The 72089-nt window shown below is 35.1% G+C and overlaps 1 protein-coding gene across 3 annotated transcripts; it reads right to left on the reverse strand.

Moving 5' to 3' along the window:
- Positions 1-1310: 1310 nt before the first annotated feature.
- On the reverse strand, positions 1311-23026 carry LOC123536780 (rac guanine nucleotide exchange factor B-like). Of its 3 annotated transcripts, none has more exons than XM_053518678.1 (6): positions 22865-23026; positions 12337-12354; positions 11393-11479; positions 10757-10815; positions 9175-9397; positions 1311-5884 (listed from the first exon to the last, which is right to left on the reverse strand). In XM_053518678.1, the coding sequence occupies exons 2-6, from the start codon at positions 12343-12345 to the stop codon at positions 5810-5812; spliced, it is 453 nt and encodes a 150-aa protein (XP_053374653.1). In that variant the 5' UTR covers positions 12346-12354; positions 22865-23026; the 3' UTR covers positions 1311-5809. The 3 variants fall into 3 exon arrangements, with proteins under 3 accessions (XP_053374653.1, XP_053374651.1, XP_053374652.1); XM_053518676.1 differs by having other exon boundaries at positions 12277-12354; positions 22865-23022; XM_053518677.1 differs by lacking the exon at positions 22865-23026 and adding an exon at positions 13606-13628 and having other exon boundaries at positions 12277-12354.
- Positions 23027-72089: the final 49063 nt, after the last annotated feature.

Here is a 72089-nt window from a genome sequence, read left to right on the forward strand (position 1 = left end):
ATTTGTTTCAAGTCATTGTTAGGGGATGGAACTGGCTTTCCACATATGGTCATACATCTTTAAGTTATGCTGCAAGTACGGTGTGTAATTGAATAGTTTAAGTCCAGGGCTTGTATTTATAAACGTTTTAAGGTTTAAGTTTCCACTTTTTCTATTTCAACATATACTGAAGACTGTATAGGGTGTGCTACATTATCACATTTATACTGAAGACTGTATAGGGTGTGCTACATTATCACACTTATACTGAAGACTGTATAGGGTGTGCTACATTATCACATTTATACTGAAGACTGTATAGGGTGTGCTACATTATCACACTTATACTGAAGACTGTATAGGGTGTGCTACATTATCACACTTATACTGAAGACTGTATAGGGTGTGCTACATTGTCACACTTATACTGAAGACTGTATAGGGTGTGCTACATTATCACACTTATACTGATAACTGTATAGGGTGTGCTACATTATCACATTTATACTGAAGACTGTATAGGGTGTGCTACATTATCACACTTATACTGAAGACTGTATAGGGTGTGCTACATTATCACACTTATACTGAAGACTGTATAGGGTGTGCTACATTATCACACTTATACTGAAGACTGTATAGGGTGTGCTACATTATCACACTTATACTGAAGACTGTATAGGGTGTGCTACATTATCACATTTATACTGAAGACTGTATAGGGTGTGCTACATTATCACATTTATACTGAAGACTGTATAGGGTGTGCTACATTATCACACTTATACTGAAGACTGTAAAGGGTGTGCTATATTATCACACTTATACCGAAGACTGTGTAGGGTGTGCTACATAATCACACTTATACTGAAGACTGTAAAAGGTGTGCTATATATTCACACTTATACCGAAGACTGTGTAGGGTGTGCTACATTATCACACTTATACTGAAAACTGTGTAGGGTGTGCTACATTATCACACTTATACTGAAAACTGTGTAGGGTGTGCTACATTATCACACTTATACTGAAGACTGTAAAGGGTGTGCTATATTATCACACTTATACCGAAGACTGTGTAGGGTGTGCTACATTATCACACTTGTCTGTTATTGTTATTTAAACTAATTTTGTATGCGATGTTAGTAAATTTTATCAAAAATTCCTTACTCAAATTAGTTTCAGACTGTATACGTGGATATACAGGAACTCAATTTGATTTGAGTATTTTGTCAGACGTGTAACGTAAAGGCTTTACACGTCATTGTCGTCATTGTATCGGCGAATCAATCGTAAAGTTTACAGGAGCAGTAGATATACAAACAAACTGCTGATGAAATGAATATTTTTTTTTTGTAAGCAATTTAATTAACATGAAAGGTCGGTTAACAAAAACAGATAGTATAAAGGGTTAATTAGAAACAGCAGCTTCTACGGAAACGAAACAAATTAAAATACTAGACAGAACATCACAAAATTGTTTACATCTTGATGTAGTTGCAAAAAAGTGCAGCTGATAAAAATATGTAACTGAAGGTATAATCAAAGCACTGAAAGTACTGTAGGATCGATTGTCTCTGAACAACACAGATTGTACACATTATGTGTAAATATCAGGGGAACCTTTAGTGTATAAATGCACACGAAGTTTGACATTAAACCATATTTGTGAACTTCACTTTTGATATAGGAATGGACGACTTGCCTTTTGCATTCAGTAATCATATTTCACCATCCTATGACCTATCACAGCAGTATCTTGAATGGTAACTGAGAAGTAGATTTTAACAAAACTGAACTGAAAATTCAAAGCTTGCACAACAGGTAATATTATGTTAAACGTACTTTTTGTCTTAGCAGCTATAATACTCACGTGATTCAAATTTGGAAAAAATAAACATACTGATAAAAATGTGTGAGTGTTACACTATAGTTTTTACATTTCCTTTTTAGTCACTTTTTATGCAAAGCGTTTGCAGACTTGATCAATCATGATCAAATCAACAGACGCTTACAGAAGTATAAAACTGGTGGTACGCCCGGCACGTAATAAACCAATTTGAGTCCTTTTTCAAATAAAAACTGTTGATTTCTCAGGCTTTCAATCATAAATTCATTCCTTCCCCGTGTAGAAAATACTAATAACATTAAAAATGCACTATTATCATGATAAACAAATGATCCGAAAGTAACCTTATTTCAAAGTGTTTGCTGACTTGATCAATCATGATCAACAGACGCTTACAACGAGATCTCATTCAGTTGTCACGGGATGTTGGCGAGATTTGCTCTATATGCCTTTCAAGTTGCCGATATGTTTATTTTATAATTCTTTGATTAAATTCAAATCATAAATGAAGCTGCTATTGTGCAGACAAGGTCAAAATAGCTAATTCTGGCCCTTTCAGGGGCCATCACTCTGGAACCCATAACGGAATCTCGCCAGTTCAAGAAAGGAACCGAGATCTTATGGTGATACAAGTTGTGTGCAAGTTTGGTTAAAATAAAATCATAAATGACGCTGCTATTGTGCAGACAAGGTCAAAATAGCTAATTCTGGCCTTTTCAGGGGCCATAACTCTGGAACCCATAACGGAACCTGGCCAGTTCAAGAAAGGAACCAAGATCTTATGGTGATACAAGTTATGTGCCAGTTTGGTAAAAATCAAATCATAAATTAAGTTGCTATTGTGCAGACAAGGTCAAATTAGCTAATTTTGGCTCTTTCAGGGTCCATAACTCTAGAACCCATAATGGGATCTGGCCAGTTCAAGAAAGGAACCGTGATCTTATGGTGATACAAGTTGTGTGCAAGTTTGGTTAAAATAAAATTATAAATGAAACCACTATCATGCAGACAAGAAATTGTTGACGGACGGACGCACGCACGCACGGACTGATGACGGACGAAGGGTGATCACAAAAGCTCACCTTGTCACTATATGACAGGTGAGCTAAAAAGATGCAAAACTGCACTTTTTAAGCTTCAAATATGGCCAGTGATGTTGGTAATCAACTTACTGATGCTCTTAAGGCATTACCCTCTTATTTGTTTTCATTTTTTTAACAAAAAAGTCTCTATGACAAATAAAAAACAAAAACAAAAAATCCGAATTACCTACCCTATTTTTTTTAGCATGTTACCGGAAACAAAGAATTTTTTAGGCCTAATTCACTTGTGAAGTAACAGTAGATGTTAATCGTGTACAGCACATACATAGGTTTAAATCACCAGAACATTTGTAATTTTGAATATTATTTGATAACTTTTACATAAATCAAGCAGGAATTCAATCCCCTTTTGATAAATGTAAGTTGCATTTGAATTTATTGCCAATTCCGTGAAACTAATTGGCATTTAAACCTATACTGGTCCAGTGCCTTAAATCGGACGGTGCTTAATAATTCGGACACCGTCACAAAACGCTTAGGATCGTGATTTTTTACTGGAATGAACATGATCGAAGCAGACAAACACTTTGATGCCCAGTTGTCAATAACAATGTGTAAATTTAAGTATTTCCAGAGAAAATTACCTTCAAATATCCACGCCGCCAAAAGTAAACATTGTGTGTCTTAGGAGATGACGCCATACAGCGCACGCCAGTTATTTGAGGTGCGATGAGGTACTATGCCTGTTGCAGACGACGCTTTTTCTTAGTTGATCAAAACTAAATGTAACAACATGCTTTACAATTCTGTACAACCCTCAGTATTTATTTAAGAAATTTAACCGATTTCTGTTATATTAGATGCCCACGGGCAACATGTCGAGCTCGTCAGCTCTGTCAAAAGGACTGGGAACTGCACATGACACTCTGTTGCATTGAGGCAAACATTATGCCAAATAAAAAAAAGATTGCAAAAAGTTACAATATAAGTTATTTGTAGTAACAACAAAGGGAAGTAAATCTTAAAAAAAAAATTATAAGTCCACACAAAAATCCTTACCATAGGTCAAAATACACCTCAAAATTGGATATAACATGCATGTTGTACTACATAAAGAACCTAAAATTATACATTTGAAATGTGATGCACTAGCGGTTTCGGAATGCAAAGATATCGTCATAAAACCTCCAAAAGTGTCCGGATTTAGGCACTGGACCAGTGGAGTGTGAAGTGTCAGCAGCGATGAAAGTTTCATTGGAAATCGCTTCAACTATTTTGGTCTTTCGAGTGTTTGACGCGATTGGGGATATATTGCCCATATGAAAAAATATCTCAATATTTCTGAGGACAACGTCAAATTAGTTTGACTACTGAATGCCTAGAACTCGGGCTCAGTGAGTAGTAGACATCCAGTTACCAGATGACAAGACACTTCCAATGATAAAATATATAATTAGCAATTTGTACACCATGATCAGATGCTAAAATTTCTTAAATTCATATTTGTCTCGGAACTGATTGATGAAAAAATTAACGTTTCCTTCAGTCAAAGGACTATAAAATACAAAGAATGGCACTGGAGATACTTCCGCATCATCGCATGTTAGCGCGTTATCTTATTTCAAAGCGTTTGCCAACTTGATCAATTGTGATCAAATCAACAGACGCTTACCTTCATGAAGTATAAAACAAACAGTGCGCCTGGCCCTAATAAACCGAATCGAGTCTATTTTTCAAACAATCAACTGTTGATTTGCCAGACAGTTCCAGTCATAAGTTCATTCCTTCCCCATGTAGAAAATACTAATAACAATAAAATAACATCATTAACATTGTAAACAAACATCCGAAATTAATCTAATTTCAAAGCGTTTGTCCACTCAGTTAATAGTGATCAACAGATGCTTACAACGAGATCTCATTCAGTAGTCACAGGATGTTGGCAAGATTTGTTCTATATGGCTTTCAAGTTGCCGATCTATTTATTTTTATAGCTCTTTGCTTTAGTAAATAAGGCATGGAGTGTGCTCATGACTTGTAATTATCAGAATTATAAATAACACATTCACACAAAATCGTGATAACAACAAATCATCAATTTTACCAGCAATTACTTTATACACTTGCTTTACAGTACATAATACGTACATGGTACTAATTGTATATTAAGTAGTATCTCTAACCAAATTACAACACATTAAAATTGGGGACGAACTGACTGGGGCGAAATTACGCCTTCATCCTGCATAAACAGATATTAACGAACTACAGCAGAGTCTAGAGCATTTACATATTAAATCAGCATGTCTGTTGTACAATAAAATTATGACTGAAAAGTTGGAATGAGATATTAACCTGTTTTTGTTCGTGGAAAAATGTATTTCTGACATGAATGCAAAGGACGTAAATGAAACAAAGGGAGGTAACTTTTTAAAGACGAATCGAACTACAGCTGTTTTCCTTGCTATCTCGGACTTTTTTTCAGTTCACTAAAATTGTATCGATCAAAATCGCTACAGAAAAGACTCTTCTAGGTTAGCTGTAACCTTTAAACAACATCTAAGGATCCGTTTGTGCTGTAAACAAAACTGGCATCGTAGGTTTGTCAGTGACCTAGTTTTCGCGCATTAATTTGTCACTGCAGTCAGAAATTCACATCAGAAATGTATGTAATAAAACTTGGAAAATACGTTAAGAATTTCTTGTTTTGGATGTTCGACAGCTGAAAATACAGTCGTCCCAGAATAATTAAATTCTGATGGTTGACCTATTCTATGGCATGGAACTACTTTCCGCACTATTTTGTTCGGTTTGCAGTAAGGAAATTTCTGCATTGTTAACTTTGGATCGATTGCGAGACAATCGATCCAAAAAGGGCAGAAATACAGAGCGATATATTGATCATGTCACTGGAAATATGAAGATCACTTGATCAAAATCACGCGAAGTAATCCATTTCTGTTGTATTCGACATTTCCCCACTGTACCGTAGCTGATTTCGCTTCGAGTTTGCCTGAAGAACAATGAATTAGTAGAGGTAATTGTACATTTAGAAAGTGACTAAACATTCAGTAGGTTTTATCTACAATTTATATATGCAATTTGTTTTAAATACAGTTAATAATTTTGTTTTAGGAGTACGTGTCTGATAATATATGTATTCTAGAAAGTGTTATTCAACGTAAACTGGATGAGATTAACCAATGGGGTAACCTCAAACTGGCACAGGAACCATGTGAGTCATTTTTAACCATCCGCTCTGGTCGTTAACCCAGACACTCCCATAATATTATGTATCAGGGACCCAGATTAACCCCAACCGTTGGGCATCCCTTAATCTGCTACGCAGGGGTTCGCGGTTCTCACAATGCTTTCTTTTTCAAATCATTCCAAAAGTGACTGATAAGAAAATATGCATGGCCAGCTTATGATGAGAAATATCGAGTTTTCTCTCCCTTGAAGCAGCACTCTCCCCACGCCTGATTGGATTGTCTCCCTTACATTAGCTAAAGTCGTATATTAATAATTCACTTTCGATCGTGGTATTGCTTTAAGCAATACATTAAAATAAAGCTCTAACTTCTGTTACTTAACATATTCATATAGAAAGATTATCTCTCTAAAACATATTTAACATTTCAGTAAAAACATATAAAACATACGATGTTACGGATTTTGTGTTTTCACGTAACAGAAAATAGATACGTATAGATAAATTTATACCATTTTGTTTTGAAACTATAAAGTCTGCTATAAGGAGATGGCCAAATATTTCGAAGAAACACCATGTAAAGTAAGTTTCCTGCTTGACTCAAAGCGGGACTAATATAATGACACAATGTATTCCTATTTGTTCATATAACGGTATTTCTATGTAACTTCACATGCCTAGAGGTTTTCTCTTTTAAAACACGAGAAAAGGTTATAAGCTAAGCAACACGGTACCTGACACTTTTATAAATTTCGAGCAGTATAAAAATAACTTGATTAAACAGGCATGTTAGTAAAACAGGCACACACATTTGACTGATTACCAGTTTTAACTGGATTTGATCCTTTCTGTTGTCAGATAGCTGTAAACTGCAAGATTTAAAGACGCGCGACAAAATAACTGTATTCTTTTGTATTTCCATGATGGTAATTATACATGATTTGCGTAAAAATGAGATATACAAATATTTAGTTAGAAATTGACAGTGATATATATTAGGCCAAGACAATGTTTTTAATGTTTTAACATTTTATTGAATTAAAGTAGCTATATATACAGAAATACGTCCCCACTTTGCTTGTACAGAGCATAACTTAAAAAACTATTTAAGGGATTGACCTCAAACTTAGAATATAGGAAGATATCGACAACTTCCAACTTGGAATATAGGTAGATGGCGACAAGGAAGAGTGAAGTACCCAGTACCAAGAATATCTCACCATGTCTAATTATTATGATATTATGACCTGATGTTAATTGATGTGGGTCTCCAAGAGCCTGAAGAAATAAATTTCAGTTTTATATATATTCATTTAGACTGTGCACTAACTGGATTGACTGGTTATTTATTTCTTATAAAACAATACTTGTTATGTATCTTTTATGACACAATACACAAGCCTGTTTACCTGTTACTTTTGTATGCAAAATTTACGGGAACCTACCTCGTGTGGGCGGTATGCGTAAATATAGAAAAAGCAATCCTAAAACACACATAAGGGACTTGGACGAGATTAATCCATGGGGTAACCTCAAACTTGCCACGGGCCCTTGTGAAGCATTCTGAACTATCCGCATCCCCGCCCCCAACGTTCACTTCCGATGATTGCATTAAATGTTACTATATAGATATATTGCGTAAAGTTTAATTCAATGACCTTCACATTTACTTGTGTGAAGACTGTCTAAATTCATATTAATCATCAGATTTATTTCCCTATCATTTCATTAAATTTGGGGTTATATGAAATTTGGGTCAATTAACTTTCTTTTTATACAGGCATTTTGTTAAATGTAGTAAATGACATTCAAAATTTACTTGCATGAAGTTCTATTAAATTCATATACATCGTCGAATTTATTGTCCTAAAATTTCATTAAATTTGGTATTTTATGAAATTTTGGTAAATTATATTACTGCTTCTAAAGTTATTGTGTGATATTCGATCAGTAGCATTCAAAATTTACTTGCATGAAGATCCACTAAATTTAAATAAATCATCAGATTTAGTTTCTAAAATTACAATTAAATCAGAAATGTCATATAATTTAAGACTAACTTAAATGCATAGGAAATTAAGGAATTTCAATTTCCTGAAAAATTAAACAAGGGTAAATTGAAAGTAAATTTTGAAATTTAGTTTACATTAAAATTGCATTCAACATTTTCATGTAGTTTAAATTACATTCAATTTTGTATTAAATCCCAAATTCATGCAGTGATAATTGTACCTTTATACGATGAAACCGGAACTCATACAAAACCAACTAAATTGTACCTAAAATTACGCTAAATACACCCACGGGATTAAAGGTCAGTCACCATATCGATTACCTTTCTCTCCACCCGATTACATATCATGACTTGAAATCTATAGTTTTCGATATTTGTTTTGCATTATCATTATATGACTCTAAGGAGGGTTTTTACTTAATGCATCAAAGCGGAAAACGGGCTTTAATTAAATGAATTTGGTGGGTGGCTGTGCAAGACGTTCTGTCTGCTTGAATTGTGCAGAAGCTATGAGGCCATGGTATTCACAGTGTATTTATGTGTTTTAGCTCTTCTTTGTTTGCAAAGGTTGAATAAATTATTTAGCTCTTAACTGGAATTAACTGGAATCCACCTTAAATATCCTCTTACGAACTGTTTTGTACAACAATTTAAACGGAAATTTGTTGAACATCCTATGTCGACATGCAGAAACAAAAAGTGTGACACAGATGTTTAAATGAAGAGGTTCCTATCGGTACAATCGTCCTGCACTAGACGGTACTTAATTTACGTTTTCTGTCTTGACAAAATATCATAAGCAAGCAAACGGCTTATTATAGGAAGCTTGTTTAAATTCTAAAGAAAACACAGTATATATGTGTACATTTCATGCGTTATATATTAGAACAAGAAAAGCAGAGCTTTATGGCATGCTAAATATTGAAGGAAAATTAAAGAAGTAATTTATATAATGAAAACTTGATACTAAAAAGATTAAAACCCTAAATAAAAGTGAAGAAGACATAATCCCTTGCAACAATACTATCACAATAAAATAATGTGCAAACGAAATGTTCAAATGACATCGTATACTTACAATCAACCCTAGATTGTGGAGGCAATGTAATACATTGATGAACTTGTCTTTTTTAAGATCCAATAAATCACCTGTTTGAAACGTAAGCTCTTCTGCCATACCATAGTCAATACATCCTTTGTTAAAGTTCTTGATATTATCCACTGCAAAAAATGGTGACTTTGCACCCTTCTGAATCGGTACAAGGCTTTTACCATCAGCTTCTAGCAACTTGTTTATTAATCTGCAATTCAAAATGTTTACTTGTTTGAAATTAGTATTTCTTTCTAACACTAGACTGTAAAATTTGTTCTAGATAAAATACCAAACACTTATAGCAACATACAAAAGAAACTGATCTGACATTGGGTGAATCAGTACGACAAGTGTTTAATGCGATTACTTTCCTTCAAGTGAGTTATTGCCAATGATGGGACTATAAGTAGGAAATACTTGCGTTTCAATCCGGCGATCTAATAAATCTGAGACTCCAAACATGCGGGAAAAAAGAAAACAAAGAAAAATTTCTAAGGACATTTTGTCAACACTGTTTATTCTTATTTCAGTGGTTTTGAAATAACCTACGAAGTGCCTCGTGTACACCCTTTGAGTTCAGGTCTTAGTTTGAATTTCAAAACTAGAAAAGAACTATTTGATATTGTTCCTCATGCAAACTCAGACAATTTGATTTGAAACTGTGTTAATTTGTTCACAGATCAGTCTTTTTTTCAGCTTCATGACAATGATACCATAGAATTTGTCAGATCATGTTCAGAGGTGTCGGGCAAATAAATACATTGCAATAAACATTGTTTCTGAGGAAGTGTCAAAGTGCCTAAAATTATCATGACATTCATTGATGCTACAGGTGTCCAAAGGAAATCAGGCTCATTTCAGTTTTTATACTTTTTTAAAAACCTTGCTACATAATATGCATAAAAAAATAAATAAAAACAGTCTACAGGCTTAGTAAAAAACATTACCTCTATACAACCTTTCATGTTGTCAAAATTCTGTGTTTCTTTAACGCAACACTCGAGGTTTTGAAATTTTCTTTTTATCAATTAGCATAAGTCATACTGAACTTTAAACCCTAATATAATTCTGAATTTAAACATACTATTTGTTTCCTTCCAAAGTTTGCATACATACTACTTAAAACAATAACACCACAATAATACTATGCAGTACTCATATTTATAGACTTTTATCTAATAAAAAATGTGTAGCTTTCAGTATATATATGTAGGTGAGTTATCAGCTTTTTGTCAAAAAAAAAAGTGTTCAGTGTATGCAAACTAAATTAACGTTTTTTATCATTCGTTTACATGGAACATTGATGCTTTTGATACACATTCAAACAGCTGATAAAACACCACCGAAAAGTGCAAAAGGCAAAATATATGGAAGAGGGAACTTCTGTAACACATTTAATAATAAAATATATCTTAAAGTTTTATTCTAAAAATATACCATTTTTTTCCTACAAGAATGGTCGGGTAAAATTCATGATATCAAATATATATTTGCATTAACAAAATTTCGCGACTAAAATACGTATTATAATGCAATATTTCAAAGTACTTTAAAATCTTATACTTACACGCATAACATAACACCGTCCTTTAAGTGTGTATTGAAAGTTTTCCAGTCCGTGCCGGTCTAATATAATATATAGAAAATAACAATGTACTAAAACATGTTTTATAGGTGATATAAGATATATTGGAATAAATATTTGAATAATATATAGAAAACAATATTCTAAAACATGATACATGGATGATATAACATACATTGGAATAGATAATTTGAAGTTAATGAATTAAAATACTGATAGCAATTAGTGACAGAACAAAACAAATTATGCCCTAGACAATGGCTTCGTATCAATTCATACACTGCTGCATTGACCTTGAAACGCGATTAAGTAATCTTGGAGTTTTTTCTATGAATAAAGTTAAAAGATTCATTTTGATGTTGTAAGCATTATTAAGAAATTATCAAGGGCATCTTGAATAATTCAGATACAGGATCAAAGATTGAATTTAGAATTGGTGAAAGTAAGGACGGAGTTAATCATACTAAGTAAAATGAAGATGCTATTTGGAAAAGTGGAAAATGTTTTTATTTCGCATGAACTTTGTTTTTCGAACTTGCTGTGATTTGTCCCATTGTATCTATCAGTAAAAATTGTATTCGCGACGCTATGCAAATAGAAACTGAAAAAATAATTTACAATTTGATCATGCTCTGCTCCGCATATATCATTCAACCAGTGGATGATTTGTGTCACTGTTCCAGCTTTCTCCTCAATGTCATAACTCTACAAACAGATTGACCAATCACACAATAGCAATAGTTTTACAACATACATGTATGCTGGATTATTCTGATTGGTGCATTGAACGGTTATGATATATTACAGATGTTGGTTTTTAAAGTACCAATATAAAAACAATAATACTTCATAAAGTTTTTGTGTAAATATTTATTTTACATGTTTAATCAATGTGTAAGCTTAATAAATGTTTCTTTACATTTTGTGAGTACTGTTAAGTGTTTCTACATTAAACCGTTATTAAACTGTTATTGACTATATCAAATTTAAAAGTCAGTATTGTTAATATGTGGTTTAAATATACATTAGACTAGCCACTAGACTGATAATAACTATATTCTTATATTTTTCCCTTTTTTGATAAATTCAATTTCATAGAGACAAAAGCCAGTCTATTTTAGGGATTTTCATACAGGACTGATGTTGAAATTATTATGATATTGGACATAGGATATAGACTGGCTCAGTTCACTACATTCAATCATAAAAATGTAAAAAGATATATCATAGTCTAGGAGCTAGTCTAATACAACATCAATATGAAAAATGAAACAAAAACAAAACAAAAACAAAAAACAATATGAATATGAAATGACACTAATAAAACTGGAAGTTTTTTATCAAATGACATCCACTTTAAGACATGCAACTGTGATTGCATTTGTACATATACATTTAGTTTATATAATTATCCAATAATATCCTTAAGTTACATATAAAGATAAACCTAATTTTTAAAGTGAAATCGTAAAAAGATTAGAAAGCAAGGTTTGTGAAAGTACCTCAAATCGACATGTTGCCATAACAACCAGACTCATTGTAACTATGGTAACGATGCGTACCTTTTCCATTGCGATTTTCTGAAGAAAACAAATTACGTTTTATTTTTATTTTTGGTATACAAATAATTCAACGAAAACCAATAACTTATCTTTTTTGTATTAAACTGCAGCAAAACAAATCAAATTAAATCAGATGAAATGAATTTAACTTTCCTTGTCAATAAGAAGTATGAATTTTTGGTACGGAAATGAGAATTACGAAAAGAGATACATGTTTGATACATTCTTTTCTCGTGGCAAATTATTTTCGACAGTATTTCTGAACAGCTGTTTGTGCATCTCGCGACATACTGTAAGCTATACGTAGGCGTGTATTTTACGGTATAAGGTACGGGATGGCAAAGACTTAAATCAGACATTATTACAGAAATGGCCGGAACTATGCACTGGCACCAGACCAGAAAGAAAATGCCTCTGTACATGTTATACCCAACCCTTAGATATTCTATAAGAACCATGGTCGTGAACGGGAAAGTGCACTTATCCATTTCAATCGTATAGACGGGGTCCCTGTTAGGTGTCTGCGCAAAATATTTTTTAATTTTGTTTATATTTTGTGGTAATATACCTACATGTATTAAGTTTCATTAACAAGTGTTACTGTTACCAGTTTTGATTTACTTTTATAGATATTCACATTTAAAGTGGGTGGGGTAATCTGACATGTGACCAGCCAGGAACACAATTTCTGTTATTTTTTTGAAAATGGTTTTAACTTTTTACCTGAAACTTTCACGATAAAATAACTATGCAATGGGCATTCACACAACATGTTGCATTTTAAATTGTACTGAATACTTTTTTCAGCACAGAGCCACAAAGTGGTCTAATCAAATTTACTGATTTTCAATGGACGAACTTCACCCAAAAGCTAAAACATTTTTCATTAGTTGAGATATTAAGGTGTTATTTTCAGCAGATATTGTAAACTAAATAAACATAAAAATGACAGTATATCAGTATACTCTGATTAATATTGGAAGAGTGGTACACTCTCAAACTGGGTAAAAGTGGGTGGGGTAAATAAATATTCGAAGCAACACTACAAAAATTGTGCAGTTGTTACGAAATGGCCTCAGATTGTCTATTACTATCGTAATTGTGCCCCCATGAGTGGTGGGGGCATACAGATTTGCTCTTGTTCGTGCGTCCGTCCGTCCATCTGTCCGTGCGTCCGTCCGAAGTTCGTGACGCGCCTAGCTCAAAAAGTATTTGATATAAATTGATGAAACCTTGCAAGAATCTTTATCAGGATATGAATTTGCGCACCTTCTATTTTTCGTCTGGCTCCGCCCCCTAATTTTCGAGTTACTGCCCCTGAAATAGTAAAAAATGCACATTTTCACCTTGTGACACGCCTAGCTCAAAAAGTATTTGATATAAATTGATGGAATCTTGCATGAGTCTTTATAATGATATGAACTTGCACACCTCCTATTTTTTGTCTGGCTCCGCCCTCTATTTCTAGAGTTACGGCCCCTGAAATGGTAAAAAATGCATATTTTCAACTTGTGACACGCCTAGCTCAAAAAGTACTTGATATAGATTCATGAAACCTTGCCTTAGTCTTAATCATGATATGAATTTGCGCATCTCCTATTTTTGATCTGGGTCCGCATCCTATTTCTAGAGTTATGGCCCCTGAAATAGTCAAAATGCACATTTTCACCTTGTGACATGCCTAGCCCAAAAAGTATTTGATATAAATTGACGAGTGTTTATCATGATATGAACTTGCGCACCTACTGTTTTTTATCTGGGTCTGCCCCCTATTTCCAGAGTTATGGTCCCTGAAATAGTAAAAAAAAATGCACACCCTGTGTCCTACAGACACATTCTAGTTTTATTAAATACAGACTTGGTTGATAAATTTTAACAAAAAATGTTTCTCTTTAATAAGACTTTATACATGTGTGCCATGGAAAAATCAATGCAGAAAATTTAATGTTAATTTGAACAATAGCTTTCCTCAAAATATACTGCCTCAGGCAAAACCTTTTGTTAAATACTTTGAGCTTTCAGGGTTAATTTGGTTTGTCTACATGTCATGTTCAAGGTCCATGCTTTTTCCATGACACACATGTATAAAGTGGGAATTTTTTTGTTAAAATTTATCAATCAATGTGGTATTTAATAAAATTAAGATAGTAATAGACAATCTGAGGCCATTGCTTAACAACTGCACAATTTTTGTAGTGTTGTTTCGAATATTTATTTACCCCACCCACTTTTTCCCAGTTTGAGAGTGTACCATTCTTCCAATATTAATCAGAGTGTACTGATATACTGTCATTTTAATGTTTGTTTAGTTTCCAATATCTGCTGAAAATAACACCTTAATATCTCAACTAATGAAAAATGTTTTAGCTTTTTGGTAAAGTTCGTCCATTGAAAATCAGTAAATTTGATTAGACCACTTTGTGGCTCTGTGATGAAAAAAGCATTCAGTACAATTTAAAATGCAACATGTTGTGTGAATGTCCATTGCTTAATTATTTTATCATGAAAGTTTCAGGTAAAAAGTTTGAACCATTTTAAAAAAAATAACAGAAATTGTGTTCCTGGCTGGTCACATGTCAGATTACCCCACCCACTTTAAATGTGAATATCTATAAAAGTAAGTCAAAACTGGTAACAGTAACACTTGTTAATGAAACTTAATACATGTAGGTATATTACCACAAAATATAAATAAAATCAAAAAACATTTTGCGCAGACACCTAACTGGGACCCCCCCCCCCCCCCCCCCACCTTTCTCACCTAAAACGTGCAGTTTGGCGAATGGGTACCCAGCATATTGAACAAGGGATAATTTTTATCCTCCATCGTGCAACCAGTCACATTGTCTCAATATTTTATATTGCAGAAATACTCCACATATTTTATGCTTTTGTTAACGATACAGAAAAACATGCGTGAACTCCCCTAATGAACATCCGGTCTAGAGGTCACAGCAGTGTGCACATGTTAGGCGAAATGTAAACAAACAAAAACAGAATGCAAAATATTCACAGTTTAACAATAAAACTCGAAATGATGAATGAAATTCATCTTATATATGATTTTGAATTTGAAGTCATACATTGGTCTACATCTGTACTGTTGAATAAATTCATATTGCACATTTATGCTGCACATACACATATTAGCGAACGCGTGTAGTTAAACCACGACTGACATTTTCACATCAGCCAATCAGGGTGTGTCTGTAATCTAGACCGGAACTTCACTAGAGAAGTTCAACGAAGTTTTTTGTGTGTATTGAAAAAAAAAACTATAAACAACGCGTTGTTTCTATCATATAAGAAATATTGAAAAAATATGACCGGTTCACAATCGAAGACAAATTACTGCTTGTTCAATATCTACAGTACACATTTACCGAACTGCGCGTTTTAGATACGTAATGCGCGATTGAAATAGGTAAATATATTTTCCCGTTCATGACCATGGTTCTTATAGAATACCTAGGGGTAGGGTATAACATGTACAGAGGCATTTTCTTTCTGGTCTGGTGCCAGTGGAACTATAAAATGCCACAAGTATAAAATATGAAATAGCAGTGAAAGCTCATAAACGTTATATAAACTTTTAATTGATACTAAAGTGGTAGCTTAAAGCTTCTAAAATGATGATGACACAAAACAACTAGATCAACACGACCAGCAAATAACCTATATACACAGAGAAGAACATCAGTCAACTGTTATTTTGCGACCTATGCGCTTGCAGTGACGTCATCCAAGCCAGGTGCGTAGCACCGTCGTAACAAGTAGTTACCATTTTTGGTTGCGGGATTTATCCCGCTACCAAAGTTATGTGTATTTCTGACAATCATGTAGTATCTTTATTTGATTCCAAATCACATCCAAAGGAAGGCTGTTCATGTGTTACACAAAGTAGTCCCATTCATGGACAATGCGGATGAATTATCAATGATCAAGTAGTTCTTATTCATCCTCTATCCATTCACACTGGCCATTTAGATTATGTAAGATCTGTATTAGGTATTCCAGCCCATAGTTACATCTCCGACTTCCAGCTGTTCATGTAAGGTCAGGCAGAGTTTATCTTAGATATGAGGCACATTAGTATTTGTTTCTTATACATGTATATTTATAGATTTGCATTTTAAATGAAAATAATTATAGCAAAACCCGCAACCACCAAACATCTCAAGGCTTTGATTTCTAACACTGCTGGTACTAGTATGTCATATTAGAATCGAAATATTCTTACACATAAGAACTCAAAACACGGGGTTTTCTACGATAAACAACGATATGGAACTTATTATTTCTTAAATAACTTGTGCATGTGTTAATGTTTTATATCAGTCTTTAGAGGGGTGAAGATTGTTAACGTTCTTTGGTGGTACGCTGCTCCGGTACTGGCTGATAGTTATAAATAAATTTTAACTACTATCTGACGATGATATCGTTTTATGAAATGTCAAAAACTTCTGGATACTATTTACAGTTAAATGTATTTCTAAAAATAATAGAGTTTGAGATTTCAACCTTCGCCTTCCTCTTCAACGTCTCTCATATATATTTGGGGCACCACGTCACCGATATGCGTGTATTTTATTTATATCAGACGTTGCTACTAACGTTTTCCATGTAATATCAAACTTTCAACCTAAGACTTCTCTTTATTACTATGTGAAATAAAAAAGCTTTGTTTCAGGATTTCTGCTTATTAAGTTATTCGATTACCCATATGTATAATTAGACCAAATTTGATGCGAAACACTATCAATAAGTATTAGAATAATGAAGTTTTGTATGGCTAATAATTTTAACTAAACACATTGAATTGAACCTGGAAGTATGAAGTTATCAACTGATTTTGAGAAGCATTGCGTTTTTGTTCTCTTCTCTTCTACGGCATAATTGTATCCCTAAGCGGTATCGAAATACTAGATGGGCCTTTTTGTCGTATGGAGTGAAGTTTTGAACGTCCGAAGTTGTGATATCACGAAAGTCAAAACTTCAGTCTTTTTTTTATCTACTCTGTCCACATAGTCGGCATCAAAGACTGAAATCTGGATGGAGGCACATGACAGGACAGTCATTTTACTTGAAAAATAAAATAATTACTCGCGATTATCATTTGGTGGAACATTTTATTTTCACTTCCAGATAAAAGCAATCCGTTTCTGTCTGACACTTTATACGATAGTTGCGTTTTAATTATAAACATAAAATGGTACTGGTAAGATGGAAAATTCTGAAGTATCAGACAATTTCAGATCTATGATATCATGATGCGAGAAGTTTGCTGTTAGCGCTATTGGATAACTCCATTCTTTACATGCACGGACCCAGAGCCTGGCAGAGGGGCATTACGGTTCACCCCCCCCCCCCCCCCCCCACCCACTTTGATTCTTACATTTTACAAAACAAATCGGCCTTGAAACTCGGTGTGACCCCCGCTCCCCATCCCCTCTTGAAATGGGTGACACCCTCTTTAAAGCTGGTGTCCCCCTAACCGAAATTCCTGGATCTGCACATGCTTTACTTATAAAATAGTATATTCAAACAAATACATGTATATGCCCACACGTTATTTTGTGACTGTTTCGCTAGACACATGGTGACTTGGCACGATTATATTGCGCTGTCTGAGAGTTTGACATTATACAGAGTCATGCAGAGTGTCATGATGCCAAAACGTATGATATCACGAGAGTATCTTACATTTGTTTCAATTCACTTGTTAAATGTATTCATAACTTGTGTATATTGGCTCATGTTATCAAAATAATTATTTTTTAAAAGGTTAAACTTTCATCAGGTACATTGTTTATGAGTGTCTACAAGTAAAACGCGTCTTTTAAGGAATTCGATGTACGAAGTACCAGTTCAAAGTGGGAAAAAAAAACTCAAGAAAAACTATGAAATACTAGTCTACAGCATGACGGATGAATCTGTCCTTTATATTTTATGGTCATGCCTTTTGTGTTTGCTTTATCGCATATATTTAACATAATTTCAAAGTATTTCGACAAATGCATTCGTAATAGTTGGTGTTTCATGTTTTTGTTTGAAAAATATTAAATGCATCATCTTTCAAGAACACCATCAACAATAAAATAAATTGATATGATTATCATTTTTATAATGCACGAAAAAAAAAACGATTATAATTACGGATAAATTGAAAGGGCGAATGAAATGAAGTAAGGTTCATTCTAAAGTTTGAAATCTCAAGGAATTTTAATCAAACTTCAACTTCATACGTTAACTTCGCAAGAGATGTTGAAGGGGAAGGCGAATGTTGAAATCTCAAACTCTCTAATAATGATTTATCTACTTATGGATTCTGTGACTTCCGGAAAATGTAAATATTCTGTACTAATATATTTGATTTAAACATATTTTATTCCTTCCTTTTTATGACAACGTATACAATGTACATATACAGAAAATATACAAAACATTCTAAGAAAGGTAAAAGGGTTGGACCACAAGTTCATATAACATTAGTAATTCGGTCCGTCCCCGAAGGTATATTTAAAGGAAAATTTTATATTATAGATTGCATTGTATTCTTATAAAAATGACAAAATGTAATTGGAAGAGAACAAAGTTAAGCGAAATGAATAACAACAATGTTGGAGAATAAGTAGAATGATTTAACTGTAAAAATTAAAAGTACTAATATATAGTACTGCTATTTGTTATGATTTATAAATACTGTTTCTGACTGACAGATTTTGTCCACTTACGGATTCTGTGATTTGCGGAAAACGTATATATTCTGTACTAGTATATAGTACTGTTATTTATTTTATGCAAACTAATGAAATACTGTATTCTATCAGTTAAATATTTTTATATTTCATCACTCACACTGTGAAAATATAAAATCTATATTTTCACACTGTGAGAGATATAGCTCCGCCCCCTCATTACATTGTGTATGAATTTTAAATTATTTGCTTAAAACAGGATGAAAATTGTAGCCGCACTTTGTTCTTTATAGTATATTTCTCGATTCAAATTATCTCACTTAAAGAGAATTTCATACCGTTATGCAGCAAGAAATAAAACAAAATGGAACTTTATGTTGCATGCGTCTTTATAACGTCACAGCACGTCTGACGTCATGTCTGTTTACGCGCGTCTGTTTCCCGCGCTGAGATTAAAACAATTGCAAAATGCACATCTCAACGTAATTGAGCATAAAATAAAAAGAAAATTTGATTGTTTTTCGTGAATATAGAATATATCTCACCTCGAAGTGAGAAAATTTTCACATTTTCACTCGCGCTACGCGCTCGTGAAAATATTTGAAATCTTCTCACTTCTCAGTGAGATATATTCCATATTCACTCAAAACAAACAAATATCCTCTATTTGTATAGATTTGTAAAGACGGATTTTATCTACTTACCGATTCGGTGACTTATGTAAAACGTATATATTCTGAACTAGTATATAGATCTAGTACTGTTCTTTGTATAGATTTATAAATACTGTTATTACATACCTAAAAATATTTTACATTGGGTTTCAATGGACCGCGATCGTGCAATATTTTCCATATCACGACGTGGAACGCTTTCTTATCGGACGTGGAATGTTTTATTAACGTTGTAATGAAAAGAATCGCGTGACGTCATTGGCGTTCACGCTCAAGTTGCGACAACAAGTTGAAGTCATTTTTACGGAATTTATTAATGCGCGTCAGTTTGATTTCTTTATTGCATTTTCGGAGAAATTATTTTCGTAGTTTTCCTGTCTATCGTTGCAGAATAATAAATTTAGATATGAATTTATCATTTGATAGTGGATATGTAATAAAAAGGTTATCAACTTTGTATGTGTATCTATGCACTCGTTCTTCCGCGGATAATATTGCGCTCCTAAAGTCGCGCAATATTACCGCTGCAGAACTCATGCATATATCCACTATCAAAGTTAATAACCTATAATTATTGACAAACGGATTTTATCTACTTACCGATTCTATGACATACGGAAATGCATATATTCTTTGCTAGTTTATAGTACTGTTATTTGTATAGATTTATAAATTCTGCTATTGACAGACGGATTTTATCTACTTACCGATTCTATGACATATGGAAAATGTATTTATCACATGTTTGACGTCGCGGGAGTGTAATAAAGCCATGAAATAAAATTGATAATACTATTAGTTACACTGCTTGTTGGTGACAGGATAGGGGATATACTAGTTTTCTATGCGCATCTTTCTGCGCAGCCGACACTTTCTATGGAAAACTGAACTGAAGTCAACATTTGTTGAAACATGTTACAGACAGTCTTAAATATGACGAATCTTGAATGAAATAACATTTTTAATAAGTTTTATCAGTAATCAAATGTTGATACTGGTTTATGTTGTATTGACAAGTATCATGCCTGACAAGTATCTTGCTATTTTTATGGTTGTGTTTTCACATCGCATTTTAGTACAAAGACAGTGTTGTTCATATAATGTAAGATAATTGACTTAGTACTGATAAGACAATATCACCTTTCAGATTATTTAGTATTCAATTATAGAAAGAATTACGAATTTTAAAACTTTTTTTTTAACTTCTAGCAGACTTCATGTAATCAGTTTGGCCAGGTTCGCGCCATTTTCCGTCCGAACAGGTGTTGTATTCTAGCGGTCTTAACATAAAATTTAGCCTGGTGACCCATACATTTTTAGCCATTTTTATGCTCAGAATACAATTATCTATACACAAGAAAAACAGGAAAAATTTCTATGAAAGAGTTTTTTCAAAATTTAAAAAAAAAATTCTTCACTATGAGTATTTTTCACTGAAAAAAGTTCACAAAAGTAAATATGAAACAATATTTTTTTTTATTTGTACCCATTATTGTAAGGATAGAGTATTACAAATATGATTATGATATCAAATAAGTCTATAATAAAATCTGTAAAAAGAAAAAAACCTTATTGTGCTGTCTTGATATATATTTTGGTTGGTATTTATAAAAAGGCAGAAAATTATGAAAATGTTGAAAAATCGCTGGCAGTTTCAGCAACAGTGGGTGTGTTCAAAACAATTTTTCACAAAAACAAGCCTTGTGACCTATTGTTTTTATTTGTTCATTGTTTTCAGCAAAAATTTTGCTATCATATATGTGAATTTAAAAAAATTCTATGAAAGGAAAAAAACTATAGGAATTCTCTTTAAGTAGAATGAAATCGGCAAGAAAACCGTAAATTTACTCTCGGAAACGATACTATCACTGGAGCTAACAAATATTCTGGCTTGATTCAATTAAGCCAGCAGTGTGGCAGCCATTTCGTTTTAATCAAAATTCATATCTGAAATATACTAGCAGGATATGGAATATATCCTGTCTCCACGTGACGTCTATTGACCAATAGAAATGCAAGAAACTTGTAGGAGGCAAGATAAACTAGTGTAATAAAGCTTTGACGTCGACGTCGTTTATAGTATCGGAGACGTTGGTCAAATTGACTTGTATATATAGTAAAAGAAAGTAGAATTTTTGAGGTTTCGACAGGAAAGGCTAACATGTGATAAATAGAATATTATATTTGTGACTTTCCACATTGAATTTATTAAACTCGCTGAATAAAATTGATAAAATGCTCGGCAGAGCCTCGCATTTTATCATTTTATCCAACTCGTTTAATAAATTCAATATGAAAAGACACTCATGTAATATCCTCTATATATTCTGTGCTAGTTTATAGTACTGTTATTTGTACAGATTTATAAATACTGTTATTGACTGGCAGATTTATCCACTTACGGTTTCTCGGGTGACTAATTCAAAGGTCCATTAAGTCATAAGGTAGACATAAGGTAACCTTTTCTTGCTCGTAGGGATTTTTTGATTAACTCAGTCTTCTCGTAAGATACGAGATACCTTAAGCAATGCCGCATCTTAAGGTAAACAAATTGGTAACTTAAGTATATCGTAAATAGATAGAAAACTGAAGAAATTAAGTCTTGTTTTACTTTCTGATTAATTTTTCATTTATAATCTAGCTTTTCCCATTCATATCAAATCATATAAATTTACCTTAATTGAGTATTGAGCAATGACATTTTATTTAGTAAAAAGAACAAAGAGATACGAGTAGTAATGAATATTTTCAAAGATCTTCAAATGTCCTCAAACATACAAGTCACTTTTTGAATTGATGATATAAACCTGCCGATGTTCATCCAAACAAAATTTTTTTTTAAATCCCAACGTGTATAGAATATTGAATAATTTCAGTCGATATTACATAAATTAATATTTCGTATGTTAGCTATATAATACTGATATTTTCTTCTGTCTTATGTCATATATTTTGCTGTGTGATTAACGCATCTATTTCGGACTCTTACTTACGAGGACATGTTTGAAGAAATATCAGATCTCGACGTTTCAGTCGTTCAATTAAGATGTTCCACTTTTTAGTGTAATTTGTTAGCTAGTTCAGTAACTGATAAAACAATTCTGTTGCATATGCATATCTGAAACTCTGGGAGACGGTCAAAATATCTGTACTTGCCTGATGCAGATTTAGGTATTCCTAGTCCTACAGTTTAGTAAATATTTCACAAATAATATCCTTTGTAGACGCGCACTTTTATTCCACTGTAAATGCTTACCGTGCCCAAATGTAGACCTATATCTACAAAACATTTATTACAAAAAGTGGATGACAGGTAAACATAATTTGATATTCTTTTATGGTGCAATTTTAGAAATCTTCAAAAGATTTACCAGATATAATACTGATTCAAGTTTAGCGGTCAAAAAATGTTTAATGTATTAAAATGTTATGAGATACATTTGCATAACCTAAACACTACTAAATGCAAAAAGTGTCTACAATACTATGAAATATGGTCGGATAAAACTACTTTTAAATGTATATAACGAAATGAATGCCGCAAGGTAAGTTTTTTTTGCCTTTTATGTTGCTTGGATCTCATTACTTGGTAATATGGACAAAAGTTGCAGTGTCATTGTAAAACATAATAAGAAAAAAGGCTCTTGATAACTGCGTTCGAATAATGTAAACAGACAGAAACCTTAATACTGTAAATGTAAGGAAATTCAAAAGATCGAAGGAAAAGAAAAACAACGTCTTATATCAACTGGAGATGTACGTGTACCTACATTTATTCCAAGAAGAGTGGAGGATTACGTTTCCCGCCAAATTGTTTGATAGCAATTATAGACTTAAATCACTCAAATTTAGAATTTAAATAAACAACACCAAAACTCATTCGGTCGATGTGTTGAACCTAATGATAAATTCTTGTTACACGTTTACACATACCATTGCTTCAAAATTGTACGAGTATTGTATACGAATAAAAATGTTTATATTTATCATACTAAAAAATGTATATTCATGTAGTACACTTAAGTTTAAAACTGTATTTATTTCCACAAATTGTATATACAAACATGAGTACTATATTTAAACTAACAAAGTTTGATAAAAAGACATACATCAATCAAAATAGTACAAACAAACAAATTTTCAATCAAATGGATTGGAAAACAAGCTACTTAAAACTTATATGAATTCCGCCCCATAAGAAAAACAGAGGTTAAATGAAGAATAGTAACTAGGCTGTGTAAGTATGTGTATCATGTTGTGTTAATCGGAATATGAATGTGAAAAATAAATGCATAATGCAAAGTTTTTGTGTGTGTGTTTTTTTGGGGTAGGTCTTTTTGTGTTTTTTGTTTGTTTGTTTGTTTGTGTGTGTGTGTGTGTGTGTGTGTGTGTGTGTGTGTGTGTTTTAATGATGATTGAAGAATTAACGAGCATTTTTATGCTATTGTCTCTCGTTGTCGTTTGGGGGTGGGAGAGGGGAGATGTTGATTGTCGCAGCTTATGTACTGAATCTATTTGTTGAGATGATAAATCGTTGAACGTCAGTGAACAGGGAAATATTATGTTGATAAGATAGATGTTCATCACCATACAGTAGATTGTTAAGAGTTAGAGTGCATTGGAGGTTGGAAAATATGTCAGTTCGAAGATTTTGGTATTTTCGACAATGGAGCAGATAATGGTCGACAGTTTCTATCTCACCACAATCACATCGAGCGGTGTTTGTGATTCCTCGGCGGTTGAGGTCATAGTTAAGGGAGCTACAACCTAGACGTAATCGAGCATGAAGAATTTGGCCTTTTCTGGATCCAGCATTAATTAAAGGATTTGATTTCGGTAGGTTTTTATTCAGATTTGATTTGAAGGCATTGACTGAAGGAAATGATTTGATATGTTGAGGAAGTAAGTTCCAGTCGTTTATTGTCTTAGGAAGAAAGGAAGGTTTGTATGATTGTGACTGGCAAAGGATATTTCTGATGTTTCTTTGATTAAATCTAGTATTGATATTATGTTGGTTTTCAGGAATTAGTGAAGACAGGTAGGCGGGTGATAGACCATTGACAATTTTATAGAACAAAACAAGGCGATGTTTTTTTCGTCGTTCTGTCAGAGGTTCCCAACCGAGATCGAATAAGAGTTTCCGGATGTTACAGAGTTTAGTGGCACCGGTGACTATACGTGCAGCCTCGTTCTGGACGGCCTCGATTTCATTCTTAAGAGCTTCTGTACAGTTGTCCCAAACAACATCAGAATATTCCAGGATTGGACGAATAAATGAAAAGTACATTCGTTCGAAACTTTGTCGATTTAATAGAAATTTAAGGGATCTCATTATTCCAAGGAAAAGGTGAGACCGAGATGTTTGTGTTCAGTCAATTCAGTGATTGGTATATTGTTCATATATAATTGAGGATGATTGGGTTTGTAGTGTTTTCTTGAAAAGATCATGGATTCTGTTTTTGATGGGTTGAATGTCACAAGCCATGCTTTGGACCAAGAGTGTATAGTTTCAAGATCAGTATTCAGAGTGGTACTGGCTAAAGCTGGATCATCTACGATGATATAAAGACTAGTATCATCTGCAAAAAGACGAATTTTAGAACCGATGTTTGAAACAATGTCGTTAATGTATGTTAGGAATAACAAAGGTCCTAGAATAGATCCTTGCGGGACACCAGCGTTGATTGTCGACCAAGAGGAAAATGCATTTGCGTTCACAACTCGCTGCTTACGCGTGGAAAGGTATGAGGTTATCCAGTCCAGAAGTAAGCCCTTAATACCTAGAGAGGATAGCTTATGAAGAAGTCCGCGATGCCACACCCTGTCGAAGGCCTTTGAAACGTCACAGAACACGGCTCGAACTTCTTTGCCGTTATCGAGAGCATTGCAGATGTCGTTATGAAGATATACCAGTTGGTTCACTGTAGAGTCACCTTTGATAAAGCCTGATTGAAGAGAAGTAAGAAAATTGTTTTGAGTGAGATAGTTGTAGAGATATTTGTGAATACACCGTTCCATAAGTTTGCCTTTGCAGCTTAGAAGGGAGATTGGTCGATAGTTCGAAGGTTTTGAGGGATCTGATTTTTTAAAAACTGGAGTAACGTTTGCTAGTTTCCAGGACGAGGGGAAGAAGGCATGCGACAATAACTTATTGAAAAACTTGGAAAGAGGTTCAGAAAGTTCTGCCTTACCTTCTCGAAGAAGTTTAGGGCTGATGAGATCAGGACCACATGCTTTAGATGGATCAATGAGGGATATAGCATCAGAGACGTCTGTTGGTGTAATAAGAATATTCGTTAGGATAGCTGTAGTAGAGGATGGGCATGGTGGCAAAATTTCATTAGTGTCATTTATGGTGGATTATGAGCATAGGAAATGGTTAAGGAGTTCTGTCTTTTCTTGGTCTGTAGATGCTTGTGTATTTTGGTCTTGTAGCGTTGGAATTGTCTGAGCTGTTGTTTTATTTGTTAGTTTTTTAGCAGTTTTGAACCAGAGTTTCGCTGTTATTGTGTTAGAATTTACTTGTTCAATGAGTTTATTTTGGTAGTTTTGTTTTGATATACGTATTAGTTTTGTAACCTCGTTACGTATTGTTTTAAACATTGTCCAAGCTTGTTCAGTGTTAAGTCGTTTTGCTGTTTTGTGTAATTTCTTGCGCTTCCTAATAGCCTTTCTTATCGTGTTATTTAGCCAAGGAATGTCGTTTGGTCTTATTGTGACTGTTTTATTTGGAATTGATTGTTGTGCTGCAGTTAATATTGCGTGTGTGATGTCTTCAGTGGCCTTGTTAAGGTCAATGTTTTCTATTATGGTGTCCCAGGTAGTATTATGCAGTATTGTTTTGTATTGATCATAGTTACCTTTGTCGTATAACCATACTTTTCTTTTGAATGTAGTATTTATAGGAACAGAACAGAACAGAACAGAAAGTTTATTAACGAGTACACTACAGGTACATTGTTAAGGTTTAGCAGTATATCACAAAACAACAGATTTTTTTTTAGTATATGAACAGCATCTTGACACAATTTATCTGTCCAATACATGTTTTACTGTTCTGTCCCACAGAGTTGGATACTTACAATATTCTAAATGAGTTGTCCCCCTTTAAATAAGAATGCCATTTGTAAAGAAATAAATGTAAACAATTGTCAAAAACGATGTTTTACCTAGTTATGTAAAGTTTAAACACTCGCACGATGTTGCAAATGCATCAAAACGAAGACATGTAACAGCTTTTAAACAATGGTGAGTTTTTAAAGGCGTTGAACTGTCCAGAAGTGTGACCCCTTCATGCAGTCCTTTTCCGGAATTCAATACATATATGAATAAATTGACAATGGTTTTGTAGAATAATATAAATGTTTTATACACTGTTAAATTTTCATGTAAAGCAATGCTTTATTTCTATGATTTGATGACGTTCGAACTTTTTTTCTCTGAAACATGGACCTATACCTTAAACATGATTTACATAATACAATTTTAGAGGTCACGCATACAATGAAATTGGCTAATATTATGACAACACATATGGAAAACTTTTGCAATATAAAATAGAGACATAATTCCATCAAAGCAATACAAATGTGCTGAGCTGAAAAAGAAGAAGTATTTAGAAGTTATTAACTTAATCCTTAATTCATCATACAAAGTGGAGAATGAACAGAATTAAAGCGAAAATGAGATATGTTATCCAATTTAAACTCTGCGAGATGCTTAATCATATAGGAAATATAAAAGTTCTCTTAAGATACATTTACTCTATTTGCTAACTGGTAATCTACAGGTGAGTAGATAGTTCATTTCGACTATTATTTGCTTTTACAATAAATTTACATAAATTAAGTAAGATGGACTTGTTTTCGGACTGTAACAATAGCGTAAACTTGAGCATGCTAGGGTGGGTATAATAATAACGTTTAATAAGCTGACTTCTTAACTGCTCATATGCTTTACACTTCAAAATGAAGTGGTACTCGTCTTCGACATCGTTTAAATCGCAAAACTGACATATTCTTTCATGACGTTCTAGACGGTTTCTACCATACCTCCCAGACTCGATACGGAGCCTGTGAGCAGATACACGAAGTCGCGTCAAAGCAGACCTGAAAGTTTTACTTTGAAGTAGTTTGAGGTATTTTTCAAAGCAGAAATCTTCTTTAATATAAAAATATAAATGTGTTAACACGCTATTATTTCTTATGTCAGTACGTCACTGCTGCAAGTAACAATCTATTAATCTTTGCTTGAATATCGGTAAAAATAAATTTATTTCAACACTTTGGGGGAAATCCCATACTTCAGCAAATCCTAGATTATGCAAAAACGTTTTTACCTTACTGGCCCAGTTATTAACACCATTATCACATTTACTACAGGCATTCAGATATACATGTGTGTATATTTTTCAATATGATATTATCGGTGGTGATCAGTTTGAACCAGTACTTAATTATTTGTATATATCTAGTTATGAATAACGGGTACCTCCCTAATTCCCCGTATACAGCAGCATTTCTTGTACTTACCTTAACACCTAATATGGCTTTGCAGAATTGTATGTGTACTCGTTCTATCTCCTTTGATTTAGTAAAACCCCAGACCGGACATGCGTAATTTAGAATGGATCCTACAAAGGAGTCAAATAATTGCAGTGATATTGACGGGTTAAGGTCATATTTGTTGATATTTCTTAAAAGAATATTTAAGGCTTTTAGCGCTTTACCGACAACATACTGATTGTTAAGATTAAAAGATCCCGTATAATTGAACACCACGCCTAAGTAATTGAAATCGTTTACTATTTCGAGTGGCTCATTATTGTAATGCCATATTTATTTTGTTTGACCGGGCCCCTTCTACGAAAGACTACAACTTTAGTTTTACTTGTATTAACCTGAAGTCCCCAGTACTGACAATACTCATATAACTTATTCAAACTTGTGTCTGTAAATCTTCTACCGAATTACCAAAAATAACCATGTCATCGGCGAATAAAAGTATAATAACACACATGTCATATAGAGATAACCCTGATGTATTGGTGCCCTGTAAAAATAGTTCAAGATCTTCCAGGAATAGGGCAAACAACACCGGCGAATTATTTAGACCTTGCCTTAAGCCAATCGATATATTGAAAAAATCAGAATATAAATCGCAGTGCTTTACACACGATTTGACTATAGAATACATTGCTTTTATAGGTTTGTCTAGTTTAAGAACAGCAACAATAGGGTAGTGAAATCGAATCATGTCAGTAATGAATGGATCGGCAACAAAGCTTGTTAGTACATGATTATTATTTTTAACAAAAATGAGATCAATAAGAGAGGATGAGTTTTCTGTGAAATGTGTTGGTGATGAAATTAATTGTTCTGCCTGGTAAGAGGAAATTAGATTTGATATCTTGTTTGTCTGAGTGTTTAGGATGTTGATGTTAAAGTCACCAGCAACTAGGATATTATCACAAGGTTGGTTAAAAGCTTGGTCTATGGGCTGTTCAAGAAGAAGCCATTGCTGGTTATTTGAATCCGGAGGACGATAGATGCCTACTACAAGGATGACACGATGTCTGAAATTTATTTCAAGCCAGAGAGCCTCTATTCCAGCAACAGAAAGGTCGTCACGATGTTTGGCGAGAAGGCCATCTCGAATGTAGATAGTGACTCCTCCACCTATGCGATCATTACGATCACAGCGAAACGGTGTTTGAAAGTTAGGTATAAGAAGATCGTCATTTGATATTGCAGGAGATAGCCAGGATTCTGTGAAGATAAGAATATCGTAAGGCTGAGCTTCTATTTCTAAAATGTCAATTTTAGGCTTGAGACTTTGAATATTTAGATGCATAACAGAAAGACCACTTTGCAATATTTCACTGTATGCGGATAAAGATGAGTTTTCTGATGAAATTGTACTATTGGTTCCTGGATGTGGGTGTACATTTCCAGAGATTATGAGAAGCAGAGGCAACAGTTGAGAAAATATGCTTGTTCGAATGAAAGTACTGACCGTAACAGAATGTACATGTATGTTTAAGTGATTGCATAAGAAAAGTGTGACTGGATGGCGCTTTTTGTTTGAGTCATGAATTTCCATGATCAAGGAGTCTGATATGTGATTAATATCAATAGTTTACATGAGTTTAGCCACCAGTCTTCGGTAGAGGTATTTTGCTGCAATAGGGCGGATCCGCCCCTCCGACGACGAGAGAATGGAACGTGCATAAATTACAAGTTTTTAACTAATTAGTGAAAGACGTGTAAAAATGAATATGTACAATAGAGAGTTCATGTTAATTTTCGAAACATTTTGGTCATCGCCATTGAAACTTAACTGCTTAATGTATGAAATAAGATTCTGATCTTTACAGTTGCGAATATGTGATACGTTGTCTCACATGAAGTGTTGGTACCTATGGTTCATTGGCTAGTTATAGACTGTAAATACTTTATAGACCTTAGAGATGTTTAAAAAAAAAAAGGAAAAAAAAGACAACAATAATTTATATACGGGTATAAAATGGGAGATTACTCCAGCAAGCATAATGAGACGGTGTTACGAGTATTCTTCCATATATTGTACACTAATTTTCGTTTGATTAAAGCTACGTAACCGTTCAATATTGATAACTTTTTAAATTGAGATCGTAGTGATACATGTAAAGGCATAATGCAAGTTATTCCAACGAAATCAATGTTCCAAACACTGCAGTTCTTGCACGAAAAGAAATTGCAAAACTGCCGTTGGAAATATTAACGGTACTTCGAGTAGATTTTTGTATAGATTAGATATAACATTTTCAGTTCAAAGTATGTAGTGAATCGCGCTATTTTAATTTCGGGCTAATTTTAAGAGACCCTTGCTTGAAATAGGCAAGAGATGTTTAAAAATAAAGGTGATTTTTTTAAGAAACTTGACTTATTAGCTCGCTAGCATTACGGCTATTTAATGTATACATACTACATGTGTATTAGAAGATAAATGTTGAAAAGTTTTTGCGCATGATAATCATGCATGGTTTTGTAGGAAGTCAGTATTGGTGTAGTAAAGACATAAAGTTTGACAATTAGTTTAATACAGACGTCGTCCACATGTTTTCCGTGAGATATTGTAGGTAAATTTACAGAGTTTGTATAGTACACTTTTAAATACATCTAAATGTCTGCCTCAAATAAGTTATGTCATACATTGTAGATACAAGTATAAATTTTGTTCTTCCCTCTTCAGTTTCAAATAAACTCCAGTATTTAAGAAATAATTTATAGCAAAAGAGTGCTTTATCACTATTTATGCACGATGGGCGGTTATACGGCGGGCGTAATAATTGCACGAGGGCGGCAGCCCGAGTGAAATTATTTGTACGACGTATTACCGCCCGAGTGTATAAATAGTGATAAAAGCACTCTTTTGCTATAAATAATTTCGATTCTTATATGCCCTTAATCTAAAACAGTAGATAAAATATAGAAGCGCTCTTTCTTGGTCGCAACAAAAACTTTGACGTCACCGCACGTTAACGTGACGTCATTCTAGCTTAAGAGTGTTTTAACAGCGACAATCATGTTAGAATGTAATATCAGCCAAGGATGAGGGTCAAAGGTATTGTCCATAATTATTTAAAAACAAAATATTAGAGCAATAGAAACGCCAGATTGGGAAGTTTCTAGATTTGCTACTTAAGGTTGAACACGACACTTTGCGTACTTTCGAGTAGCGTCTTCAAATTTTGCATGTGTAAAGTTGACCATATTTCAAACAAGATGCAGTTTATTTTATACTAATAGAGCCAACCAGGTTTTGTACACGATACGTCGAAGTTGACCACCAAAGCCCGTTTTTGAATGCCGAGTATCCTTGGCAACTGTTACGGGTACTGCAACGGTACCAGCCAACACATTTTCTTAAATTATACATTATTCAACGAGAATTATTTTTTCCTTTAAGGTGAGGTAAAAATCATTGTTTTACACCGACAAATATTTGAAAAATGGAAAGAAAATCGCCGTTTTTGACTTTGATGTTCAGTTTCGCAGCATTTTTCGGCTTTTAATTAGCATATTACAAAATCCCTGAATTAATTTTTTAAAATTTTTCAATAAACGGTGTTTAAATTGTATACTGAGTCCAAATAACAAATAAAACTGGGGAGTCACCGACTTAGTTTTTTCGGTACATGTGATTTTATTCCCCCAACCCCATGCGTAAATTTTGTACCATAATTCGACGTCTGCAGATACTTTCGAGTCATCATAATTCAGCCATTTTGAAAATCGCTTTAAATATATTTTCTGTACAATAAGATTATTTTTACATTTTTTTCTTATTCAAAGTACCAGTTAACAAGTTTTCCGCTGTAAGACACTGCTAAAATGAAGAATTCATACAATGCAATTGTGTAGATAGTTCGGAGATTTCACATTTAAAACAAAACGTTAAAGCATAATTATTGTAAAATATCATAGATCAGTATTGTAAGCAGTTTCATATATTTTTAAGTTTGCCCTCCACGAGAGTAAAGCGTGATTGTTTCTTGTTTTTCTTGATATTATCCCTAACCCTCCATAAGCACACACGCACGCACGCACGCACATCCCAATGTTATACAGTTTACTATTTCGTTTCTTGCTTCTCCAGCCTAGTAACATATGACAATAAGATTAGTTTCCATGGTCTTATCCGGTTAATTATCCGCTCCACGCAAATGTTTACATATCTTTTGACGGCGGGATTTGGTTATACTAGGCAGAGTATTTTGAAATTTTATAGCAAAGGGAACTATTTGAGATGTGAGTTCCAGGGCAATCATGATATGAGCCGCGCCATGAGAAAACCAAAATAGTGCGTTTGCGACCAGCATGGATGCAGACCAGCCTGCGCATCCGCGCAGTCTGGTCAGGATCCGTGCTGTTCGCTTTCAAAGCCTATTATAATTAGAGAAACTCTTAGGCTGGTCTGGATCCATGCTGGTCGCAAATGCACTATGTTGGTTTTCCCATGGCACGGCTCATATAAGAGGTTTCGCTTTGAATACTATCCTAAAGTTACATTAACGCATAAGCGTAGCTTTATAACATTCTGATGAGTGAACTGCTAAACTGTTTGAAAATTGTTACATTTTGAATGTTGACATCTTAGACGCTTATCAAAATAAAAATAGATAAAAAGTAAAATCTTACACATATACATACACGTATCTCGTAAATACGAAACCATGACTAACATGTTTGAGCCGTCTGTCCTACGTACAAAGTTACGATTCTTGAGTCGCTCATATAGATAATTACAACATAGAATTATACATTAGCCAGTTGACAGTATTGGGACAATAAAGCCGTCGAAACCTTCTATGACAAAATAAGAGACCAAAGGCGGTTTTGGCCCCTACACCCTAAAAACGGGATGCACACTAGAAAACAAACATGCATCAAATCCCCAAAGTGATTAAAAGTACCTTATTATCCCATCCAGGGCTGCTGCCAACGGCAACTTGTAGCTTCAATTTTTGGCTGAGTTGTACCCCTCTACATCGAGTTTCTGACGGTCTCCTACACTTTTAACATGTGAAATAAATATGACCAGTTGGTAGGGTAATATACACTCAGTTTGTCTGTAGGTGGCAAAATGGGTTGGCAACTTCCTCTTGAAAGACAATAAAAAGGACTTCCAGCTAATTACTGTTCACGTCTCTGTTATGAGTAAATGGCGTTGCAAGAGAAGGATTGTACTACGGGATGATGCCGAGGCAGATGTCCACGTCTCAGTTATGAGTAAATGGCGTTGCAAAAGAAGGACTGTACTACGAAAGGATGCCGAAGCAGATGTCCATGTCTCAGTTATGAGTAAATGGCGTTGCAATAGAAGGATTACAATTAATGGTACAGAAATATCTCTCCAAAAAGGGTGGTCGTTTTTATTGTTTATATGTAGATTTCCGTAAGGCCTTTGACAAAATAAATCACTGCAAGTTATTTGAATCTCTAGAAAAGAAAGGTCTTCATGGTAATTTCCTCCATTTACTAAAGGTTATGTATAATTATCTACAAACTTGTGTTAAAACAGTTAATGGTGGGACTACAGACTTTTTTCCATGTAACATCGGAACAAGACAAGGGGATAAGTCAAGTTCAACAATCTTTACACTATTCATTGATGAGTTAACAACCCTTCTGTGGGAAAATTGTGGGTCAGGTATCTTTATCACAGGCACCAGTATCGGACCTGGGACAGAAATATGTTTGTTTTCATCCTAAATGAGTTAAAAATGAAAAATATGTAGTGAAATATGAGCCCCCATCAAAATATACATATGTCTACTGAAGGCCAGAATCTCGAGAATCGAGCCTGCGAGCAATGGGTTCACTTCTCGGGCCGTTGTGAAATAAATTCTCTAGACAATTAAACAAACTACCTATCACCATTTCACGTGTACATTTAGCTACAAAATGAGACCGACCCCAAGTCTCTAGCCGTACCCATTCATGAAATATCTATCAGAAAACGAGTGCCTTTCTGCTGAAAGTTCCAGGTAGACAGAAATGTGGCACAACGAAACGGTACGAAATCACGGACTAAAATATGTTTGTCAGCCAAGCAAGGGTCAAATTCAATAAAAAAATACTAAATAGTATCCCCGGTGCATTATTCATGACAAAGCCTCAAAGCCTTGTACAGGGGCCAAATGGCCCCCTCAAGCCTCTACGTTTTAGCAGTCATTGAGTTATTGTGATAATACACATATGACTAGGCACTGAACTGTCTTAATCAGTCATATTATGTATTGTTCTAATTAAGTGTGCCATTTTTTTTTTACATTCTTCTGTTGAAGCCCTGGACATACAATCAATTAGCACTGCATTTGTCTAATTGTGATATAAAGTTGTGGAAATATCATTTCCCTTGAATGGACAATGAAAAACAAACAAATACATAAAACGTTTACGTGCGTAAACAGGCTTAATAGTTAGGCCCACATAGATTTTGCAGAACTGTAGTGATTGCGCTCAATGATATATCATTGTTATAAAATGTAATCAAACAATCCTCGGCGTGGAGCATACAGATTTCAGTACTGACACTACGGGAATACAAGGGAAGGCCAAATGCAAATCAGAAATCAGGTTGAAAAGAATTATATGATGCTAAGTAAATGTTATATTAGACTACAAGTTATATCTCTTTTCTAAAATATGGTGTGTGTGTGTGTGGTGTGTGTGTGTGTGTGGGGGGGGGGGGGGGGGGGGGGGGGGGGGGGGGGCAAACTACAGTTTGGCCCCCCTCTCCTAGCTTTGGGGGGGGAGGCGGGACCTGCCTCCCGTTGCCCCTCCCCCCACCCCATCCCTTGCCCCTACGCCTATGGTCCAAGATTCGATGCAATTCGCAATCAATATCTATACAACTGGTATACATTAGGTACTACTGTAGACGACTTTTATGAATTGTTAAAAACTGATAATCCTGAAAAAATTAAGAGAATAGCAGTGTTTGTTCAACATTTACTGAATACATAGATTACAAAATGTGAATGTTAAAGGGAGAATACTCACTTTGGTTAATATGCAATGCCTAAAAGAGTTGTTTTTCTTTGATAGACCAGGTACACAAACTACATGTCTATACTTGTATACATAACCATTATTAGTTACAAAATTGAAATTAGAAATGAAACAGGAAGGCATTAATATACCTCCTTATACAAGCAATTTATAGAAAACATTGAAACATTGAACTTTATATTGATGCTGTAAAATGTGGATTTCGTGCTATTTTTTCCAAAGTCCAAGATCTGATGCAATTAGTAATCAGTACTTATACACCTGGTACACATTGGTTCTACAGTATTTTTTTCTAGAATAGCAGTGATTGTTTAACATTTACTGAATATATAAATTATTGATGTGAATGTTAAAGGGAGAATACTCACTTGATTCAGACATGCATTATTAAAAAGAGTTGTCTATCTCTTAAATGCTGGGTGTACAATCACATGTCATTACTTGTATGTTTATGTATTGTGGGCCGGTGGCCTTTAATTACAAAAAAAAAAATTGTTGACTTGACTTGAATTGTCTTGACTTGACTTGTCCACTTCTCAGTTATGAGTAAATGGCGTTGCAAGAGAAGGATTGTACTACGGGATGATGCCGAAGCAGATGTCCACGTCTCAGTTATGATTAAATGGCGTTGCAAGAGAAGGACTGCACTACGGGCAGATCCCGAGACAGATGTCCACGTCTCAATTATGAGTAAATGGCGTTGCAAGGGAAGGATTGCACTACGTGCAGATGCCGATGCAGATGTCCGCGTCTCAGTTATGTGTAAATGGCGTTGCAAGAGAAGGATTGTACTACGGGCAGATGCCGAAGCAGATGTCCACGTCTCAGTTATGAGTAAATGGCGTTGCAAAAGAAGGATTGTACTTCAGGCAGATGCCGAAGCAGATGTTCACGTCGCCTCAGTTATAAGTAAATGGCGTTGCAATAGAAGGAATGTACTACGGACAGATGCCGAAGCAGATGTTCACGTCTCAGTTACTAGTATGTGGAAATGGCGTTGCAAGAGAAGGATTGTACTACGGGCAGATGCCGAGGCAGAGTCCTCATGTAAACCATGGTTTTGTTTCCTAACTAGAGTGGTATCAGTCGTTAGAGTCATTAAATGTAAAGTCTAGAGAGAAAATGTTTTCTGAGAAAATATCAGTGTCAGTATGAAGAAATTGATATTATTACAGATAATTTGATCTCAACAGACTTTGTAAGTCTATTTCCTAACAAAATAGTGGTGTATTTTTTCATAGAATTGTGGAGCTTATACCTTAAGTGCATACAGTATATCTGAAGAAGTTGGCAATTGCAGCTTACGGAGAACAAGTTAATACCGGTAATGGTACAGACTTCAAGAATACTGGTGACATTTTCTGCATGTCGTTATATAAGTGAATAAATGTTCCCAACCTAAAAGAAACAAAAAACAAACACAATTGCATTCTTTTAAATTTTTATTGAACGTTTTTAATATTGCACTAACTTGCACAGTCGTGTATTTGTTATGTTTGATACGTTCCCTATGCTGGGAAAAGGATTCTATATTCTGTCTCTGTTTCTATGATTATCGTGTGAGACTAAATGTTACGTTAGTAAATGCATGTACCCGGATAATCTTAACTCTGTTCAGCGACCCCAACATGTGCCAGTGCCAACATGGCGGATGTAAAGTCGATACAACTTTGTTTTCTGTGTAATTACGATGTATAAAGGAATGTTTCTGTTGTTATATCTATCTCCATTGATCAAGTGTATATTTATTTCAAAATGTATCATGTTAAATATATCAACTCTTGTGTTTTCTGGTGGAAAAACGACGAACAAGGCAACTTTTTCAATGAAAACTTTAACAAAAAATCTTTAAAAATACTTCTATGCTTTTGATGCCTCGACTATTTTGTTGTTTGAAAGCAAAGATATACTGCTTTATAAGCCCGTTTACACTATGCTGTTAACCCACTACATGTTGACACAATACATGTTCAAATGTACTGACAGCGAGAAAAGGGATAAAAACCTAACTTTGAGCTGATAAAAACCGAACTCAGTTTAGATGAGGAATGGATAAAAACCCAACTTACACGAAATTGCGTGGTGGATAAACACCTAACTGACTAGTATTCTATAGAAATGAATGAGTTGACATGTACATGGTCTGATTATTGTAAACATTACTTTATAAGCGGTATTGTCTTCATACTTTGTCATTAATTTTACAGATGTTATATGTATGCCCACTACAGTCAAATATTTTTTCATAATTTTAATACTATGCAAATAGCAATGTTTGCAAAAATCTGGATAAACCCTCAAAAATAACTCAGTGTAAAAGTCAAAATTATTATATTATTATATAAGAAATTGTTTAATACCACCGATGTTTGAAGTTCTATAACCCCCAACCCTCTCTCTCTCCATCACACGCACGCACGCACGCACGCACGCACGCACGCACACACACACACACACACACACACACTGTTTCATAAGAATTGTGTTTGTTTCAAATCTTGTATGTCGTATAGTGTAAGAGGTTTTTATAGAGGCGCTAATGGAATATTTTTGATATTGTTTAATATTGTTTAAATGGGATTAGATTTATGATTAATTATTAAATCTGATATTTTTCAGACGGTAAATAGGGAAGAAAAGTGTGTATTTGTGGTGTGGTGGTGGTGGTGTGTGTATGTGTGTGTGTGTGTGTGTGTGTGTGTGTGTGGGGGGGGGGGGGGTGATGCATGGACTGACGGGGCAGGGGTGTGGGTATCCTTACATTTTTTACTTGTCCACGGACACTTAAAAATCCACTTGTCCATAGTCAAATTTCACTTGCTCTGATTTTTAATATTAAACCTTCATGAAAGCGCATATAGATCGAGTTCTTTATTTAGAACAATGAAAAGAAAAGCATATCACAGTAACTGTGGTAAAAAATAAGCTGTTGAATTATTTCCGACTTGTTTTAGTCATACTTGCGATCTCTGTGTGCTTTTGATTTTAATTTGGCTGACTACTGACTCCAATATTTCCTTTGACAGTGACTTATTGTCTCAGCAGTTGGAATTCTACTTACAAACTTGTCATAATACTTTTTTTTAAGTTGTTTACGTTTCTGATGTCTTTAAATGTCCTTCTAGTTCTGTGTGTGTAACCCTTGTTTTCCATTTTAAGTTTTAGTTACAGAATGCTATATGCATGCTGATGATGCAAATGTTTTTCTTCAGCTGCTTTAAGTAGTTCTTATGCTCCCTTTAGCATGTATATGATTTCTTCTTCTATGTTTTTTTTTTTAAAAATGCATGTTGTAAAATGTGACTCTTCTTATTTTTTTATTCTTATACTTATCCGACGTTAAATAAATCTTCTTGTATCTAAATCTTCTCTGATATTTTATCATAGTCACCGAGTTACAGTGTGTGCGAGACCTAGTCAAAGAACCCATTATCTTTATCACCTCCATACACTTGAAGCAACACACAATCTAAATGATATTTTATGTTTTCTCATTTTATACCTGAAACAGTATGCTTGTCCGCGGACACACAGAATGAAAAAAGCACTTGTCCGCCGGCAAAAAAATCACGAGTCGGGTAAGTTGGACATAGGAATCCCACATCCCTGCAAGAGTGGGTAGGTCAAAGAACTTCGAGCATCAAAAGTCCATAAATAAAGCACAGACGAAGTCGTTTTCGTTTGGTTAGGTGTTTATCCATTCTAAGTTCGTATTTATCCAGCACTGTTTCCTATATCAGTTAGGAATTATCCGCAAATTTAAACCCACCTCAAAATCAATACAATTTTTAAGCTATAAAAATCAATTTCAAACTTTGATACTGTTAAACATTGTCAAAGAGATGTTTATGGAACTAATACATTTGATAAGTAAGGTCTTACTGCAATTTCTGGTACTTTAAAACAGTTAGAAACATAAAACATGTTCATTTTGAAGACTTCTTTGAGTACATTTTAATGAATTCCAGCCACATAATGTGACTTTTCGATTGAAATATTTAGTACACAAAACATGTTATCAATACAGGATATTGTGACTATCAAAAGTTTTACGCTAACATTGCATACTAACATAAAAGCATGAAAAACAGACAAGGAAATTAACTACATACATCGTCTTTCTGTCAGCCATGTTGGCACTGAGTTAGGGTCGCTGAACAGAGTTAAGATTATCCGGGTACATAGCGTGTGTAAAAGCTGGAAGCCGAAGCTTATCGTCTCGCCAACTCCGCGCATGAATATTGTCAAAATATGTACCGGTAAGGGGAAGTAACACTGTGTCAGATTTCAGATTTTATTCAAGAACTAGGCCCATATGGGCATCAGCCTTGTAAAGGCAACATTTACATGCAAATACATGTACATAAAACAAAACGTATACATGTAAAAAATACATAGCAGATACTGTATCTTACTGTAGGTATTTAACGGAAGATATATGCATATCTGACGTAAATCAATAATTTCTGACTAGCACCAGATTGACAGATTCACTGAGTAACATACATAACTTTTTGTGTAAATAATGCCAACTTCAGGAGAAGAGTTTCATCACAACTTTGAAACAAACATTGAAAATTATTATCATTTGAAATCTGGTGATGAAATGGAATGTATTTCTGTCTATCCAAATTAAAAAAAGGACAATCAAAAATATAATGACACTCATCACCCAATGCTGCATTATTACACAAGTGACATGTCCTCTCATCATGGACAGTATTAAGAAAAATACCCTTTTCAACAGGCAACTTATTATTACGGCACCTAAAATGGCATAAGGATAATGCAAGATTTGATGGTAACAATTTCAAATAGTCTTCAAATTTAAAGACTGTCTTGAATATTTTATAACGCTCACATTTTCTTGAGTTTTGAACCATTCTGGTCCAAGTTTGTATATACTGATCCTTCAATCTAAGCTTAATAATATTACGAAAATAAAGTGGTGAAGGAACTGACTGATTAATCCAATATTCTGCAAATCCAAGCTGTTCTAATGTATCCTTAACATATGAAATCCAAGGGCAACAATATACATCATGAATATGAAGCTTATACATTAACTTATACAGAATATGGCTGATTTTATCAGTTTTACTTTCAATAACCTTGCACCAGTAATTAAGTACTCTACTTTTGACAATAACATTAATGGGCAAAGCCCCTAGTTCACCAAATACCATAACATTTGGTGTGGATTTTTTAACTTTTAGTAACATCTTTAAAAATTCTAGTTGAAAAGTTTCAATTAAACTAATATCACTGCTACCCCACACCTCAGATCCATACAAAAATATAGGCATTATCATTGTTTCAAATAGATGTAACTGTAAATCAATACTTAGTTGAAGTTTTCTTGCTTTTCTCAACAGAGAATACATAGCTTTAGTAGCCTGATCTACTAAATGTTTTTTTCGTCTCGTGGAAATTACCATTATAATTAAACTTTATGCCTAGATAACTAAAATTATCAACAATATCAAGTACTCCACCATTATAACGGAAAACTGGTTTTATTCTCACTTTACCTCGAGAAAAAACAACAACTTTAGTTTTACTAGAGTTAACAGTCAGTTTCCACATATCACAATATTCTGACATTGCATTTAAAGATGTTTGTAGCTCATTTGGTGCCTCAGCAAAAAGTACAGTGTCATCTGCATAGAGTAATAAAAATAATTTGAAAAACACTTCAGTAGTATCATCACTTAGAAACTCTTTAACATCATTTGATAGAGTTGTTAGTCCTTTGTAAAAATGTGACATAAAGGACACTAAATCATTCAGAAAAATAGAAAAAAGTATTGGTGATAAATTTTCTCCTGTCGAACTCCAGATGCACTAATGAAAAAATTTGAGAGACCTTGATTGCTTTTAACACAAGATTTTGCTTGATCATAAATTGAGTACATAACTTTAAAAACTTTTCCATCAACATTATGTTGAAGTAACTTCCTCCATAAACAAACTCGACTAACAGAATCAAAAGCTTTCTTATAGTCTATAAAAGCACAATAAAGACGACAATTTTTACTTAAATAAAAATCAATTAATAATTTTAGTGAAAAAATATGGTCAACAGTGCCATAATGTTTTCGAAAACCTGCTTGTTCTTCACAAAGTAGCCCTGCTGATTCCAAGAAATTGTTTAACCTATTATTTAGTAGTAAATAACTTGCCCAGACAACTTAGATGGTAATTCCACGATAATTATCTGGGTCATTGACATCACCTTTCTTTTTATAAATTGGAAATATTACTCCCTTACACCATGAATCTGGGATAATTGATGTATCAAAAATAAGATTAAACAATTTACAAAGTACTGGCAACATTACCTCTTTGGAATTTTTCAAGTACTCGTTTAAAATATTATCATAAACAAAACAGGCTTTGTTATTACTTAATTTGTTCATACATGTCAAAATCTCTGCCTCAGTGATATTGGTGTTGAGTTCCACATTATAGTTAGTTACATTATCAAGATTAAAGTTCATGTCTACATCATCACTGCCTTCATTTAACTTGCTAAAATGTTCATAAAATGTTTCTTTAGATATGTTAGAAATTGTCTCATTCCTATCATTAGAATATTTGTTTAAAAGTGACCAATAAGCCTTTGGGTCAGACGATCTAAGATTTCTGAACTTCTTATTCATATTTTTGTGAAATTTATGAAATTTCATATTCAGTTCTTTTTTATATGCTTTACTATTTATTTTCAAATCTTGAAAAGCTGCAGCTGAATTACAACGTCGATAATTTTTCTTTGCATTTAGATACAAAGTCCTCTTATTACGACAGTCTGCATCAAACCATGGTTGTTGATTTTTCCTCCTGTTATTATCATTTTTACGACTTTTATTATTAATATTGACATTTTTTTATCATATCACAATTTCTTGCTGCTGAAGAAAAAATATCAGAAATATCAGAGATAACATTATCAACAGAGGAAGCACACTCCTTGTGATTCTCTGAAAGATAATCAAGCTTCTGGGAGATCTGATTAATGCTCTGCATATCAAAGGAATTTATATATTGTTTTTTACCTGCTAACCAAATAGGTTTAGTTGTATATTCTGATGATTATTCTCTTCGTGAGTATCAGAATTTACTGTATTGTCATGAACTTGTGAGTCCTTACAAATTTTCATGGAAAAAGAAATTGCTTTATGAGCATCAGACAGTAGTGGGTCAAAGCTGCATACTTGAAATGATTTTATTAGAGGAAATAACTCAGCTGACAACAAAACATAATCAATGACACTATTATGGATTGTTGTATAATCACCAATATATTTATCCTGACCACATCTTCCATTAGCAATGTGAATATCAAAAAATTTGCAAAAATTAATTAGCCTATATCCATAATTATTACAAGATTTATCACAAGAATATCTTTGAGTTGCAATTCCCAGCAAATTCAAATTCTGCTTGTTAATATTACACTTTGTATTAAAATCAAAATTTTCATCAAAAATTTGAACATCATACATAACAAAATCTGTTAATAATCCACATTTGGCATTAAAATCTCCAAGAAGACAAAATAGAGGATCGTTTATTGAAAAATCTAACACATCATCCTCAAAATTATCAAATAATTCCATTGAACTATAGACAGAACCCTCAGGTGGAATATATATTACACCAAAAATAACTTCCCTTTCTAACACCTGTCCATTGAATGTGAACCACATACAGTTTTCATTATCAGAATTAAATATCCTAATATGTTTAAATAGATGGTCTTTTACAAGAATACCAACACCACCAGAGATTCTATTATATTTTTTGCGATTAAAACCACAAAAAGTATAACCTTCACACGATATATTATCAAAGTCATCAAGTTTTGTTTCAACAAGTCCTATTATATCATACTGATTGATAAACTCAATAAAATCTGGAAAAAGAATTTTTGTAGATAACCCACAAACATTTATACATGTAATATTTAAAATATTTGATGGTGATGTTATGGAGTACAAATGATCTTTTGTACTAATACTATGAGTTTGTAAATTTGCATTGACTGAATCAATAAAACTGTCTGAATTCTTTGGCTTGGTCTATAAAATTTCTGTCTCTTTATCTCTACATCCTTGGTCATCATTTGAGAAGGAATTCTGTGGAAAATCTGCAGTGTTTTCCAAATTGCTACAAGAATTTTTCCCATTAATTTTGTTACATAGCACTGAGTCACATTCACTAATTTCAGAAATATTCTCTTCTGAATCAACAATATATTTAGAAATGCAATTTCGGTCTACTGTACCGATAAGGGGAAGTAACACTGTGTCCACGGTGGCAAACCCACGTGACTTTATAGCTAAGGTTGCGAGTAAAATCAGACAAAAACTGGCTCGATTCAGGTAACATTTTTGTCGTTTATTTTCTTAATACTCGATGGATTTTTACAAAACCAAGACGGACGCCTATTCCATACAAAGATACGTCCTCGACAGTCGGAAATATTCAGGGAAATGCTGCTGTTTATTCAAACATTCAAAAAACTGATTTTCTGAGTTAAAGATGCCGTGGTATGGTTGGGAGTATTTTCAGGAAAAATGTGTAAATATGCCATCTATTGCCACTGTGCAAGTGGAAAAGCACATAATATCAGTATTTTATGTCAGTTATGGCGCGAAGGAAAATATGAAAGTTAAGGCTTTTCCTGGAAAAACACAACTTTGCTATGACCGAGAGCAATCCGAACTTTTGTCGTGAAATCAGACGTTTTTGTCATTGAAACTGCCATTAGAATAGCGTTTGTCACTAGTCACTAATTCAACTCACGTCAGCATATTTCATGACTGTACGGAGTCTCAGTGCAAAGTCATAGTTGGTCAGATTAAGCAAAGAGCTATAAAAATAAATTTTATACTTCTTTGGATTAAGTTTAAACCTACATTCGCAATTGTTTTCTCGTACAACTGATCCAAAGTATATTTGTGCTATTCAAATAATAAGTTCTCCTTTCTCATTTCAGTCCACCGTATATTCAGTGCAGCATTACCATCATCAAAGGAGCTGCTAACAGTGAAACTCAAATTCAAGGTAAACATTTGTTACTAGTTAAACTAAATATTTCAAACTTAAAGAAGCATCTGCTGACTCTCATTCATATTTCAATGATTTTATATGTTCTGAAAGTGAATACACTGAATGAATTCTTTAGGGGAACCTTAACAGATAATTGGTAAGGGTATATTAACAGCCTCAATACAACCACTTCACACATCGAGGGCTTAGAGCGAAACTGGTTTATCTGCTTCTATTTCTATATACAGATAGACCAGTTTCTCTCTGAGCCCTCGACATGCTGTATATATATGTAGCGAAATTGATTCTGAACTTAAATGTAAATCATGAATTTCACTATACCCGGTAGATTGGTAACATGATATTTAAGCTATAATTCAGAAAAAAGTATGTATGTTTCCAGTGACTTTATTGAGTGTAAAAGTTACATGCTAAAAGTACAAAAAAACAATTTAGAGATATCCGCAGATGTGTTCATACGGCGGTGCACATGGAACCTTCAATGCTACACTGGTGTGTAATTCCATGAAAAGCGGCGTATGGTCCCCAGTTAAAATCAAAGGCCTGAAGGGCCTGAGTCGGCTAATGATTGATGTACTGACAGTATAGTCTACCAGTTTCAGTTTGTTTTTAGTTTTTTTCTTAAAATTTCATAACACAGCTCGATATTTACCCAAAATATTATATCCGGATACGATTACACTTTTCTCCAGTTTCAACAATATATTTTACAAATTGTGATGATACTGAGACATTTAGCAGCAATTGGCAGTATCTGACATTGAAGTTTACGGTTAAATTACCTCTTATTTAAATCTTTTCATAAAAAAGTTGTTTCGTTTCGTGAAAGCAGCCAAACATAGACGATCTACTTTCGATTTCAAAAACTACAAGAAAATACAATTTAATGTTTCGCCGATTTGTTTATTTCTCGAAAAATAAGAATTAAAATCATTTTTGATATCAGTAGTAACTAAACAAACCAGTAAGAGCTTCTTCTTCCGATAATTTATCCGTTTATTGACTGCAAAATTCAACCCACGCAAAGTTTATAGAAATCATACGATGCGTGTATACGTTCAATGTGGGAGAATTAAGACTGATCGGCTATGTTACCTAACGCATCCAGACGATTCAGATTTTGTTTTTAAAAAAGCATTGTGTGCGTTTCTGTAATTTTATATACGTTTTTATACGCTTAGAAATTATTAGACATGCGTATTTGCATTATTTCTATACGTAATTTACGCTAATACGCATCTTATCTGGAGCCCTGTGGAACTATTTTTTGTCTTTCGCTGGATGTTACGCAAGCTTTGTAAGCCTGCGCAATTCTTAAAATGCACATTTATGCTTAATGAGTTACATTCGAGTATTGCACAATTACAAGTCATAAATATGACAGATTACATGGTATATTGGTCATAGCAAAGGGAATTGACACAACTTAACTTCATTCATGCAGTGAACTGTTTGAAATTTGAGAAATCTAATGGAACTACATCCCTTCACGTGTTATTCGGTCCATTTAGAGAATCGCTGAACAGCAAGGACTCGTCAAAAGGCTTTCAGCCTTTAGCCGACTCAATAATAGGTTTGCCCTAAACGAGAAAACAATGAGCAGAACTAAACAAACTGGAATTTAGAAAGGGGATCTGAGGTTATGGAGCCTGCATATCACAGAAACTGCCAAAAGACAAAATTAAAAAGCAGGCACCATATCCAAGGGGCGATTATACAATACCCAAAACTATGAAAGCGGGAGTATTGGAACCACCCAGGCCGAAATGTTCATGTTCAGAAACTAAACAGTACCAGTAACACGACATAACAGTCGTGCTGAACGATCTGAGAACATCGAAATACAACAGCCCTGACTGAATGTACGGGGAGACTTTTTACGGTCGCCACACGGCACAAACAACGCTGCTCTGATAATAAGATAGTTAAAGTGGAAACTCCACAGGTCGCTCAACACAACAAAAACGAAAATGTTGCAGGCTCGGTTTCATTGAACCTGTTCATGGACGGTAGTGGAAAGGCATGCTACCGTCCACGCCCTCTAGCCCCGGGTTGAGCAGAACTCAACATTTACACATGCTGAAAGTACAAAAAAAAATTTAGAGACATCCGCAGATGTGTTCATACGGCGGTGCACATGGAACCTTGTGCAACCTGCTATACACTGATGTGTAATTCCATGAAAAGCGGCGTATGGTCCCCAGTTAAAATAATGAGTTTGCCCTAAACGAGAAAACAATGGGCAGAACTAAACAAACTGGAATTTAGAAAGGGGATCTGAGGTTATGGAGCCTGCATATCACAGAAACTGTCAAAAGACAAAATTTAAAAGCAGGCACCATAACCAAGGGGTGATTATACAATGAGCCGTATCTGCCAGCATTGTGGGAAAGAATTCTCAAGGAAATATAATCTAGAGAGACAAGTACTATGACATAATAAGGGAAGCACAAACAGCTATATTTGCACAAATTGCAACAAAGAATTTTCCAGTGCCACACTCTTGTCAAGGCACGAACGGTCGGAAAAAAAGAATAACTACTTGAGTGTGACGTTTGCTCTAGTAAAGTGCGTGATAAGCAAGCCATGCGTGAACACATGGTCACCCATAAAAATGAACCATCTTTTAAATGCCCACAATGTGATAATATTTACAAACACAGGAGCAGTCTGTCAAGACATGAGAAAAAAACACAATTATGTATAGTGGCTGATTCTGCCATTTCGAAACACGAAATAATGCATATTTGTTCGTGTCGGCGGGTCGAAATGTCGAAGACACGAAAACACGAAAGGTCGAAAACAGCTTACTTGTCGTGTGTTCCCCTTTCGACTTTCGTGGCGAAAACACGAAGTAACGAAACACTGAAGGCGAAATAACGAAATTTTAGAGGCGAACACACGAACTTTTGTATATCGGAGGGTATCAAAACTTCGTGTTGTCGCCCTTCTTTTGTCTGTCGTGTCTTCGTGAATTCGCCTCGAAAGTCGAAAGGGGAACACACGAGAAATAAGCAGTTTTCTACCTTTCGTTACTTCGACCGGCCGACTCAAACAAACGACAAATGTGCAATTTCGTCCTTTCGTGTATTCGCCTTCCAATAAGCATGTGCATAACAATCACACATATGCTGCTGAAATGAATATGCTATCTAAATAATGTGTTTTACCATTTATAAAATAATATTTGTCCTAAAACGAAAGCTAATGATTTATATTCCATAAAAGATGTCATTGTGTAGATATTTTATCACTAATATTAAATTTATATGTAGGCTACATACATTAAGCTTCTGTCAGTCTTACGGGGCATATCATTACGCCGACCTGAACTTTGAGAGCTATTTAGATAATGTGTTTTACCATTTATACATTTTTTCTCAGTTTATGATAGAAAATGTTTCATATGCAATAAAACATGTCACTCTTCAATTATTTCAGTTCTGGTATAAAATTCATATTATGAGCCGCGCCATGAGAAAATCAACATAGAGCATCTGCGACCAGCATGGATCCAGACCCGCCTGCGCATCCGCGCAGTATGGTCAGGATTCATTCTGTTCGCTTTGAAAGCCTATTGCAATTAGAGAAACCGTTAGCGAGCAGCTTGAATCCTGATCACAATGCGCGGTTGCGCGGGCTGGTCTGGATCCATGCTGGTCGCAAGCGCACTATGTTAGTTTTCTCCTGGAGCGGCTCATATACATTACGCCCCAGTTTGCGCAATTATTAAAGTGTATTAAGGCAGACCCTACACGATACATTTGCCGTGTGTTTGTGTCGGCGGGCTGACCCAGGGGAATTTATGGTATCATTAATAAATGAACCAAGTTTGAAAGAAATAGCTTCATTATTTTTCAAGAAATACTACTTTTTGTTACATTATAAGCCTGATCGGGCAATGTTACCAGCCTGATAATAGAAAATAGTATTATTCACATTTAAATAGAAATATACACAACAGACAACTTAGACAAGTTTGGCACAAAATTTGCTTATCTAAATTCACTGGGGTAATATATAACCTTCTTACAGAAAACAGAAACCACTGATTGTAAAACTTTTTTGTCTGCAAGCACAATTATATACAGTATCATTCTGTTCTTAATATTAAAAAAAAAAATCTTTTTCAAAAACAGTCTTAGTTTTTGAGAACTCATACAATGTTCAAAAGTCTCGGTTCAACAAGAAAGCATCTGGCTGTTTCAGAAGGTGAGGGTCATCATATGAAAGCCTGGATTATTCATTGACAACAATCCTTACACTTTTTCTTCATGGGGATTTTTTAAGTTTAGATATCGGAGTATCAAACAATACAGTGCTCCAGCTAGGATTAAAAAAGGGCAGGGTGCTGACAATGAATAGGGCACATGGAGAGAGGGGGCGGTTTGAAGGGGGGGAGGGGTCCAGGGGCATGCCCCCCCCCCCCCCCGCTCTGCTAGAAAATTGTAACATAAAAAATGAATAAATAAATGAATAGATATTCATTGAGGAATGACAGTTGCAGAGGCGTAGCTGGACTGAAAATAGTAAGTTAGGGAGGTCCGGGGACATACCCCCCCTCCCCCCGGAACATTTTTAAAATCTATATCAACGGACGTGCATTCCTGAGCACTTTGAGGCAAAAACAGAGGTTCATTATCCATAAAGTTTTTGCTTCTGTGTAAACGATAACATGGTGAAGAAAGTTCAGACCATTTGTTTAGAACTATGTTTCACAGCCCTGGTATGACGTAGAGGTTGGGGACTGCACAGGCCTGGATCCTGAGGTCCAGCTAGTGGGAGGGCTGACGAGGGGGAAAGGGGGCCTCCCCCGGATTGTTTTGAAATTGTTCTTACAAATGGTTCAGTTTGGTGCATTTTGAGAGGAGAATAGTTTCTTTCATTAAATATGGATTTTATGCCGGATGTAGTATTTATCGGCTTCAGGAGAAAATCAACTAACCATTAGTGCGACTTTAACCCAATCCTACACCTAAACCGAGGGCTCAGTTTCGCAAAAATAATTGTGTTGAACATTTGACTGTTCCTTTGTAACCACCCTCAACCAAAATCTTTAGCTTTGAATAAAAAAACTGCCCACATCCTCCACATATTCCTGGTTCTGTTAATCTTGGAAAGATCGAAAACTTTATTAAGTCTTTTGTTCTATAAATAATTGAATATTAAATATATAGAATCAGTAAAGTTAATCCCTGCCTTGGACTGTAAGTTTCAGAAATTAATCCCTGCCTTGGAACTGTTAAGTTTCAGAAATACATTTTTGTATTTTGAACATTTGATTGAGTCACGACCCTCACCCACTGCCTATCCATGGGGCTGTTAATTCCAGAAAAAAAATAAAAAAATGAGCATGTCGCAGCCCCTTCCCACCAATTAACAATCCCTTGGGTTTTAAATGTCAGAAATATTTTGATCATTTGACTAAGTCATGGCCCCCACCCACCATCTATGTCTGGAGCTGTAAAATTCAGAAATATTCTTAAATTTTGACCATGTCGCGGCCCTCACCCCATCCCAGGGGCTATCAATCTCGAAAGTATATATTGAACATCTGACAAAATTCGTGACCCCCACACAACATCTATCCGCGGACTGTCCGTCTCGAAAATATTTTGAACATTTGACAAAATTCAAGGGACCGACCAACCATCTATCCCCAGGGCTATCAATCTCGCAAATATTTTGAGTATTTGACAAAATTCATGGCAATCTCGCAAGTATCTATCTGTCTATCTTCCGTGGACGTCAGACCCCTTGCGGGAACAGTATTTTGAATGTTTAACATAATTTGCTGACTCCACCCGCCATCATACCCGGGGTTGTCAGTCTCAAAAATATTTTGAACAATTCGCGGCCCCAACCTCCACCCATACCCGGTGCTGTCAGTCTTAAAAAAATTTGAACGTTTGACTGAATTCGCGGCCCCCGCCCACCACCTATCCCCAGAGCTATAAATCTTGCAAATATTTTGAACATTTGACCAAATTCACGGCCCCATCCACTACCAACAGCTGGGGCAGTCAGTCTTGAAAATATTTTGAACATTTGACAAAATTTACGACCCCCAACCATCCTCCATCCCCGGGGCTTTCAATCTCGCAATTATTTTGAATATTTGACAATATTTGCGGCCCCAATCCACCACCCATTCCCGGGGCCATCAGTCTCGAAAATATTTTGAGCGTTTGGCAAAATTCGCGCCCCCCACCAACCACCTATCCCCAGAGCTATAAATCTTGCAAATATTTTGTACATTTGACATAATTCGCAACCCCATCCACTACCAATACCCGGGGCAGTCAGTCTCGAAAATATTTTGAACATTTGACAAAATTTACAACCCCCATCCACCCCCTATCCCCGTGGCTTTCAAACTCGCAAATATTTTGAACGTTTGAAAAATTCGCTGTCCCCATCAACCACCAATACCCGGTGCTGTCAGTCTCGAAAATATTTTGAACGTTTGACAAAATTCGTGGCCCCAGAGCTATAATTCTTGCAAATATTTTGAACTTTTGACAAAATTCGCTGTCCCATCCATTACCAATACCCGGGGCTGTCAATCTTGCAAGTATTTTGAACATTTGACTAAATTCGTGGCCTCTGCCCGCCAGCTATCCCCAAAGCTATAAATCTTGCAAATATTTTGAACATTTGACAAAACTGCGGCCCCATCCACTACCAATGCCCGGTGCTGTCAGTCTCGAAAATTTTCTGAATATTTGACAAAGTTTGCGACCCCAAAACACCCTCTATCCCCTGGACTTTCAATCTCGCAAATATTTTAAACATTTGACAAAGATTTGCACACCCCAATCACCACATGTCGTCCTCTATTAGTAGCACTCTGTATCCGGACCGTCCTGTTGTGCAAATATTATATGTATTGCTGAAGACGTTCACAAGGACTTGTGACTGACATTTCTGTGAATGTCTCTTAACTTGAACAACAAAGCAAGTTGGCGTTCGTAGAAGCTCTAGGGTTTGCACCAATATAAAATTAATGTTAAATCATTCATGAAGCAAATTGTAGCTTTGAAAAACTGTTTAAGATCCAAAGGTTAAGATCTATAGAAAAGAAACTTGAAATCTAAAAGTTTAACATATATAAGGAATGTTTAAAACAATAATACTATATAATACTGCTTTGTTTGCCTGACTGCCTGTTTGCCTAACCTGGGTAAGGCATCGGTTATTATTGCATTTTTGGGCCCCTGAGTTGAAATAATGCAACCCAAAAGTATATTCTTTTTCACTCGTCGCTATGTGGTAAATAATGCCATCTGTGGGTTCAAACAATTTTACGACTAAATGAGTTTATTCTCATTATCTTTTTTAGCTCACCTGTCACATAGTGACAAGGTGAGCTTTTGTGATCACCCTTCGTTTGTCGTCCGTCGTCAGTCCGTGCGTGCGTCAACAATTTCGTGTCTGCACGATAGTGGTTTCATTTATGATTTTATTTTAACCAAACCACTCAACTTGTATCACCATAAGATCTCGGTTCCTTTCTTGAACTGGCTAGATCCCATTATGGGTTCCAGAGTTATGGCCTCTGAAAGGGCCAAAATTAGCTATTTTGACCTTGTCTGCACAATAGCAGCTTCATTTATGATTTGAGTTTAATCAAACTTACACAAAACTTGTGTCACCATAAGATCTTGGTTCCTTTCTTGAACCAGCCAGATCCCGTTATGGGTTCCAGAGTTATGGCCCCTGAAAGGGCCAAAATTAGCTATTTTGACCTTGTCTGCACAATAGCAGCTTCATTTATGATTTTATTTTAACCAAACTTGCACACAACTTGTATCACCATAAGATCTTGGTTCCTTTCTTCAACTGGCGAAATTCCATTATGGGTTCCAGAGTTATGCCCCCTGAAAGGGCCAGAATTAGCTATTTTGACCTTGTCTGCACAATAGCAGCTTCATTTATGATTTGAATTTAATCAAACTTGCACAAAACTTGTGTCACCATAAGATCTTGGTTCCTTTTTTAAACCGGCCAGATCCCTTAATGGGTTCCAAAGTTATGGCCCCTGAAAGGGCCAAAATTAGCTATTTTGACCTTGTCTGCACAATAGCAGCTTCATTTATGATTTGATTTTAACCAAACTTGCACACAACTTGTATTACCACAAGATCTTGGTTCCTTTCTTGAACTAGCCAGATTCCATCATGGGTCCCAGAGTTATGGCCCCTTAAAGGTCCAAAATTGCCTATTTTGGGTTTTGCAGCCATATAGATACTTCATTTATGGTTTTGTTTGATACAAACTTCAAAAATATCTTCAACAACAATAAATCTTGGATTCCATGACAAATCAGATCCAATTGTAGGTTCCAGAGTTATTTTATATCTGATTACCTCCCCTGATTGTAATCAAAATGGATTTATATCAGTAAGTACTTACAGGACTTATTTGAAATTTCATTATTGTCATTAGTTGGACTGAGCCAATCAGGGTAGATAACTATGGACTGATTTTATGTCAAATTACCTCCCTTTATTTCAAATTAAAACGGGTATATCTTCGTAACTAATGAAGATACTGATCTGAAATTTCATTTATGTCAACAGATTTATTTGGCAGATCCTTCTTTTGTTCACTTACAATAATTTTTTTTTTTAATTACTTCCCTTTTACGTTACTATAAATAGCTTATTTTAGTAACTTTTTTATTAATGGCCGTAGGGAAAAACCGAGACCACTTTTCTGTGGTACAACATGGATGGTACCTCCAATTTTTAGGTGTATTTTGACATATCTGTACCTTCTAAGAATTTTTTTTCTTTTTGGTTAAATTTCTTCCCTTTGTTGTTCCTGTCCTTTGGACTTAGATATTTTTTCTGAGGACCTTCTTGTCCTCAAGTGCAATGATAACAGGTGAGCGATATAGGGCCATCATGGCCCTCTTGTTAAGTTTTATTACAATAAAATTGTCATTAAATATTGTGCCAGAATTTCATTTAAATCTGTCAAATTTAACAGAGATATAAATATAAAAACTCAGCTATGGACTTTTTGTTGTTATCATTTTAGAAATCATCGCAATGTTTAATTTTCATGCATCAGACTTCTGCATTAGCATTTTGACATTTTTTATTTTTTTTTATAAATGCGTCTACCCATAAATTGCGAATGTATCCAGTTTTATCAAATAATTATTGATATATCTTTCTCACACGAAAGTAAACTTTTCCTAGAAATTGTAAACCTCATCTAATTTTTGCAAACAAAAGTTCAAACTGCGTATATTCAGTATTTCCGTATCCTGATCTAGACTGAATTGCACATTGATATTGACGTTATATTAAGCGCTTTTTTGTTCTCCCTTTGCATGCTAGAAAACAAATGTTTTGGTCGGGGCCTCTATGGCCGAGTGGTTAAGGTCACTAACTTTGAATCAATTGCACCTCACGGATGTGGGTTCGAGCCTCACTCGGGTCGTTGAATTCTTCTTTGAAAAATAATGCAATGAGGAGCACCTTGGGGGCAAAACTAGGACCAGCTTTCACAATATTTTTTATATATATATATATATATATATATATATATATAATTTAGAACGAAAAAAAAATACCGAAGTTGTTACCACTGCCCGTTCCTGGGCGGTGCCAACAGTGTTCTTTTTGTCATCACTGTCTGTGTGCATGTGTGCGTCTGTGTTTCCACTTAAGGCGGGTCTGTTTGGCTCCGGCTGTATTTGCTGTGCCTTATTCTTACAAAGAATATACCCTTACCTTTTCCGAGATAATTACAGGAACAAATAAATCTTTTTCAAAAACGAATTTGATAAATCTCATGCAGATGATATTGTTAAACGAAGAACTTGAAACAGCCGCATAACTCCCTTTCTTAAAGGCTTTACATTTGATTGCATTTTTTTTCACACTTTTTCATTCTTTCCCCGGTGTCTAATTTAATTGTACACACAGGCGTATTGGCGTATGCACAGGTACGCCACTGGAACTGTAAATGATTGGGTATTGTTATAAAAAAATACACTTCAGTAAAGATGGACGTACATTATTACCGCACAACCATAACGTGTACATATCATACCGGAATGCAAAACAAAAATTTCATAGAATTATTTTACATTTTCATACCGTGTGAACATTGTCACATCTTTATGTTGTGACAACGCACACAAAACTGCCTGAACAAAACTGTAGGAATTGTGGATTATATCATTGAAAAGAAAAGAAAGAAAATATTTTCTTTCACATGTAAGATTAAAAACTATCTTAAACTCGTGCACACAAGATCTTTCATTTTTACCAATGTGATATGACAATGCTCATGCGTGTATGAAAAAGTAAAAACATCTTCGTTGATATCTATTTATTTATTCATCTATTTATTTTGTTGTTAAACTTAGAGACTGTCTCTTGATCTATAGAATAAAGTGTTAATAATAACTCAATTATTTCAACAGCTTGTTTGTGATACTCTAGAAACTCACACAATTGTTTCAAAATTCAAATTTTCATAAAGTCAGGGACTACCTTAGCCTGGAAATTTTGGGAGAAGTGACTTCTCCCTCCTGGGAAAATAGGGAGAAGTTTCGAAATTTTGGGAGAAGTTCGGCAAACCTGGGACAGGACATTGCTTACATGCATAAAATAACAATAATAATGTTTATTCAGTTCCACTTGTAGTATTATCTTGTTATGACTTAAATAAAAATGGTGCAATGTTTCAACAATACAGTACATATTTGCACTGTTTTACTGTAAAATGTTTGACAACTTGAGACAACAAATCTTTCCTCATATAACCAGTACTTAATATTTCTTGCATTTCTTCTTTCCTAGAGCAGCTTTTTCACGTATGTGAGCATTTTGAGTTTAAAATTTTTATATATAGTTCCTTCAATATGAAAATCTACAGAGTTTAAAAAACTCTCAAACTTACAATGAAATGTTATTTGTATTGATCAGTAGATAAAATACTTCAAAATCAGGGGCAATATTTTTTAAAACTATGTATTTTGACATAAAAAATCTAAAAGTTGGTTAAATGTATTACCTCCCTTTAACACATTTCAGAATTAACTAAAAGAGTTGTAGGCTATTTTTATCAAATAACAAATTTTAAATTAATAGTTTGTCAAGGGCCTTATATTTAACTTATATGTTTTTAATGAAAGAGAAATGCAGATTAAAATGAATAGTAAGCAGATCCCGATTGAAAAAAAAAACGTCGGGAGTAACGGGTAGTCTACATTGTGATGGCAATAAAAATTTCGAAACGATTTTTATCCGAAAACAAGAATTACTGGATTAGACATCTCCTTATAAAGTACCGAGGGCGTTCGGTTGACCCGAGGTTCTGTATTTTGACCCACGAAAATCAAGAAAAACTTGAAGTTGACCCACACAAAAAAAGTGTCCAGTGCGTCGGCTCGATCAGAGATATGCGTCTCGAGTTCGAAAGTTCTGCTTTGTGAATCAAAATCTCGGTGAATTTCAATTGTTCGCCGCCACAAACGGAAGTATGACAGTAGGCGGAGCGTCGTATGTTAATTAGCTACTGACAGATGTCAATCACGCCACGCGCCGGCTGACACGTAATTAGGTTTGTAATTCGGAAGTTAATTATCACTGTTTTACGAAGTTTTCGGGCTCCCTGATCTCCGATGTCGGTCAACTTTAATTATTACTCTTTCATTCTTTAATTATCGTTTACTGCAATCACATTAAATGCAAACAATTAGCAGCTTATCCTGCGGCGTTAATCTGAAATCGAGTGATCATCTTTTGTTGTCATGGACAGGTTTCGCCGCGCGTGCCTCCCGGTGACTTTACATAACCGAGATGTATAATCTCGGCGCACTTTATTGCCGATTATGTTTTTCTTTCATCGAATTTTAGGGCGACTTGAACTTCGCTTTTCTGGGCGGGAAGGGCGAAGTGAAATATTTTAAAGCGAAGTTATCGCTCAGCTTCGCCTAAAACGCAGTCATATTTTCTAAAAATTAGTCCAAAATAATCTCATTTTCAGCACAATACAAGGGTTGTCCCAGAAAATCGTAGACTTTTTTTTTATTATTTCGAAAATAAGCAATGCATGAAATAATTATTTTAACTGATGTTATTTCATTGTATACTCTTCAGGACTATAGAGCTTAAAAATAAATGTCTGTCCTATTATTTGAGTACTTTTTAAATAATGGACGGCAGTCAGTGCTAGTCGGCGCACGCTTTACGATGTAAATATTCTTTGTGACCAAGACCAAGAACACATGGTTCCGGTTCATCGCTACCTTTTTCCATACATGCAACATCAAAGTAATTCAGTACTTAAAGGAATTGAAAGATATGAGAGTAAACAGATTGATGCACTTTATTATGGATATATGCAATAACTGTGAACACTAACTTTAAATAAAAATGTGGTTTTGATTGGATAAGTATGTAAATTTTATAAATGTACTGATTCTTGTCTACACTTTGAACTACTTTAACTACGCTGTAAATATTTGTCATGTGACCAAGGAATGACACACAGGAAACGATAATATTACGCTGCTAACAAAATGAGTGGTCAGCTAAGCACCAATCTTTAAACATGAAAATCACGGGTATAGATCTTGGCGTCGGCGTCCTATCTTGGTTAAAGTTTTGCATGCAAGTACATACAGCTGTCATTTAAAGGCATAATTATAGATTTGAAACTTATTTTTTTCTTTTTCTAGGCCAATAACCAACCTCACTGGTTCAAGTTCCATAACTCTTAACATGTATTTTGAGCAAAGTATGCCCCCTTTTTGTGCCTTCACACACTTGTTTACTGTGATAAATGCAGAGCTCCAGATAAGCTGCGTATTTGCGTATTTACGCAATTAAAATTGCAGAAAACCCAATTGAATTCATACAGTGTGCGTACTGAAACGAAAGTCAAATTCCTAATACCCAATTTGTAAAAAATCGCTTGCGTTTCGCATTTTCCTTATTACTAGAACGGGTACGAGACTTTAACACTAGATTTGACTGACTGGTTATACGTTACCGCAGAACAGGTTGCAATTTATCGGAAGAAATCACAGGACCATTCAGTCTGCAGATTGGTGTTATTTGGACGCTTTGTGAACAATTTTACGCCGATAAAATGTAAAAGAGGTCGCAGAAAAAACATCGTTGCAGCACAAACAAACAAATTAGTGGGATATTTTGCTGTTCAACAATGACAGTTATCTGTTTGTGACGATGTAGTGTCACCAATACTGGATGACATCTTTTGGGAGAATGCATATTGCGGAGACCACATCCTTCGGGATATTGTGGATGAACTGATCTCCGACTGCATTAAAAGTGAAAAAGAAAACAACAGTATGGAACATTCATTACAATTTTAATTACATTTTTGTATTAAACACTGAAGGGTGCCATTAAAGTACTTAGGTACTTAGTCAATCCTGTTTAATGATATATACCATGTATACTGTAAGCAAAAAATACTCAATTGTTAGTGCGAGATTGGTAAAATACCCAATTGATTTAAGCAAATACCCAATTACTTCTGAAAAAACTGGGTAATGATATTGTTTTTACCCAATTCAAATTTCCAATACCCATTTCAGACAAAAAGTGATGGGTAAATACCCAATTGCACCAAAAGCTTATCTGGAGCTCTGTAAATGTGATAAACTGACTTATATTGCACAGGTTCTGTAACTCTTCTTTTGCTTTTTTAACAAAATTATGCCCCCTTTTCAGCTTAGAAATTTTTGATGCCCCCAAAGGGAGGCATATTAGTTTTCAACTGTCCGTCCGTTCGTTCATTCGTCACAACGTTAACTTTTTGCATGAAGGCACTTTACTCGCAAACCAATGCACCCAGGACCTTCAAACTTCACATGCTGATAGTACTTATTGAGTACACCACCCCTACTGACTTTGGGGTCACCAGGGTAAAGGTCAAGGTCACAGGGACCAACGTTAACTTTTTGCATGAAGGCACTTTACTCGGGAACCACTGCACCCAGGACCTTCAAACTTTACTTGCTGATAGTGCTTATTGAGTACACCACTTCTGCTGACTGGGGTCACCAGGTCAAAGGTCAAGGTCACAGGGGCCAACATTAACTTTTAGCATGAGGGCTCTTTACTCGCAAACCACTGCACCCAGGACCTTCAAACTTCACATGCTGATAATACTTATTGAGTACACCACCCCTAATGACTTTGGGGTCACCATAGGGCTGTCATTGATTGGGTCTTAAGCATATCAACGATACCGATATATCAGAAGACAAATATCGACGATACATCAATATATCTATTATTTAGTTAGATTAACAGCCTATTTGTTCATATGCATACTATATACCTTCCTGTAAATGCTATATTTAGTTTTATTGCCTACTTTTCATATTACAGTTTGATTGTGTTGTATTTGTATTTATGAAATAAAAGAAATAAATAAAAATTAATAACATCATTAATTTTTATTTTGCCTCCACTCTTCTTTTGCATTTAGCCAAATTTTCAACTTTGTGAACTAAAGTTGTCTTTGAGGGTCTGAGTGTTTATCTGGATAGTTTTTTCTCTCTTTAAAAAATCGATTTCTGAAAATGGGAATCGATAATCGATCGACAAAAAAATATCGTTGATACATCGATATCGTTTCTATCAATGACAGCCCTAGGTCACCAGGTTCAAGGTCACAGAGGCCAACGTTAACTTTTTGCATGAAGGCACTTTACTCTCAAACCACTTCACCCAGGACCTTCAAACTTCACATGCTGATAGTACTTATTGAGTACACCACCCCTACTGATTTTGGGGTCACCAGGTCAAAGGTTAAGGTGCTGCGGGTCATTTGTCACCATTAGTGACAGCTCTTGTTGGTTAAGGTTTTTTATGTAAGCTGGTATCTCAGTACTTACTAATTGGAATGGATTGAAACTTCACACACTTGTTCACTGTCATGGTCTAACATGCACTGTGAAGGTCCCATAACTCTACTTTGCATTTTTACAAATTATGCAGTTTTTGGTCAAGTTTTTGTATGTTAGCTGGCATCTCAGTATCCACTAATGGGAAAGGATAAAAACTTCACACCCTTGTTCACTGTCATGATATGACATGCAGTACAGAGGTTCAATAACTCTTACTTTGCATTTTACAACATTATGCCCCTTTTTCAACCTTTGTATTAATTCAGTTGACAAGGCTGTTGAATAGTCGAGCGTTGCTATCCTCCAACAGCTCTTGTTTTATTAGGATGTTTGCAACAAAAACTTTTAAGAACTTTTTGTGTATTTTTCACTTTGTGAAGAATCATAACTGGCCTGTAGTAGCTGAGTAAAATCGAAAAGAGAACACCTGTTGCAAAATTTCATTATAAGGCGATAAAACAATCCTTTATAATGTTTTATGACTTGAGGGAAAAAAAATTAATATATATATATGTAACACAAGCATTTTGTGTGTATTTTTCACTATGTCAAGGGCCATACGGTAACTCAAATCTGGCTGAGTGAAATCACAAACAGAACACAGGTGGATAACTTCACATGCTATTTACAATTAATATTTTATAACTCTTAAAGCAGGGCTCTGAAATATTGAGGGAATCTCTCATAAAAATTAATGCCGTACTAAAATTGGTCGAGAAGCGTCAGTTGTCGTGTTACAAAAATTTTTTTTTAGACGAATGTGTGTATAGGCCTACTGGAACCGAGCACGAATCCTGTATTCTTTTCCATGCACGAATCGCATATATATATACATAGATATGCCAAGTACATAACGTGTCTAGTACCTATGATCCGAATAGAAGAGTTTTCCTGCAAAAACGTCATTTTGATCAACAATGAACAATTCAAGCTTCGTTTGATCCTGTTTCTGCAGAGCAGCAGACAAGAAAAAATTCAGTCTAATGATTAATGGCCTAATACTTCATGTGACATTGTTGCTTCAAAATAAGCCCCATAGACCACACAAACCGAGTGTTATTAACCGTTCTCCACCCACTGTATCGTTCTCTACCCACTGTCTCGGCAGGTGAAATTGAAAGTTTGTCCGTTGTCTCAGCAGGTGAAATTTCAGAGTGTATTCTGTTGATTGATTAAAATATGTTCACCAATTCACCACTCTCCAAAACTGAAAATGACTGTCACAAAATCAAGACTACAAAGGGTGCAGAAAATTCAGATGAAGCCAAAATGTAGTGACCTCAAATTTCAGAGTGGATTTAAAGGGTATCAGTAGTTGGACTACATTATAGACTTCAGTGTTAGTAATGTAACATCTTATTACAATGAACTAGATCTACGGTCGAAATTTGTTGTCCACAAGATATTGAAAATGTCCACACATTTTTAGCTTAACTGAGCACAAAATTTGAAAGTGCTCAAGGTGAGCTATTGTGACCAGTCTTTCACCGGCTTGTTGACACTCTGTCTTGCCGACTTTAAATAAAATTTAAAATACTGTATTGTATTGTAGGCAAAATTTCTCATGCTGAATAATATTCCTGTTATGTTTCTTAATTCAGAGTCAAATACTTATCGAGACAAATGCAACACAAAATTAGGACCTTTTTATGCCTATTTTCCACTAAGTCAAGGGCCATAGGTGTGGTCTGACTCTTAGATCCAAATTAAAACCCCTGGTGCACTGCTTCCCATACTGAATAACAATCCTGCAAGGTTTGATGACTGGGTCAAATACTTTTTGAGATACGAATGGTACAAATTTGGATGGACAGACAAGGGCAACTCTAGGGCCCCCATGCATATTATTAACCCCCCAAAAATGTTATACTTATTCAGTGGCAAAAGGAAGATCAACCATAAATACTTGGCATGTACGCAAGCATGCCATGTATGTACCAGGGTGTGGATAATATCACTTGAATAATAATAATAAGAACTTGTAATTTTTTATTAGAAAAGAAGTGGCACTTAGTTCTTACTGATTGCTGTGTCATACTTAAACAGAATGAAATGAACTTATGAATGGGAACTTTTAACTTTTCAGGTGTGAAGGACTTGTCGGCTGTCTAGGTCGTTGGGGAACTGCCACTGGTATGTGGTGAGGAGGTCTGCATGGTTGTGGATGAGACCCAGTCACTAGACGAGGCCTTTTCTGCTGACCAGGTGTCAAATGGGGTTCCCTGGTGCCAGCCTATAGGACATACTTTGGGGATGGGAAGATCTTCAGTTTCCAGAGTTGGCTCTGACTGAGGCAGGACCAGTGGAGGTTTTGCTACCAGATATAGTTCTTTCCAAGGTGGGTCTTGCTTTTCCGCAGATTGAGCCGGTTCTTCCAGACCATATTGACTAGGTTGTATTCCTGTTAGTGTTTCAGCCAGATTTCTCATAGAAAATGCTGACCTTCTAACTGTTAGTTATTTGGTGTACCAAGCAAGAGTTAGTAAGATTTCTTTAAGAAAAAAAGTCGCCAAAAGCACTGCCTAAAATCATTTGTCCTAGACCTTTGATTCAGGATCCAGGAACACCGGAACTGTCTGCTGTTCAAAAACAGTACTCGACCCATTAAAACACTTTAGCTCGACTATTCGAAGAAAAGAGCTGTCCTACTCACTACGGCGTCTTCATCGTACCTTGGCTGAGTTTTTCGTACCAGTCCACTTTTTGACAAAGTCTTTTGAGATAAAGCTTTTAAACTTTCAACCCTAAAGTCTTGTTTACCATCACTATGGCCAGTTGTAGGCAAGAGTACATAACTCTATCAAGGATTTTGGATGAATTATGGCCCCTTTTAACTTAGAAATCTTGGTAAAGTTTTTCGTACCAATTCACATTTTGTGTAAAATGTTTGACATATGGTTTTGAAACTTTAATCCCTTGTTTATTATAACAGTCTCTATCTGTAGACAAGAGTACATAACTCGCAACTATTTTGACTGAATTATGGTCCTATTTGGACTTGGAAATTTGTACATTTTGTGTACAAGTCCATGTTTTGTCAAGACTATTTGACATGTGGCTTTGAAAGTTTGCACAATTGTTCGTCATCATGATTTATATCTGTAGGCAAGAGTACATAACTCTTTCAACTATTTTGACTGAATTATGGCCCTTTTTTTGATTTGGAAATTGTTTCAGTTTTCGTACAAGTCCATGTTTTGTCAAAACTATTTGACATGTGGCTTTGAAACTTTGAACACTTGTTTATCATCATGATTCCATATGTAGGCAAGGCAATGTTACTCTGTCAACTGTTTTGGCTGAATTATGACCCTTTTTGGACTTGAAATTGGTTTAGTTTTCATACAAGTCAATGTTTTGTCAAAGCTATTTGACATATGGCTTTGAAACTTTGAACACTTGTTTATCATCATGATTTCCTGCTGTAGGCAAGAGTACACAACTCTGTCAACTATTTTCGCTAAATTATGGCCCTTTTTTATCCCCCCGCCAAAGGCGAAGGGGATATAAGAAATGCTCTCCGTCCGTCCGAAACGATCTTTGTCTGGAGCATAACTCCAAAAGTACTGGAGGGATTTTCTTCAGACTTTATACACAGATAGAACACATTGGGAGGAAGTGCAGTGTGCAAGAACAATAACTCTACCTTGCCTATTTTTTGAGTTATTCCCCTTTATCATATTTTCTTAAAAAAATTTGTCCGGAGCATAACTCCAAAAGTACTGGAGGGATTTTCTTTAAACTTCATACACTGATAGAACACATTGGGAGGAAGTGCAATGTGCAAGAACAATAACTCTACCTTGCCTATTTTTTTAGTTATTCCCCTTTATCATATTTTCTTAAAACATTTTGTGTGGAGCATAACCCCAAAAGTACTGGAGGGATTTTCTTCAAACTTCATACACTGATAGAACACATTGTGAGGAAGTGCAGTGTGCAAGAACTATAACTCTACCTTGCCTATTGTTTTAGTTATTCCCCTTTATCATATTTTCTTAAAAACATTTGTCCGGAGCATTTCTTCTTCATGCATAGAGGGATTTTGATATAACTTGGCACAAATGTTCACCACCACGAGACGGAGTGTCATGCGCAAGATCCGGGTCACTAGGCCTAAGGTCAAGGTCACACTTAGAAGCCAAAGGTCAGATACAAGAATGACTTTGTCCGAAGCATTTCTTCTTCATGCATGGAGGGATTTTGATGTAACTTGGCACAATTATACACCATTATGAGACGAAGTGTCATGCGCAGTTCCCTTCTTTAGAATTACTTCCCTTTGTTGTTACTTTAAATAGCTTTTATTGTAACTTTTTCATTACTAGTCGTAGGGAAAAATTGAGACTACTTTTCTGTAGTACAACAAGCATGCTAAATCCAATTTTGAGGGTGTATTTTGACCAATCTCTACCTAATAAAGATTTCTGTGTGGACTTGCAATTTTTTTTTTTTTTTTTTTTTTTTTTTTTTTTTTTTTTTTTTTTTAAAGATTAACTTCCTACTATAAATAACTTATATTGTAACATTTTTATAATTGACCCTAGGGAAAAAACAAGACCACTTTTCTGTGGTACAACATAGATGTTACTCTCCAGTTTTAGGTGTATTTATTATATATAAGGTATCTCTACCTGGTAAGGAGTTTTTTTGTGGACTTTAAAAAACAAAAGACTTACAATGATTACTAAACAACCACAAAATTAACGTTCCATTTGCAAATACAGCTGCTAGAGTAAAGAAATTTGCTTTGACGGGCATATATTGTGACATTCTGGCACTCTTGTTCCCTGTTAGCTTTCCATTCCTTCTTTTTACAGTAGCCTTATAGAAAAACATCATAGCTATACTGTTCATGAAAATTAATAAAATTTAGCAGTAAACCACCTCAATACTGACTTATTCTTTCTTCCACATCTTAAAACCCCTGATGTGGACCACATCCTTCAATTATAATATGCCCGGCGGGGGGATTAGCCATGTGTAACATGGCTCTTGTTGGACTTGGAAATCAGTGAAGATTTTCGCACCAGTCTATATTATGCCTAACCTGTTTGTCATACGGCTTTGAAACTTTGACCACTTGTTTACCTTCATAGTCTGCTTACCTAGAACAAGGACTTGAGCTCGGTTATGTCCATTTCTGGACATAGAAATTAGTTAGGTTTCGCACGTCATTCGATATTTTGTCTATCAACTGTTTGATATATGGCTTTGACACTTTGAACACTTGCTTACCAACATGGCCACACATTGCATTATAGTGCAAAACTTATCCAAATCCACAAATGCAGGTACATTATTTGTCTTATCTGTTCCTTTTCTTTTGTCTGAAAATCTCAGGTAATATTTTGACCCTATACTTCTATTAATGCTTTGAATAGTCGAGCGCACTGTCAACAGACAGCTCTTGTTAGGAGAAGATCTTGGTACTTTTATTCCTATAGTAAGCCCTTCTGTCAGGAAGGGCTGATAATTGTCTCGGTCTTTTAATGCATAATTTGTATATATATATATGTATATAGATATTAGATGATATGGTAATATTATTAAAGAATTAGATTTGAAACTGCCCAGCTCAATACGGAGAGCACAGACATGCGGATGATGATTTAATAAAAAGTGGTATTGTAATGTATAAAGCATTGCAGTTCTATAAAAGTGGTATTGAATACATATAATATTATGTCCTCTGGCGATTTGAAATAAGCTGTATTGTAATGAATAAAGCATTGTAGTTCTGTAAAGGTGGTATGAAATAATGTGTAATTTATGCATGCTCGGATCCAGAGGGATGGGGGGGGACCAGGGGACTCCCTCTGGAAAATCCTTAAAAAAGGAAAGAAGACAAGTTGGAAAGAAAATATGAAAAAAAGAAAACATTAGGACCGCATTTAAAGTATATGCGGCTACTGCTACATACGACCCCGACATAATTCATATTTTTATTAATTATCTAAGAGAAACTAAGAATGTTACCTTCAAGAAAACTTGATTTTATCATTTTCCCAAAATTTAACAGGTTAGCCCATAAAACTGTGAAAATAAGGGGTATATTGTATATAGAATTGCAGTGAAAAGGTTTTCTTAAATGCTCCTAGAATGCACCAGAATGCAGAAAATGAGGCGCTAAATTTCAAAATTTTCCAGAGGGTTGGTACGGGGAGGGGGATCTGACCCCCTCTGAGAAAATTGGCTGGATCCCTGCATGTTATGTATATCATAATACCGGTAACGGGTCATAACGGCCCAAATCCATGACGGTCCATAACCAAAACGGCCCAAAACCAAGACGGCCCGTACCATGAAGGATCAATTTTCATTAATAACCAAGAATTTTCAGTTCATTTCAATTATTTATTTATGTAGGAAAAATGACAATAAATTTTATAATACAAATAATTTGATAACAGGACAGGACACAAAAACATCTATAAAATGAACATTAATTAATTTTCAAAGGCAATTAAATGCACGATTATAATTAACATTCGTCAAAATTGCTTAAGAAAATAACTCTTATATGCGAAAATAAGCTATATATTTTCTCATTTATACCTAAATTAATTTTATTAACCAGGTTTTCAACGAAAACCTGAGTTATTAGATTGGGGTAGATGTCGGTCGGGCGGGCGGGCGGCGTCGGCGGCGGTGGCGGCGTCAAACTGGTGTTTCCGGTCAATAACTTTTGTTTCGGTAAAGATTTTTGAATAAAACTTGGTATGTATGTAGCTTATATCAAGACAAAGGCTGGGATTGATTTTGGGGTTTCTGGGGTCAAGGTCAAGGTCACTGTTACTTAAAATAGAAAAAGGGTTTCCGGTCAATAACTTTTGTTTCGGTAAAGATATTTGAATAAAACTTGGTACGTATGTAGCTTATATCAAGACAAAGGCTGGGATTGATTTTGGGGTTTCTGGGGTCAAGGTCAAGGTCACTGTTACTTAAAATAGAAAAAGGGTTTCCGGTCAATAACTTTTGTTTCGGTAAAGATATTTGAATAAAACTTGGTATGTATGTAGCTTATATCAAGACAAAGGCTGGGATTGATTTTGGGGTTTCTGGGGTCAAGGTCAAGGTCACTGTTACTTAAAATAGAAAAAGGGTTTCCGGTCAATAACTTTTGTTTCGGTAAAGATATTTGAATAAAACTTGGTATGTATGTAGCTTATATCAAGACAAAGGCTGGGATTGATTTTGGGGTTTCTGGGGTCAAGGTCAAGGTCACTGTTACTTAAAATAGAAAAAGGGTTTCCGGTCAATAACTTTTGTTTCGGTAAAGATATTTGAATAAAACTTGGTATGTATGTAGCTTATATCAAGACAAAGGCTGGGATTGATTTTGGGGTTTCTGGGGTCAAGGTCAAGGTCACTGTTACTTAAAATAGAAAAAGGGTTTCCGGTCAATAACTTAACTAAGGAATGAGCTATCATGATGAAACTTGGTGTATAGAAAACTTATATAAAGTTGTAGCTTGGGATTGATTTTGGGGTTTCTGGGATCAAGGTCAAGGTCATTGTTACTAAAAATAGGGTTAGGGTTAGGTTAGGGTTAGGGTTAGCATATCTTCTACATGCATGGAGGGATTTTGATGAAAGTTGGCACAATTGTTCACCATCATGAGACGGAGTGTCATGCGCAAGAACCAGGTCCCTAGGTCTAAGGTCAAGGTCACACTTAGAGGTCAAAGGATACAAGAATGAAAAGTTTGTCCAGAGCATATCTTCTTCATGCATAGAGGGATTTTGATGTAACTTGGCACAATTATACACCATCATGAGACGAAGTGTCTTGCGCAGTTCCATTCTTTAGAATTACTTCCCTTTGTTGTTACTATAAATAGCTTATATTGTAACTTTTTCATTACTAGACGTAGGGAAAAATCGAGACCACTTTTCTGTAGTACAACATGCATGTTACATCCAATTTTGAGGTGTATTTTGACCAATCTCTACCTGGTAAGGATTTCTGTGTGGACTTACAATTTTTTTTTTTGTATTTTTTTTTTTTTTTTTTTTTTTTTTTAAGATTAACTTCCCTTAGTTGTTACTATAAAGAACTTATATTGTAACTTTTTTTTATAATTGACCGTAGGGAAAAACCAAGACCACTTTTCTGTGGTACAACATAGTTGTTACTTTCTAATTTTAGGTGTATTTTAAGGTATCTCTACCTAGTAAGGAGTTTTTTTGTGGACTTAGAAAAACAAAAGAATTACAATGATTACTAAACCAACCACAAAATTAAAATTACATCTGCAAATACAGGTGCTAGAGTAAAGAAATTTGCTGTGGCGGGCATATATTGTGACATTCTGGCACTCTTGTTTATTCTTATGAAAAGTGTTGAAAACCTGGTTTCGTGGCATTGCCGTGTTTCTTGTTTTATATCATCATACAGAAATGATCATTGGACACTTATAAAGCAAAAATTAATGATTTTAATCTAATAATTAGAATGTAATTAGTGACTTAATTAACATGCGTCAATATCCGTTAGGAAAATAACTTTTTATATGCGAAAATAAGCTATATATTTATAGGTTATTAGCTTTGTATTGGGAAATATGCACAAGTTCTCAGCGGAAATATTGCGCGCCTTTAGGAGTAGGGGTGCGTACCAGTTCTCGATATGTATTGAATACTGGTATTCAGGGTTCGATCAATACATCCGATCTAACGTTCCTGTATCGATCAAAATATCGATCAAAAGCTAACTACATGGTAAGATTTCTAAAAATAAACCAGAAGGCCTAGAGCTTAGATATTTCACTTGTAGCATTGCCAACTGGACCATTACAAAATTTGTTCAAATCATGTCCCCCGGGGTTAAAAGTGACCCCGCCCCAGGGGGTCACTGATTTTACATAGGAAAATCTTTAAAAAAATTCTAAAAATAAAACAGAAGGCCTAGATTTTAGATATTTGACATGTAGCACTGCCTAGAAGACTTCTACATAATTTGTTCAAATTATGACTCCGGTGGTCAAATTGACCCCGCCCCATGGGGTTACTTGATTGTACATAGAAAAATCTTCAAAATTTTCTAAAAATAAACCAGAAGAGCTTAGATATTTGACATGTAGCATTGCCTAGAGGACCTCTACAAAAAAAAATTCAAATATTGACCTCCCCAGGGTCAAATTGACCCAGCCCCAGGGGTTACTTTATGTTACTATAAATAGCTTATTTAGTAACTTCTTAATTTTTGGCCGTAGGGAAAAAACGAGACCACTTTTCTGTGGAACAACATGGATGGTACCTCCAAGTTTTAGGTGTATTTTGACATATCTGTACCTTTAAGAAAATTTCAACTATATTTACTCCTGATTCTTTTGATTGATCTTGATTAAGATTTTTTTACCTTGTCCTGAAGTGCAATGATAACAGGTGAGCGATATAGGGCCATTATAGCCCTCTTGTTGGGAGTGGTTGGTTTTTTATAGGTTTGTTTGGAGATGGTTTGTTTTTAGCTCACCAGAGCTAAAGGCTCAGGGTGAGCTGTTAGGATCAGTCACCGTCGAGCGTCCGGCGTCCGTCCGTAAACTTTTACTTTAAATGACGTGTCCTCATAAACCGCTAGGCCAATTTCATCCAAACTTCACAGGAATATTCCTTTGGAGAAGCTGTACAAAAATTGTTCAAAGAATTGAATTCCATGCAGAACTCTGGTTGCCATGGCAACCGAAAGGAAAAGCTTAAAAAATCTTCTTCTCAAAAACCAGAAACCCTAGAGCTTAGATATTTGGTGTGAAACATTGCCTAGTGGACCGCTACCAAGTTTGTTCAAATCATGACCCGGGTTCAAAATTGACCCCGCCCCAGGGGACACTTGATTTTACATAAGAAAATCTTAAAAAAATCTTCTCAAAAACCAGAAGCCCTAGAGCTTAGATATTTGACATGTAGCATTGCCTAGTGGACCTCTGCTAAAATTGTTCAAATCAATACCACGGGGTCAAAATTGACCCCGCCCCAGGGGTCACTTGATTTAACATAGATTTCTATAGGAAAATCTTCAAATTTTTTTAAAAAATAAACCAGAAGGCCTAGAGCTTAGATATTTGAAATGTAGCATTGCCTAAGAGACCTCTACAAAAAATTTTCAAATCATGACCCCGGAGTCAAAATTGACCCCGCCCCAGGGGTCACTTGATTTTACATAAGAAAATCTTCAAATATTTTCTAAAAATAAACCGGAAGGCCTAGAGCTTAGATATTTGACATGTAGCATTGCCTAGTGGACCTCTACTAAATTTATTCAAATCATGACCCCGGGGTCAAAATTGACCATGCCCCAGGGGTCACTTGATTTTACATAGGAAAGTCTTCAAAATTTTTCTTAAAATAAACCAGAAGGCCTAGATCTTAGATATTTGACCTGTAGCATTGCCTAGTGGACCTCTACAAAATTTGTTCAAATTATGACCCCCGGGGCCAAATTGACCCCGCCCCATGGGGTTACTCGATTGTAAATAGAAAAATATTCAAAATTTTCTAAAAATAAACCAGAAGGCCTAGAGCTCTACAAAATTGGTTCAGATCATGACCCCTGGGGTAAAAATTGACCCGGGGGTCACTTGATTTTACATAGGAAAATCTTCAAAAATTTCTAAACATAAACCAGAAGCAGAAGGCCTAGCTCTTAGATATTTGACGTGTAGCATTGCCAATGACTTCTACAAAATTTGTTCATATCATGACTCCCGGGGTCAGATTTACCCAGCCCCATGGGGTTATTTGATTGTACATAGAAAAATCATCAAAAATTTTATAAAAATAAACCAGAAGGCCTAGTGGACATCTACAAAATTTGTTCAAATCTTGACACCCTGCCCACTCCCAGGGTCAAATTGACCCAGTCCCATGGGTTACTTGATTGTACATAGGGAAAACTTCATAAATTTGCTAAAAATAAACCAGAAGGCCTAAATCTTAGATATATGAATGTAACATTGCCTAGTAGGCTTCTACAAACTTTGTTCAAGTCATGACCCCCGAGTTAAAATTGGCCCCGACCCAGGGGTTACTTGATTGTACATCGGAAAATCTTCCAAAAAAATTTCTAAAAATCATCAGTTTGACATTTGAAACATGTAGCTCATTTCTCAGGTGAGCGATCCATGGTCATCATGTTGTTCAGAGGTGGGACATTTGGATTTCTTTTCAGACAAATGAAAGCTGTGAATCAGCTGCTGTGAATTCAGCAAACAAATAGATTAGTTTGTATTAGACATGTTTGTAAATTTTACCATGTTTTTGTGTTACTGCTTTTTAGGTTGCATGTTGACTGCAACAGACTACTAACACAGGTGTTGGATGCCACAGCTGACGCTGCTCTAAAGGTAATAGAGCTGACACGGCTCTAAAGGTAATAGACACATTTTTTACATACCATAATAATTAAGCTAAATCTCTTAAGCTACAGAGTGTTAAATTCTTTTTCTGAATGAAAATTGAGTTGTCTTTTTGAAACCGGAATTACAGAGGTAATGTTTTTATTGCAATATTTTTATGTTTATGTCGTATAGATTTTTTTTCTATTTTCAGAGTGATCTGCAGTTGGGAGAGCTGATAGTTTGTTTTCAGTTTTGTACATATCTTAATGTTATGACATGTTTTAAAATCTGAATAAATACCATTTTTTTTATATACGTTATGATTTAATTGCGTGCGTAGGCGGCATTGTGGGAACGAGGGCGGGACGCGCAGTTTTTTACCATTGCTGTGGTGGATTTTTGGAAGGTGTTTATTTTTGTAGGTTATTTGTTCGGAGGCAGTTGGTTTTTGTTTGGAGATGGTTTGCTTCTATTCTTTTTAGGTTGCATGTTGACTGCAACAGACTACTAACACAGGTGTTGGATGCCACAGCTGACACTGCTCTAAAGGTAATAGACACATTTTTTATATACCATTTATCCTCTGACAGTTTAATAAAAACTGGTATTATAATATATAAAACATTGCAGTTTTAACTTTTAACAGTATAATTTATGTACATCTTAATATCTATAATTTCGGTTGTATAAGGTGTTTTTTATTGGTTATTTCAATATTCCTCTTTCTTGCTGTTCCCCCAAAATGTGAAACCTAGGATAAGTATTTAGCTCACCTGTCACATCGTCACCCCAACGCAACGGTCATATCTTACTATAAATTTATAATAAGATACAACTTTGTTGCGTTGAGGTGACGACATAACGTCAAGATGATCTTTTGTGATCACCCTTAGTCCGACGTCCTCTGGATAGGGAACTCTGCAATTGCAGAGCCATTCTTAGGTGCCCATTTCTCTTTCAGCTAGATAGGGAACTAAATTGTGTAGATAGGGAAGATCTCTCAAGTATAAGGTTATGTAAGTATGCAGCCGGATAATGCGTCTCCTTTGGAAAGGCATTTGAAGTCTGTAACTATGCAGCCTGATAATACATCTCCTATGGAAAGGCATTTGTAGCCTGTAACTGTGCAGCCGGATAATGCCTCTCATATTGAAAGGCATTTGAAGCCTGAAGTATACAGCCGGATAATGCGACTCCTATGGAAAGCATTTGAAGTATGTAAGTATGCAGCTGGATAATGCCTCTCCTATGGGAAACCATTCGAAGTCTGCTAAAAATAATATAACAGGTCTTTAGAATCAAATGGGTGGTATCAAGAACAGTAAGTAATTGCAAGTTGTGAAAGAGGATCCGGACATTACATCGACCGGGCTCACATTTTGAGGGATAGTGAAAATTGTTTTAAGCTAAATCTCTTAGTGTTAAATTCTTTTTCTAAATGAAAATTGAGTTGTCTTTTGCAACCGGAATTACAGAGATAATGTTTTTATTGCAATATT

This window comes from Mercenaria mercenaria, chromosome 11 (genome assembly GCF_021730395.1).
Source record: "Mercenaria mercenaria strain notata chromosome 11, MADL_Memer_1, whole genome shotgun sequence".
Classification (NCBI taxonomy): Eukaryota; Metazoa; Mollusca; class Bivalvia; order Venerida; family Veneridae; genus Mercenaria; species Mercenaria mercenaria.

Coding starts and splice junctions, on each gene's coding strand:
- LOC123536780 (XM_053518676.1), bottom strand. CDS start 12,345: ATGGAAAAGGTACGCATCGTTACCATAGTTACAATGAGTCTGGTTGTT. Junction 9,398..10,756: donor GACGGTGTTATGTTATGCGT/GTAAGTATAAGA, acceptor TTTGAATTGCAG/ATTAATAAACAAGTTGCTAG. Junction 5,885..9,174: donor TCCACAATCTAGGGTTGATT/GTAAGTATACGA, acceptor ATTGTTCTTCAG/GCAAACTCGAAGCGAAATCA.